Genomic DNA, 72,089 nt, shown 5'->3' with positions numbered 1-72,089 from the left:
AATCACATTATATTAGAGAAGAATTCAGAAGATAACTATGAGAACACTCTGATGAAACAGGGAAAAGATTAACTTCTGTTCAAATTTATAAGCAGAAGCTTGAAGAGATCAGACAATGACAATTTAAAGAGAAAATAACAATGAATGTGATTCTTGTATCTACTGTGATAGATAACATGTATAATATGAAAGCCATAATAGACAGCAGTCTATGTTATTATACAATGATTAAATCTTCAATTATAAGCTATTATAATCTTCAGTGTATCCTCTTATAAAGACTCTGACTTCTCACAGAATTTGATGATTTAAAAGACATTCACACTCATTATATGATGAAAGTAAACATAGATGTCAGAGGACATCAATGTGAAGATGCCTATGTATATGAAGTTAATAATCTTGACTATGATCTCATGCTAGAACTTGTCTGACTATCTGAATAAGGCATCTTGCTGAATGCTTAAAACAGGAGCTTAATATTCCCTAACAATGATAGAATTCACAAAGATAATATTCATAAGACTATGAATCTTACACAGATCTGTGTCAACACTTATAAAATACTCTGAAAAAGAAGTCATCATCAAAATCACTGACAGAGTCACTGACAAAGTCATTAACAGTAGAATTATATATCAATCTATTTCATCAGTCTGACTGATATTAAGAAAGCTCTAGAAAAGTTATCTCATACTACAATAACAGATTCTTGCATAAAACTCTCTCAATAAAATCATGAATACCTAGATGTCTTTCAACAATACAATATTATGAATATATCTTCTTTATGAGACTCAGGAGTGAATCACAGTATTAAGTTAGAAAAGAAGAATGATAAGAACTCTGAATTATCATGAGACTCTCTTTATAATATGTCTTGAGATGAACTTCTTCTTCTTCAGAAGACACTCAATGATCTGTTGAATAAGAAATTTATACATGATAGTAACTCTTCTGCTGCAGCTTCTATTCTCTTTGTAAAGAAGTCAGATGAAGAACTCTGATTCTGTATGAACTATTAAGATCTGAACAGATTGACAAAGAAGAATTGTTATCTCTTATCTCTTATCAATGAAACCCTAGCATATATCAGATAAGCTTAATAATTTACAAAGCTAGATATCATTATTGTGTTTTATAAGATTCATATCACTGAAGAAGATGAATAACTTACAGTATTTCAAATATATTACAGTCTCTTTGAATAAGTAGTCACATTCTTTAAACTGACTAATACTCTCAGTATATTTCAGAAGTATATTAACTAAGCACTCTGAGATTTTCTTAATAAGTTTGTATCTGCATATCTAGATGACATTCTCATCTTCACTAACAGATTCAGAAAAGAATATCAAGAACATATGCAGAAGATATTATAATAATTACAAGAGACAGAACTATCAATACATATTGACAAGTATGATTTTAAAGTCAAGAGTATAAAATATCTAGGCTTTATCATAGAAGCTGGCAAGAGAATTCAAATGAATTCTGAGAAAGTCTCTACTATTCTTAAGTAAGAGACTTCATATACTGTGAAAGATATACAAAGCTTCATTGAATTCACTAACTTCTATCAGCAATTTATATGAAACTTCTCAGATATTATGAGATCACTTACAGAACTCACTAAGAAATACTCAGTATTTCAATGAGCAGTGAATACTGAAGCTACATTTATACAGATAAAGAAGATATTCATTAATATCTCTCTGCTGATAATATTCAATTCTGATTATGAGACAGTGATTAAAGCTGATTTCTCTGACTATGTCACAGAAGAAGCTATATTACAATATGATAATAAAGATGTCTTATAATTATATATCTTTATGTCTAAGAAACTGAGTTCTATCAAATGCAACTATGAGATCTATAATAAGAAACTTCTCACAATTATACACTGTCTAGAAGAATGAGAGTCTGAACTCTGAAGTATCTATGAATTTAAAATACTCACAGATTATAAGAATCTCAAGTACTTCACAACTATCTGTACACTCACTGAATAATAGATATAATAATCTGAGTTCTTAAGCTGCTTTCATTTTACAACACACTACTGTTCTGACAGTTGAAACTTGATAACAGATGTTCTCTCATAACAAGAGTAAGATATGTCATCTAATGTAACAGATACTCACTGAATGAACTGAGAGCATCAGCTTCTGAATCTGAAGATACTAGTTAATCAAGATGAAACAGCTTATAACACTATATATACTTCTCTGATTAGAAACTGTTACTGATATCTCAACTTCTTCTGAATCTATATTAGATAAACTATGACATACAGTAGCTCAAACTGATAAATTTCTCTAAACACTCACTGAAGCAGTATAATAAGAAGCACTCTGATTTCTCTCAGAACTATGTATAAGAACTGATATCTCAGAATGTTTAATTAATGATAATAATACTCTACAATTTTATAAACAACACTGAGTCTCTTACTTAAAACTCTTATACATCTGAATAATGTAAGAGATATATGACTCTTATATAATCAGTTATTCAGAGTATAAACAACTATATTAAATAATATCTTAAGAGTTCTACTGATCTGAGATATTAAACAGTATCAGACATTTCATCTAAAACTGTAACTATTATTTCTCTATTATCTTATGAAAGAACTGTACAAAAGACCTGCTGAAACTGCTTAATATCTCTAATAAAATCTGATGAGAGATGATAATTGACTTCACTATTGATTTCTCTGAGAGTAAGAATTGTAGAAATATTCTGATTATTGTGAATTAACTGAGTAAGAGTATAATATTGAATCTCTGTGATAATATTAATACTGAATAAGTCACTGAAGCTTTTCTAAGAAGTTTATTCTATCAGATATATAAATTACTGAGATCTATAGTATCAGATTAAGACTGTGAATTTATAAGCACTCTCTGAACAAGAATCTGTCAAGTTCTCAAGATTATATACTGTTTATCAACTATCTATCACTCTGAGACTGATAATACATCAGAATAGATAATTCAGACTGTAAAGAATTATCTTTATAAGTTCTATAATTACTTATAAGATAATTAATATAATCTTCTTCTATATACTAAAGTCACTATCAATGACTGAGATGCTATTTCAATAGATGTAAGCTTATTCTTTCTTATATATGAATATTATATAAAAGTACTGAATCTTCTAGAGATTACACATTTCACACTGAATTCTCACAGTCTGATTCATATTGCTGATAATATAGTAATAAAACTATGAGATATCTGTGATTGAGTAGAAGTCTTTATAATAAGTACTAAACAGAATTAAGAAGATTGAATCAATGTTCACTGAGATCTCACTGAGTAATATAAGATAGAAGATCTGATATAATTGAATTCTAGAAATATACAGATCACACACTTATCTGACACACTGAATTATCATTATATAAAGTATAAAGTGATAGAAGTTCTAGACAGTTATAACTACTATCTTAATATATTATTAGAGATTTATAATGTCTTTTATATAAGCTTACTTCACTGCACTACTATCAATTTATTCTCTTCTCAACTAACTTCTGACTGACAGCTGTCAGAGAACATAGAAGAAGATAATGAACTTTGAATAAGAGATTGAAGACATTCTTGATAAGAGATTCTGCAGCTGTGACTGACAATATCTTATGAAATGAGTCAGCTATGATTGTCTGATCTGGACTCTGAGTTCTGTGTTATCTGAGACCGCGGCCCTTGACTGATGAGAGCTATGTATGACCAAGGAAGAGAGGGGGGCTAATGTGGCGGGCTGCGCCCGATCAATCATATAGACTATTCTATTACACTCCACAGATTCCTACCGCTCCGATTCTCAGCCGCTGATTCTTGGCTGAAAACCTATGAAATGCCTATTCTTCCGCTCCCAAGTTCTACCGCGTACGCCACTGTGTATGTGTATAGATATCTACTTCAATCACTGATTCTCACACTTTCTCTTTCTTTCCCTCTCTAACATTTTTCTCTTTGTTATATAAGATCTATAAATATTATACCGATCTATTCGGCATAGGCCTCTTACATATAAGTTGAAATTATTCTCAGAATTGAAATCAATTCATTCTGTTTTTTACATTTTCTATTTGAAGCTCTATAAGTAATACTTGAGAGTGAAGCTGTCTTAATCAAATAGTATCAAGATTAAGAGTGATACTGAATATCTTATGAAGAAAATATTGAATAAGTGAATATATTACAGCAAGCTTTAATATCTTATTAACTAAGAAAATTATTCATTATCAGAGAATTTATGAAAATTACTTAAGTATTTGAAAAATGCTGAGAAAGAGATTGCAAGCTATGAGATAGCTAGTAGAGATTATCTCATTATATATTAAAGATGTTGAACAAGAAATGCTGCTTAAGACTTCTCATTTTTCTCAAAGAGTTTTTTAGAGATAATCTCACAGTAATAAGTCAGTATCTTATGAACTATGTAACACTCTTCTTCTATTTTCTTTCAAAGAATTTTTATAAGTTTAATGAGACTACACAAAGTGTAAAATTCCTGAAGTGATTAATAAGAAAAAAAAGAAATATTTAAAATTAATAAAGATTAATATTATTAACTCACAGACTGCTGCTATTCTAATAGAGCTGCAGCCTGCAGAAAAAGTAAAAAGAGAGATCTCAGAGTCTACTTATTAATAATCACATTCTCATTAAACTTATTCTTTACTGTTAAACTCTTTAACACTGATATGTTTGTCTGCTGTGAAGTTAGTACTACGGTGCTGCAGAAGAGCATGCTGCAGAAGAGTATGAGAAATGTATGAAGTATTAACTTATTAATTTACAAAGTATCTCAGTTATCTGCTTCAATTGAAGTGAGATTATCTTTAATCAGTGATTGATTTTCATGATGCTTTCAACAGCAGTATCAGTCAATTACTTCTTTTTGAGATTAGTCATTCTGAGGTGTTTTTTCATCTCAGAGATTCATGCTTTCATCTTCTTTTACAGACAAGTAAGAAAGATCTTCTCAGTCTTGACAGAATTCATTAATATATAAAGCTCTGAGACTCTTACTCTGTACTGCTTGAGTATCTGAGCTTCTTATCAGCACTGACATAACATCTTCTTGTAGAGTAGTTAATACTTACAGAGAGATAGAAGTGATTGTTATAGATATAATAGAAATCACAGAAGTGAGAGAAGAAGTAAATGCATAAAATCCCCTCTTTCTTCAGCTGCTTAGCATAGTGTAGATAAGTAATAATACTGATCAGAGACTGCACTGAAGCCTCTCTACAGAGAGAAGATAAAGAAATTACAGAATTCTGCAGACTCAACTCAGCAGCACTCTGAGCAGGGCTCAGATATATCATAGAAGAGAAACTATGAATTAAACTTTGTAAGGCAGCTATCTCTGAAATCAATCTCTCTCTGAGATTCTCTTCAAATAATCACATAGAGACATATGTCACTGTGTTGATTAAGAGAAGAAGCAGTGTCACAACAGCAGTGAAAGAGATAGAAAAAAAATCAGTCACTGATAAACTAATTAGCAGAAGAAATAACATCTCACTGCAAGGTAGAGCTTTTATCATCACAGCTAGACTGACCGTGTGACCGTGTCTGAGACCAGAACCAGAATTTTTAATAGTTTCATTACCAATTCAACTGATCTCATTACACAGTTTTAACATTAGATAGTAGTCTCATACTGTCTCAGTGAGACTTACTGTCTACTCTTATCACATTTTTCAAATGAGATCATGATTTTCACTTCTCAATTTAAATTATTTTTATTGCTTTAAATAACTTTAAATCTCATTTAAGCATTATCAAAAGGTGTTACTTTTTAAAAAATTAAAAATAGTCTAAAAAAAACCATAAAATGTCTAAACATAGTAACTTTATATCAAGAATGAGACTAAATGAAATCAAATGAGATCACTTTCTCATTTTTTTCAAGTTATGATTTCATTTTGAAATCTGATATATAGTCACTTTGCATGTTTTTTTAATAACTAGTCTCAGTGGGATTTACATCAAGAAATCTATAGAACCAGATCAAATGAAATCAAATTTGAAATTCATGGTTTCAGCAGTCAGTCTAATCACAGCTGTAAGAGAAGTAGAAGAAGAAGAAGAAGAAGAAGATGTGATAATAAGAGTGATACTTCTGTTATTATTATTATTATTATTCTTTCATTATACTCATGTGCAAGTAGAGCTTATCATGAGTCCTTGCATGATGTTAAATACAGGTCAAGTGTTGGTTATACAGGAGGAAATACAGGTGTTGAGACCATGCCAAGATAATAAGAACATAGGAAAATGCAAAGGAGTGACAATTAAATACATGCAATAATAACTTCTCAGCCCAGGAACATAGAGCAATTCATTAGAGTGATTTGTACACCTCTGTATTTATTAGAAACCCGAGGTGCTTGAGTTCCAGATTTAATGTATCTTATACGAGTTTCGAACCCACGCGCCTTGATTTCCCACACTAAGGTGCTACTGAGTGGCCGCATTAATCATTTAGCCATCAGGGCAAATGATAGATACTTCTGTGATATGTTAACACTTTTATCTTGATCTTCAACCTGACTTTCTTTATAGTAACAGAGGTCACAGCCGCATGATGAAGACATTTAATTACTAGAAAGTGTGAGAATAAGCCTCTTATTATCTTTCAAGAACAATACTCTCATACACTCACTATTACAAATCAGAGAGAGGGAAGAAAAATGTGTCACAGAGAAAGAGAATCTTCTCAAAAAAATTCTATTACTACTGTTAGCTTTGTCTCTAAAATACATTACTTTTGCAGAGAATTTCATACACAGAACAGAATATAATAAAAGAACTGTAAGTCACTTAATAACTATGTTATTTACATTTTAAATCAATATATAAAAATTCGCTTATCATATGTTTGATTTGAACAGAGATGAGAAAAGAAGAACTATATAATCAGCAGTGAAACTCATCTAGTTCTTTATATCATACACAGCACACACACTGTTAAATTAGTTGATAACTATTACTATACAATAAAGATAATTTCTAATTCAGTAATCTTGAGAATATTGAAACTATGCTCTTAAAGAAAAGAATATTATCATATCTCTGACTGTATCAAGACTCTGTTGCAGTTTCATATAACTTATTGCTTTTATATGAATAACATCATTCATTCTGCAGACTGTTCAAACTGATTTTTAATCACTCTATAACATCATTCAGATATAATATAGAAGAATCTGATTAATGAATATAAGAACTCTGCTTCTATATAAGATCAGCAGATTACTCTTTCATAGCAGTGAGACACTGCTGAGGTATCACTTCAGCTATTCTCACTCATAGTATAGAAGAGAGGCATCTGCTCATTGTCTATATATAATAGCTAGATGCTGTCTCTTCATTAAACAAGTCAGTAATTTGTTTTTCTTCTAATGAAATATATATAAGAGTTACTGCATTTCTCATACAATCTTCTTAGTAAACTAAGTATCATATCTGTAATATCCTTGCAATAACCCTGTAGCTCACAAGCTCGCTATTCAAGAAAAATGTCAAGCTCACTTATACAGCTTCTCAAACAACTACCTCTAGATGACGCCGTCAACTAGCCACTGCTTCGGTTCCGCCACGTTACAGTCTGATCAAATTTTCAATTTAAAAGAGTTCAATAAATCTCTCAATTGAAACAGTCTGATCAACTTTTCATTAAGTGAGAAAAATAAGTTCAAAAATACACTCAGTTGATTTGGAAAAAGATACTACCTCAAATGCTATTTCTGAAATTGAAATTCTAAATTGAGGAAAGAAAGAATAAATAGAGAAATAACAAGTTCTTGAAATACAGAAACTTGAAAAAGTAAGTGAAATTTTTGAAAGACAGTATCTGAGTGAGATAAATGAAGAAGTTCTGTTAATTCTTCATACTCAGACGAGGTAACTACTGAAGATGATCAAGTTCAAACTTGAGATTTCAAATACAGTTTAAAAAACATTAAAAGTTTCTAGTATAAATCACTGACTCTTCATCTTACTCTTCTTCTTTCTCTACTTCTTCTTCTTCTTCTTTGAATCAGAATAAAATATATGCTCAAGCAGCTCAATCTACTATCTCTAAATCTGCTATCTTAAAATCTACTCAAAATCCTGAGAAAACTGAGAAGTATACTGCTCATGCTTCTATTCATAGAAAAGTAGAGAAAAAAATATAAAAAGAGAAAAACTTTCAAATCTTCAGAAATAGAAGACTTATTCTCAAAGTCTTAAATTGGAACATGTTACAGAGAAACAAGCTAAACTCAAATCTTATTTTCAGGATCAGAAATAAAATTAATCAGCAGTTCTTTTCTCAGTTAATAACTAATATTGAAGTTCAAAAATCAGTTATAGCTTTATTATTATTATTATTATTCTTCAATTATAGATGTATACAGTCAGAGACTATGACATCTACCTGAGAACTTGTAGTTCTCAGAGTTTTTTCTATATCTATAAAGTTAACTATTATACATTCATCAATTTCAGATATGTAAAATCAGAAAATTTCAGCTCAGAATACAAAAACTGTTTACAAATTGCAGTATTTTAACATCTTCTGATACTTTGAAACCATTTGACAATATCATGACAAAAGAAAAGAGAACACAGTCTTAAAGATAGACACATTAAATAGATAGATAGAAAAGAGTAGAAAGGAAAAAGTAAAGTAAAAAGAGACTATAATAAAACAAACTATTAAAAGAAAGTGCATAGGTGTTTTAACTGACTATATCTGATCAATTTCCTCCTCTTCATATTCAGATATTTCTGAATTTAGCCATTTTGTTGTGGCTGCTTGAGTTTCTGATAGAAAGTCTATTAAGTATTTAATTCCTGTCTCAGTTGAGAATAAGAATCTCATATTTAATTAATTTAGATCATACTTCTCTTTTAATCTGACTCTGAGACTATTGTATAATGCAGAGTGTATTATAATATACTCAGAATTCTCATTTGCATTGCAGAATGAGCATTATATTGAATCAAATCTATCATCAAATCTTTGTATATAAGATTTGAAATACTCATGACCTAGTTTCAGCTGTATTATAGATGAGAATATTTTCTTTTTACATTTAATTGAACAAGATTTCAACTTGGGTTTTGTTTCAAATCTTGAATAATGTATTCTCTTCTTTTGTTTCTGCCAGGTTTCATTTCACTTGTCTAAACAAGATTCTGTTATCTTTCCTCTTATAAAAGACCAGGACATAATTTTTTGAATAGATCTGCTTAATTCTGAACCCTTTTTTGCAGCTGAATCAGTCAATTCATTGTTACAAATATTCATATGAGCAGAAACTCAGTGCAGATGAATTATCAGCTTTGATATTCTTCTCTTTTGAATTTTCAAAACAGAGTGTAAGATCAGTTCAAGATTCATTTAATCATTATGAATCTGACTATTTCTAAGTCTTTTCAAAGCAGCTTGACTATCAGAGAATATTCATATCTCTTTCAGACTATTTCTCTTATGAGATTTTATTTTAATGAGTTTGAAAGCGTTCTCTATTACAAATAGTTCAGCATCAAAGACTTCAGATTCACAGCCTATTATTATTATTATTATTATTATTCTTCAATTATAGATGTATACAGTCAGAGACTATGACATCTACCTGAGAACTAAAAGTTCTCAGGGTTTTTCCTATATCTGATAAGTTAACTATTATACATTCAACAATTTCAGATATGCAAAATCAGAAAATTCCAGCTCAGAATACAAAAACTGTTTACAAATTACAGTATTTTAACAGCTTCTGATACTTAGAAATCATTTGACAATATCATGACAAAGGAAAAGAGAACACAGTCTTAAAGATAGACACATTAAATAGATAGATAGAAAGGAATTGAAAGGAAAAGATAAAGTAAAGAGAGACTGTAACAAAACAAATTATTAAAAAATAGTATATAGCTGTTTGAACAGACTATATCTGATTGATTTTCTTCTCTTCATATTCAGATATTTCTGAATTTAGTCATTTTCTTGTAGCTGCTTGAGTTTCTGATAGAAAGTCTATTAAGTATTTAATTCCTGTCTCAGTTGAGAATAATAATCTTATATTTAATTGATTTAGATCATACTTCTCTTTCAATGTAACTCTGAGACTATTGTATAATGCACAGTGTATTACAATATGCTCAGGATTCTCATTTGCATTGCTGAATGAGCATTCTATTGAATCAAATCTATCATCAAATCTTTGTATATAAGATTTGAAATAGCTATGTCCTAGTTTCAGCTGTATTATAGATGAGAATATTTTCTTCTTACATTGAATTGAACAAGATTTCCACTTGGGTTTTGTTTCAAATCTTGAATAATGTATACTCTTCTTTTGTTTCTGTCAGCTTTCATTTCACTTGTCTAAACAAGATTCTTTTATTTTTCTCTTTATAAAAGATTAGAACACAATCTTTTGAATAGATCTGCTTAATTCTGTACTCTTTTTTACAGCTGAATCAGCCAATTTGTTGTCATGAATCTTCATATGAGCAGAAACTGAGTGCAGATTAATTATCAGCTTTGATGTTCTTCTCTTTTGAATTTTCAAAACAGAGTTTAAGATCAGTTCAAGATTCATTTAACTATTATAAATCTGACTAGTTCTAAGTCTTTTCAAAGTAGCTTGACTATCAGAGAATATTCTTATCTCTTTCAAACTATTTCCTCTTTTATAAGATTTTATTTCAATGAGTTTGAAAGCTTTCACTATTACAAATAGTTCAGCATCAAAGACTTCAGATTCACAGCCTAAATTTCAGAAATCTGAGATAAAATTGATATTATGTTCAGTATAAGCAATGTCTGTGTCTAATCTATTCAAATTCTCATTTTTAAAGTCATCTGAATAAATCAGAATAGAGTCTTTTATATTGATTGCAGAAATTCTCTTCAAATGCTGATTATATTCTTTCTTCTTAGATAGTTCACTTATTTGCAAGTCTATAAGAGATTCAAGCTTTTCTCTTCAGAGAGATATCTTCTCATGATCAACTTTTTCAATATTTAAAGAAGAAAATTGATCTTTAATCAGAGAGCATAGTCTGTACAGTTGAGAAGACATTTTCTTTGAAGAATTATTTTCATTTCAATCAAGAAATCTATTTCAACCCAGTTCATTTCCAGAGTTAATTGATAAAAATGAAGAAGAGACTCTTTCTCTGATTATATAATTTAAGCTCATCTTTATAACTCTCAGAGTATAGTTCATACAGGCCTTTTCAGATCTAATAGCAGAAGAAGAAATTAAAGCTGCAATTTTCATTGCTTTAATAGAAGATGATTTGAATACTGTCAGAATTCTTCTCAAACCTTCATTTTACAGACTTTGAAAGAGTTCAGTGAAATTCTCTTGATTATTCTATCAAACTTGAACTTTATAATCAGCTACTGAGGTAATACAGGCTATATATAACTGTTTCATAGCCTGGAAGAATAGACCTCTCTTTGTATTTGATAGTCTGATTATGTTGTTCAATAGTCTTTCTGTCTTGTCAGTTCTTTGTTGAATGTGATATTTAAAATTCAACTTGGAGTTTAATCATACTTCTAATCATTTGACATTTACACTAGGTTTATATCTCTCTATTTAAAAGAGTTAGAGATAGTTCTTTCTCATTGAATCTAGAAAAGAAATGAATTAACTCAGTTTTATTCATATCAAATTGAATTTGATTCATATCTGCTCTAACAAAGATTTCCTTTACAGCTTCTTCAATCACTTTTCAATTCTCTTTGATAGTTTTTGAGCTGTAGACTAGACTAATATCATTCACATAACTCAGAGATTGAACTATTCTCATATTTCTATCTTTAAATAGATATGCTGTGTATATTGCAAATAAAATGCGTGAGATTGAAGATTCTTGCAGTACTTCTATTTTTATCTCAGTCTTGTCTTGTTTCATTTCATCAAAGAAAAGTTGTATGATTCTTTTAGATATAAAACAGGTAACTCATTACATTAGAGAAAGTGGCAGTTTTAACATTCTCAAAGTCTGAATTAACTTTGACTTTGAAACATGATCAAATGCTTCTTTTATATCAATAAAAACTGCAGTTGAGACCAGATCTTCATGCTTTGCTATTTGAATATCATGAACAACTGAGAGAACAGTGTGAATTGCAGAACATTGTTTTCTATCTCTCATTTATTCACTGAATAAAAGAGAATTACTGATAGAGCTTATAAACAATAGTCAAGTAGCTATTATCTTTTCTAAATCCTTTCCTAGACAGTTCAATAGAGATATTACTTTATATGACTTAGGAATTGAAGTTTTTTTATTAGGTTTTGCAAGAATCACTCTAGTGGCTTTTCTCCAGCATTCAGAATGATATTCATTTTTCAAGAGATTGAAAAAGAGCTCAAAATATTCATTCTTTAAGTAGGAATATATATTTTAAATAATCAAGTGATTAATTGAATCAGGCCCTGCAGCAGTTTTAACTGAACTTGAGAAGATAGCTGACTCTAATTCATCTTGTGTAACCTCAGGCCATTTCTAGTCATTTTCATCAATATAGTTGTGAAGTGATATATTCTCTGACTCTGAATCTGAATCTGATGAGTTTTGAAAGAGAATTCTCATGAAAGCTTGACATTTTTTCTCAAAAGAGTTTGATGTATATGATTCATTCTGAAACTCATATTCTAAGGCTGGAAGTTTTACTACACTTCTTGTTTTAGTATAGTTAAAATCTTTGAACACTTCCTTTTCTTATGCTTCTTCAAGAAATTTATTCCAGCAGTCTGTTTTAGCTCTTTTAATATCTGAACAATATTCATTTCTGACAGCTTTGTTATAGCTTTAATTGAGCTATTCTTCTTTGAAAATTTCATCATTCTGACTACAATGCCTGAATTCAGTGCAGAATTCCTTATTCAGAATGAGAATCTCTAAAAATCAGTAATAGAGTCTTTGTTAAACATAATAATTCTATCTAAGAGAGATGAAAAGTGAGACAAATTCATTCTGTATAATATTTCAGTTCAAATTTTTGACTGTGATGAAGGAATACTACTTCTTAAAAATGAATTAGAAGAAGACACTTCTATTCATCTGAGAAAAGAGTCTGTATAACTAAATTCAATTGATTTCAGATAAGATTGAAGAAATGTCTCTGTTTTAGTATATATAAAAATACTTGAATAATCAAAGATCTCTGAAGTAAGAGTAGTAGATTTGAAAATAAGAGTTGATGAATACAAAGACTCAAGAATAAATCTCAAAGCTCAATCACAGTATTTAAACTGTCAAAGATATGAACACTGTACAATCTCTTATTTTAGAGACTTAAAATATGCATTCTATACTAGAGATCACAAAACTAGTGGGTATAAATATGAAACATGTGTAAAAAGATATGAAATATGTAAACACACTCTGCGTTAAATACTCTAATTATAAAGAAAAACATATATCTAGCTTAAAACAATGCATGTTTGCTTCAAGAACTCAAAAGAACTGAAGAAAAGATAAAGTTCAAAGTCAATCTAGAACTGAAGAGAATAGTCAAGTCAGTAAATCTATAATTATAAACTTAAAAAGAAGAAACTCTTAACTATTTAAATCTGCAAACTTTATTTCTTCATTTAAATGTAAACTGAATTTGAATTCTTACACTTCTGTTAAGATTAGAGCATTGAGAAATGACTCTGATAATAAACTAGATAGAATGTAAGCAGTTGAGATTTCTGCTTTTCAAAATAGTTATAATCTACTATTTAATGATAGTAATTAGATTCTACTCTATCTCTACTCTCTTTTAGTATGAATATATAATAAAAACAACAAAAAAAGTTTAAAAACACTTCCAAAATCATATTTATTCAAAATAATATAAATAGAAACTCAAATTGTCTTTATTCTTATCTTCAAATTGTATTTGAATAAAAAGTTCATTTTATTCTTCTTCAGAAACTGAATTTTAATACTGAGTTAAAATACATCAATTCTCATTCAAGTAAATACTGCTTTTTATCTCAAAAGTCTGAGATAAAGTTAAGAGTAGTGATCTATAAAAGAAAGAGATTAAGATATTAATTTAATATAAGATTTAATATCAGGTCTAACCCTGATATTCTAGTGAGTGATATTATAGATAAAGAAAATAAGTTTGATATTATACAGCTTATAAATATCTATATTGAAAAGTCATTGAAGAAAAATATCAATATCTGAACAATTAATAGAGAATTTTTGAACATAACTTTATTAAAAAACTCTATAATTGTAGAAGATTTCAATACGCATCATCTCTGATAAAATTCAGAATGTAAAAGAGCAGTAAGAGTAGATAAACTAGTTGAACTAATTTTTAAGTATTTAATAGATTAATTTAACAAGTCTGATCAATAAACATTCTTTAGAAAAGATATGAAACACAAATCTATTATAGATCTAATCTTTATATTTATAAGAATAAGTGCTCACAGGCGATTATTCAAGTGTTTGCAGCTTGGCATGATATGTACTGTTAACTACTAGAAGTGTTCATGACAGAGAGATAAAATGTAGAGATTAATTGTATAATAGTATTCAAGCTGAGTTACAAATAGTATTCGCGAACATCAGTCTATATAGTTGTGTGTAGTCAAGAACTGCTAACTCTATTGATTACACAAGAGATAGAAATAGAGATAAAGAATCTGTGAGAAGTGAGATTTCTTTCATATCTTCTTATCTCTAAGGCTTTGTCTGTGAAGTCTTTCACTGAGTAACTTTGTAGAATCAGCTCAGCACTGCAGTGATACTCACTAAAAATTCTTCATATCTATAAAAAAATCTCAGTGAGGAAAAATTCCTTGTTATTATAAAGAGAAAAGAGTCTGTTACTCAGTTTCTTATTTCATGAGATTCTTTATAATCTACAGATTCTTCTCTGACTATCATACAGATTCATCTCACATCTTTTATATAGAAGAGTTTCAGTTAACTCTTAATCATTTTCATGAGATTCTTATCTGATCATCACACAGATTCATCTCATAGATGAATCACTCTCTGTGAGATCATCTCTATCAAAGAGAAGTATTTATGAGTTAGTGTTTCACTTATTCTTACAAATCATCATTCTTTGACACTGTAAAATTGTGAGGAATTTTTCATTCTTTCATCAACTATGTAGAATTATAGAATTAAGATGTTTACAGTCTGCAATCACTTCTTATAGTTATATAGAAACATTCAGATCTGTAATTTATAATCATTCTTTATTTATTAGAGTAATCTGACTGTTCTGTAGAATAACTCATAGTGTAAACAAACCTCTTTAGAGTAGTATAAATATCCCAGTCTGTCTGTAGAATCTTATCTTCTTTTCTCTTTTTCTGTAACAGCTCTCATTCTTATAAACTGTGAGTATTCTCATTCATCTATGAAGTGTTTTCACTCAGATGATAGAGAGAGAGTGTTTCTGACAATATTCACATATTAATTCAAGAACTTTTCAAGAATAAAAAATTTTTTCAATTTCAATATCTTTATAAACAATGTTTGATTATTACTGAGCTTCTTATAAATGTCTCTGTAACTTCTCTGATTGCTTTTTATCAGCTAATGAAGCAGAGATATTACTGTTCATAACAGTGTCTCTATTCTCTTCAGTCTTATCATCACACTCAATCTTCAGATCAGTGACTAACTCTGTGTCTTCTTCAGATCAGTCTCTGACTTTAAGCAGTGCAGTCTCACTCTTTACTGTAAGTCTTTCTATAAGTAATTTCTTACAGATTCTAGCTGACAGTGTCTGTAAAGCTCTTAGTGCTGCCAGTACTCTCTGCAGTCTCACAGATCTATGATCAGTTCTTTCCTGCTTATACAATCTCTGATCAGATATATGCAAATATGTCTAGATTTTCTATCAATAGTTCTCACATCACAGTGTATTTCCACAATCTGATTATCAATGAGAGATGAGTTCTCAGATATCTGTAAAATCTGAGTATTTAAGACAATGTGAATATTATGAATTTGTGATGAGAGTTGATCAGAACAGATGAGCTCTCTCTTCATATCTTAATTATTTCTGAGCTGAATACTTCAGCATAACTGAGAGAGTAGATACAGCTTTATAAGAAGTATCTAGTTATATATACAGATGATCAGCTCTCAAGACTCTACTGCAACTGTGTGTACTCTGATGTTCAACACTTCTGAAGTCTGTGTATTTCTAATAATCTTCATATCAAATATAATAATTATCTGTATTATACATATGATACTCTCTGCTTCTTTGAAGAGAGAAATTAATAGTCACAGAGAGATTAAGTATTATAGATATTAAGAATATAAGTGTGAATTTTCTTTATTTTTTCTTTATTAATCTCTAAATTGTGTTCACAGCTCTGTTTATTTTCTTTATTTTTTAGCTTTTTAATGAAAATATGATTTCTTCTTCTCTTTTCATACACTGCAGACTGTTCATCTCAGTAGAAACTCATTATCTTATAGATTAGAATTTCAAATGATAGTGTTGATATTTTTATCATAATCAGATTCTTAGTGAAGACTGTATTATTCTGACTTATCAGAATTTATAGTATAAAAGTCATGTCTCAGATTTCACAGATATCTTATCTACTCAGATGATTCTTAAGTGAACTTATTCATCTTATCAGAATATTCTTATCACTGAACCTTGAATCAGAGCTTATAATCTCACTTCTCTGAGTTAATAATTTCTTTAATCTAATATTCTCTTTCACTCTCTAGTACTTTATAAACAGAGTGATAAGTCACAGAATTCTCTTCTAAGAATTTCTTATATTTATAAAGCAAAGAGATATGAAAAATATTGTATATTTATAACTCAGATAACAGTTTCAATCTATAGAACTATAAGCTAACTTTCTTCATAATCTTATAAGACTCTATCTATAAGAGATTTAGCTTCTTGCTAGATCTCTGTACAATAATATTTTCTAGACTCAGTCAGACTTTATTATCTTTTTTAAAACACTTTATAATATGCTTGAAGTCATAATATCTCTTCTGATACTCTTGAGTCTTTCTCAAGAATTTACAGGCTTTCTTTCAGATATTCTGAATTTTTTCAGCTCATTCATGAGCATTATCATACTCTATAGTGTACTCTTGCAGGTTTATCAAGATCATCTGCAGATGAGTCTCAGTGAGCATCTCAAAGAGAGTTTTTTATGTGCTGATATACTTTAAGTTGTTATATATGAACTTCATAAGTAATAATCAATGTATTCAGTCATTTTAATTATAATTAACAAAGTATTACAGATACTGTTTTAATATACTTATCAGATACTCTATCTGATCATCTGTCTGTTAATAAAAAGCTGTGCTTAGATCTTACAAGATCTTTAGTATAATTATCAGATCAGATCAGAACTTCTCTGTAAAGATTGATTCTCTATCTAAGATAATATTCACAGATAACTCATACAACTGAATCACATCATGAATCAAGATATAAGTCAAATTCTTTGACTTTAAGTTCTTATGAGTGAGTATAAAGTGTGTTATCTTGATAAAGTGATCTACTATCATCAGCATACTGTTAAAACAGATATTATATATATTCTTACTTTCAGAGAGACTTATAAGTGTATTCATTTCTAGATATTCTCAAGATTTCTGTAAAATAAGTAGAGAACTAAGTTCTTTATATAATCTGAACTACACTATTCATGAACTCTGATAAACAGTACAAGAATTCACTATCTTCTTTATAAGTTCTTACATCTTTGATCAGAAGTATTTTCTTATAAGCAACTTATAAGTCCTAGTATCTGTAAAATGACTTACTAGAGAAGAGTCATGATACCTTTTAATAAGTTCTATACATAGAAACTTATTTACAGGTATATAAATTCAGTTCTCTCTTTACAAGAGATTATTTAAGTCTCTTTAATTCTTTATTTCTGCAGAATTGCTTCTTACTGTGAGCAGTTTCTGAATATACTAAGTATATTTATTCTTCAGTTACAGTTTAGATAATCTGAATAGAAGACTTTATAAAGATTTATACTCTATTTCTTCTTATATCAGGTCTTTCACAGCACTTCTCAAAGTCTGTAAACTCTTCAGATTATAGATATTCTCTTTCAGAATTCTTATAAAGATTCTCAGAGTGTTGACTCTCAGTATTATAGAGAGTAGTTATACAGACTTCTTCTCTCTCTCTTCTCTCTTCTCTCACAGAGAATTGAGAGACTCTTCTGTCAATTTCTTTATAATACTTAGTTTAAGTATCTTATAAAGCTTTTCTGTCTTCTCTAGTCTCTCTGTATCTGTCACTCTGGCCTGCTTAACATAGTCAGGCCTGTAAGAGAGTTTATCTGCTGAGTTCTTAGTTCTCTTAATATATTCTATCTTGAATTAGAACTTATTCAGTCTCTGAGCTCAGTGAACCTGCTACTATGAGAGTTTCTTAATTAAAGTAAACTATTATAAGCTGTTATAATCAGTTCTAACAGTAATCACTATCACAAGACTCTCAAAGTAGTAATATCAGTGTTGAAAGAATTTCACTATTATAAGAAGCTTCTAATTATGAATGTCATAGTTGATGTCTGCAGGTTGCATCTTCTATGAGAAAAAGATCACTGAAACTCAGTTTTTATTTGACTGTTGTTATAAGACTATTTCTGAAATTATAAAGAAGAAGATATCTATCTTTAATCTGATTAAGAGTAAGAGATTAAAGAGAAACAGGATCAATGTATCTGTAAATATCTGTTTCAATCTTACAGAGATCTTTCAAGCTTCTGAGATAAGAAAATTCTCACAGCTCTTTCTTCTTAACAATCTTTTCATTCTTTATTCATAGAATGACTTCTTCTTATTTTCACTCTTCAGTATATCTATAAGAGTTAAGAAGATTCTCAGAAATACAAAGATAAATTATTTATAGAAATTTACACAGCTCAGAAAGATCTGAATCTTCTGAATACTAGTTAGCTCTGACTATAATAGAATAGTCTTAATCTATGAAGATTTCATCTAAATATCATCTGCAGTGATTATATATTCTAGAAAATTAATTTAACAGACACTGAAGTTATACTTTATAAGCTTAATATACAGTTCTGTCTTATTTAAGATCTTCAATACACTTTATATATACTCAGTATGTTCTTTCTTCTTTACAGAGTACATCATCACATTATTCAGATATATTATTATAAAGATATTTAGATATATATAAAGTATTTTATTAATGAAAAACTGAAATGCTGCAGAGATATTAGTTAAATTGAAAAACAATACTAGATATTCAAATAATCTCAGCACAGTTCTAAAGACAGTCTTTCATTCATTCTCAGACTGTATTTACAGCTGTGTATATATATTAATTATACTCAGTTATGTGAATATAACAGCTTGTGTAAGATGATTGATCACATTCTCAATCAGAGATAGAAAATAGTCACTCTTTATTATCTTGAAGCTCAGGTTATAATAGTCTACATACAATCTGAGATCTTCATTCTTCTTCTTTATAAATATCACAGAGACTTTTACAAAGATCTATGAAGATTGAATAAAGTCATTCTTCAGATTCTTCTTCACATAGGTCTGTAAGACCTCTGTCTCATAATAAGAGAGCTTATAGATTGATTCTCAGAAGAGTTTCTGTTCTTCTATTAAATCTATTATCAGATTCTTCTCATAATAAGAAGAAAGCTCAGCTATCTTTACTGAACTGAATATCTCTGTAAGATCTTAATATTTCTCTGATATCTGAAACTCAGTTTTTATAATTATAAAGTTCTCAGACATTTATAAAGTTATTATATAGATGAGCTTATATTCTCTAATAAACTCTATAGTATTAACTGATTCTATCTCTGTGAGTGAGTCTGTCAACACTGATTGAAAGTATAAACCTCACTTATAGACAGCTATGTATGAATTGTGTCTTTAAAGTTATACAAGTCTTCAGTATATATCATCTGTAATATCTGTGATAATTATAGTTTTTACAAATCTTCTTCAGATTTTAGAGAGATCTTATAATTCAAAGATAATTCTTATAAGTCTCTCAGTTCTTAGATCTGAGTTCTCATATTCTGCTTATTGTAAGAGCAGATTCTCAGTTTTTATTACTCAGCTCATTCACTCTGTGAGCTTTAGAGACACTATAGTGATCTGAGATTCTGAGTTTATCAATACTTTTCATACTTATAGAGCAGTAGTATCACAGTGTGATCTCTTTCTATAAGCATGTATTTTTATTGAGAGAGTAACAGATTCAGATATCAGCTTTAAGACTCTTACAAAGACTGTTACTAACTCTGTCTATGACTTCTCAAATTTCTATTTTAATTTGTCAGAACAGTTTGCACAGAGATATTCTGATTTAAAATAGATAAAATAGAGACTCTGTTTCTTAATCTCTCTATTATACACTCTGTTCACAGAATCTTATAAAGCTCTCTCTTTCTACTCAGTAGTTCAATATAAATCTCTCTATATCTTATCATTCTTCTCTAATAAATCTGTTCTCTGTTATTCTGACTCTCACAGAGCTGATCAGTGATTTACTCTTTATAAATCTATGACTCTCACAGTAATCTGTAAGTAATGAATAAGAGTTATCAGTTTCTTCAGAGTCAAGAACTTAGAGTCTTACTCAATGAGCTTATTCTATATATCTTTATTCAGCTTCTTTATAAATATTATTATTCAGATCTTGTTTCAAAGCTCTGTTTTCACAGATCTTAATTCATATCATAATTCTATGAAGCACTGTGAGTAGTCTTTATCAGATTTCTCATCTCTTTTTCTAATATTAACAATTACAGCTCAGGTGTTCTCTATCTGACTTGTGAAGTCTCTTAAGTTATTCTCTAGATATATCTTGAGAACAGATCAGTAGAATCTCTTATAATCATTCTCTAGATAATTCAGTCAGTTCTTAACTTCAGTATAGTAGAGATCTGTCATTATATAGATAATAGCTTCTTCATCTTTTATATCACACAGTCAGACTTGTAAGTCAATTTCAAATACAAACTTGTAAAAGCTTTTATAGATTATAATTCAATAGTTAGTCTTAAGTGATTGCAGCTTAAGAAAGTTTCTTTTCACTTTATAAGTATTTCTGAAGATTATGTCTAGAGACTCAGTTCAAGAATGTTTACAGACAGTAAGTATTTCTTATAGAAAAATAGCTTAATTCTTTGAGAGATGCTCAAGAATGTTCTTCACTAAGATTGATTTATTTATGAGTTCAGAGAGTTTCTCTATCACAGATATAGAGAATAATATTCTATAAGTGATTGATAAGTTCTCTGAGACTTCTTTTATAAGAGTTATTCATGATTCAGATAACTTCTTCTGAGTGTCTATAGTAGAGTTCACAGAGATTAAAGTATACAAGTTTCTAATTCTTTCAGTCATAACAGGTGATTACTGACTGACTGAGCTTGAAATATAAGAATAAGTACTCACAGACAATTATTTGAGTGTTTACAGCTTGACATGATATATACTATTAACTACTAGAAGTATTCACAGTGCAAAGATAAAATATAGAGATTAATTGTATAATAGTATTCAAGCTGAGTTATGAATAGTATTCATGAACTTCAGTCTATATAGTTGTGTGTAGCCAAGAGCTGCTAACTCTATTCATTACACAAGAGATAGAAATAGAGATAAAGCATCTGCAAGAAGCGGGATTTCTTAAAATATTATAAAATCTAATTGAAGAAAGATATATAAACTAATTTAGTAATTTATATAAGTTATCAGAATCAGATCATGAGATTATTCAATTTAATATTAAACTGAGTGAAAAATAAATGAGTGAAAACTCTCTTCTTTCTAAGCAGTATAACTTTGAAAAAAGCCTCAGTGACTGAATGATTAATGCAACCACCTGGTCGCATCTTGGTGTGGGAAATCAAGGCGCGTGGGTTTGAAACCCGCAGGGAATACATTAAATCCGGAACTCAAGCACCTCAGGTTTCTAATAAATACAGAGGTGTACAAATCACTTCAATGAATCACTCTATGTTCCTGGGCTGAGAAGTTATTATCACATGTATCTAATTGTCACTTCTTTGTATTTTTCTATGTTCTTGTTATCTTGGCGTGGTCTCAACACCTGTATTTCCTGCCGTATAACCATCACTTGACCTGTATTTAACATCACACAAGGACTCATTATAAGCTCCGCTTGCATATGAGTATAATAGAAGAATAATAATAATAATAATAATACTCTTGAAAAAGCTGATTGAAAAGCAGTGGAAGAAAGTATAAAACTGTTAAAATCTGAAAAGCAGAGTGAACTCTATTGAAATCTCAGTCAAGATATCACAAATGAAATACTTAAGAATAGAGTAAAGCTTATTACATCTATTATTCTAATAAGTGTTAGAGATGATATTTCAAATAAAAAGTCTTCTGAGTATTTCAAATCTTGATGAAATGAGAATATTATATTTAAAAGAAAACAATTAGTCACTGCTAGAAGAGATTGAAAGAATAATATAATATCTGATAAAGAGTTCAAAGCTGTCAGAAATGAATATTTTTCAGCTATTAAAAGAGCTAAAACAGTCTACTGAAACAAATTTCTTGAAGAAGTATAAGAAAAAGAAGTGTTTAAAGCTTTTAACTATACTAAAACAAGAAGTGTAGTAAGACTTTCAGTCTCAGAATATTAGTTTCAGAATAAATCATATACAGCAAATTCTTTTGAGAAAAAATGGCAATCTTTTATAGGAATTCTCTTTTAAAACTCATCAGATTCAGATTCACAGAAAGAGAATATATTACTTCATAACTATATTAATGAAAATGACTGAAAATGAGCTGAACTTATATGAGATGAATTAGAGTTAGCTATTTTCTCAAGTTCAATTAAAACTGCTGCAGGGCCTGATTCAATCAATGACTTTATTATTCAAAATACATATTTCTACTTAAAAAATGAATATTTTGAGCTCTTTTTCAATCTCTTGAAAAATGAGTATTATTATGAATACTGAAGAGAAGTCACTGAAGTGATTCTTGTCAAGTTTAATTGAAAAGCTTTAATTTCTAAGTTATATAGAGTAATATCTCTATGAAACTGTCTAGAAAAGAATTTAGAAAAGATAATAGATACTAAACTATCTTTCATAAACTTTATTAATGATTCTCTTCTATTTAGTGAATAAATAAGAGATAGAAAATAATGCTCTGCAATTAATACTGTTCTCTCAGTTATTTATAACATTTAAATAGCAAAGTATAAAGATCTAGTCTCAACTGTAGTTTTTATTAATATAAAAGATACTTTTAATTCTATATCAAAGTCAAAGTTAATTCAGACTTTGAAGATGTTAAAACTATCACTTTCTCTAATAAAATAAGTTAACTGTTTTATATCTAAAAGAAACATACAACTATTCTTTGATGAAATGAAATAAGATAAGACTTAGATAAAAATAGAAGTAGTATAAGAATCTTCAATCTTACTCATTTTATTTGTAATATACACTGCATATCTATTCAAGAATAGAGATATGAAAATAGTGAGATCTTTAAGTGATGTGAATGATATTGATCTAGTCTACAGTTTAAAAATAATTAAAGAGAATTTAGAAGTGTTTAAAAAAGCAGTAAAGAAAATCTTTATTAGAGTAAATATTAATTAAATTCAGTTTAAGATGAATAGAACTGAGTTAATTCATTTCTTTTCTGGATTTAATAAGAAAAATCAGTATCTAATGCTTTTAAAACAAGAGATTAAACTCACTTTGAATGTCAGATGATTAGAAGTATGATTACACTTCAAGTTGAATTTTAAATATTATATTTAACAAAGAACTATCAATGCAGAAAGACTATTAAATAGCATAATCAGACTATTAAATACAGAGACAGATCTATTCTACTAGACTATGAGACAGTTATATATAGCCTGTATTACCTCAGTAGCTGATTATAAAGTTTAAGTTTAATAAAATAATTAAGGAAATTTTTCTGAACTCTTTCAAAGTCTGTAAAACAGAGCTTTGAGAAGAATTCTGAAAGCATTCAAATCATCTTCTATTAAATCAATGAAAATTGAAGCTTCAATTCTTTCTTCAATTATTAGATTTGAAAAGATCTGTATGAACTATACTCTGAGAGATATAAAGATGAGCTTAAATTATATAATCAGAGAAAGAGTCTCTTCTTCATTTTTATCAATTAACTCAGAAAATGAAGTGAATTGAAATAGATTTCTTGATTGAAATAAAAATAATTCTTCAAAGAAAATACTCTTCCAACTATATAGACTATACTCACAAATTAAAAATTAATTTTTTTTATTAAATGTTGTAAGAGTTAATCATAAGAAGATATCTCTCTGAAGAGAAAAGTGTGAATCTCTTATACACTTGTAAATAAGTGAACTAGCTAAAGAGAGAGAATATGAACAGTATTTGAAGAGAATCTCTACAATTAATATAGAAGAGTCTATTCTGATTTACTCAGATAACTTAAAAAATGAGAATTTGAATAAATTAAACATAGACATTGCTTATACTGAAGAGAATATTACTTTTATCTCAGATTTCTGAAATTTAGATTGAGAATCTGAAGTCTTTGATGCTGAATGATTTATAATAGTGAAAGGTTTCAAACTCATTGAAGTAAAGTCTTATAAAAGAGAAAATAATTTGAAAGAGATATAAATATTCTCTGATAGTTAAGCTGTTCACAAAGACTTAGAAATAGTCAGATTCATAATGATTCAATAAATCTTGAAGTGATTTTAAACTCTGGATTGAAAATTCAAAAGAGAAGAATAATAAAACTGATAATTCATCTGCACTAAGTTCCTGCTTATATGAATATTTATAATAATGAACAGGCTGATTGAGCTGTAAAAGAGAATTCAGAATTAAGCAGATCTATTCAAAAACTAGTATTCTGATCTTTTATAAAGAGAAATATAAAAGAATCTTATTTAGATAAGTGAAATGAAAGCTGACAGAAATAAAAGAAGAGTATATATTATTTAAGATTTAAAATAAAACTCAAGTGAAAATCTTGTTTAATTAAATATAAAAAGAAAATATTCTCATCTATAATTCAGCTGAAACTAGAATATGATTATTTCAAATCATATATACAAAGACTTAATGATAGATTTAATTCAATGAAATACTTATTCTGCAATACAAATGAAAATTCTGAGTATATTATAATGAACTATACATTATACAATAGTCTCAGAGTCAGATTGAAAGAGATGTATAATTTAAATTAATTAAATACAAGATTCTTATTCTCAACTGAGACAGGAATTAAATACTTAATAGACTTTCTATCAGAACCTTAATCAGCTGTAAGAAAATGACTAAATTCAGAAATATCTGAATATGCAGATGAGACAATTGATCAGATATAGTCTATTAAAACAGCTATACAGTATCTTTTAATAATTTATTTTATTATAGTCTCTCTTTACTTTACATTTTCTTTTCTATTCTTTTCTATCTACTTATTTAATAAGTCTATCTTTAAGACTTTATTCTCTTTTCCTTTGTTATGATATTTTCAAATGATTTCAAAGTATCAGAAGGTGTTAAAATACTGTAATTTGTAAAGAGTTTTTATATTCTGAGCTGAAATTTTCTAATTTTGTATATCTGAAATTGATAAATGTATAATAGTTAACTCTATAGATATTAGAAAAACCCTGAGAACTTTTAGTTCTCAGATAGATATTATAGTCTATGACTGCATACATCTATAATTGAAGAATAATAATAATAATAATAATGTAATTGCACTTAACAGGACTCAATTTCTTAGACATTCAGATACATGATTCTAAGATATCATTTATCAGGTCACGTGATCTAGCTTACTAATCCTTCCATCATATTGTTGACCGATACGGTCATTGCGGTTAGTGATCTCACTAGATCATGTGACTCATCACTATATTATGTTCTTGTAGATAGATCTATCAATACAATCTTCAACTATTCTACAGGTTATAGCCTGAATGGCACATTTTTCTTTTTAGAATGTTGTATCAACATTTTTGACATGAATAGTTCATCTTTTTTGAAAAGACTCTCACTCTTTATTAGAGATATTTCATTTTCCCTGAATCTGCTGATCAGCAGATTTATATACTTTATCTTTTTGAGAAAGTGCATTCCCCATTGTGAAGGATATCACTTTTATTTTTTTACATACCTAGAAGAAGCAGAGCTATCTTGACATGAGTGATACATCTATTACTTCAGAGTTCATCTCAAGGCCCAGAATCACACACTTCACTAGATGACTCATTGACAGAATGATCACTTATTATAAGAAGGCTTCTGACTTGGAAGATGAGACTGAGATCAGTTTTCATCATAGTACAGAATTTGATGATGAGACAATGAAGGAACTTCAGGACAAAGAAAAGCAGTGTCAATATTCATCTGCAGAATCTGTTCATTTCAAGTCATCAAATTCATCATCATTTCTCACCTCTGAAATGCTGATTTTTAATGATGATTTAAATCAATCTATCTATTGCACTGCAGACAATCTTATAGATCTTATACAGATGATGATATGAAATCAAATAGCTGCAGCTGAAACCACTTAACATCTCACTATATCTATCTCTGTACAAACAGACACTACAAGAGATGAGCTGCAGGAATATCTGAAGATAGTCAAATATGCACTAGATATCAAATTAGAGATCATATTTGATAGCTCTAATTATGAAGTCTGGTGTATTGATATGTTAACTGATGTAGAAGTTATTAATGAAACTGACATTCTATTGAGAACTCAATAAGAATCCTCTTTTACACATCATATCAATTCCAAGAAGTGGAAGATCTGTTTCAAGTCTCTATATAGGTGTATGCTATCAAGTCTTGTTGAAAATGTTTGAATCACTATTGAAATCTTGAAAGCTGATAATACTGCAGCTCTGTGAGACAAGATCAATATTGAATATATGATATCACTGACTGAAGAATGAGTTAATATCTTTAAGAAACTGATAAAATTACAAGTCAAGAATAGTGACTATCTTACTTTTCAGAGACATTTCTGTTATCTTGTTATCTGTCATAAGAAGCTCTGTCAGAGCACTGAAGATGTATATCATAATCTTTTTCTCAACAATCTGCAAGATTATCAAAGACTATTTATCAAGACATATTTGAATGAGTTTTTCTCCACTGATCAAGGACTCATTGTCAACATTAATATTGATGATTTGATGAAGCAACTGATCAATTATACATTCAAGAAGATCATCACTGAATGAAAAAAGCAGTCTCAGATCAATTCTATGACTGTGAAAAAGAACCAGAATAAGAATAAAGATGAGAATAAAAGCACAACTGTATAAAAGTTCACTCACTGTAGAAGATATGAATATACTGTTGACAGATATTTCATCTTACATCCTGATAAAAAGAAAAAGAAGATGGATAAGAAGAATAATGATAAGAAGGAAGAGAAGAAGAATGACTTGATGAGTTCTTAATCAGCAGCAAATGCAGCAATTATGAAGATTAAGTTCTATTTCTCTTTCACAATCACTGAAAAACCATTCTCTAGATCTTGATATTTGAACACATGTGGAAGTGTGAATATGATAAGTGAGCTTTATTCTGTTTCAAACATCAAATCTTTTAATAATAATATCTCTGTCAATTCTGCAACTGGGAGAACTGGGTTTGTCAAGAAGATTGAAACTATCACCTTGAAGATTGAGAATGATGATGTTAACTTACAGAATGTTCACTATATTTCTAATATTACAGTTAATCTGCTCTCATTTACAAAGCTTGAAGATCAGGGATTCTGATTTACATTATCTTGTACTATTTCCTTATTTTTCATTTGCAGAGTTCTGAAAGGTGTTATTTTTCATGCAGTTCAGACTGCTCAGAACAACATATATAAGATTGACTAATGAGAGTTCAATAAGAATTTCAATCATCTGAACAAGGCAGTCAAGTATATCACAATGCCTCATGAGTATAATTTTGACTGAAAAGTTGATTTTTCTGTGACTGCTGTCACTGCTGTTAATAATATTGATTGTGCAGATATGAAAACACAGACATCAAAGATATCAAAGACTCTTTTGAATTGATACTATAATCTCAGTCACATCTATGCTGATGCTATAATTGCTATGACCAAGAATTCTCATACTGAAGTCACAATTAAAAATTCTAAGATCAAGTTCTTTTGCAAAGAATGTGTCAAGACAGATATAATATGAAATTATTTAAAAACACTGATGCCTAGATCTATTCAACTCATTGAGAAGATTCATATTGACCTTGCAGGTGATGAATGTACATTGAAAGACCTCTCTAATCATCTCTTAGAGTCTCATCAGAGAATCAAATACTGAATGCTTATCATCTGTAATGTGACTCACTATCATTGAGTATATTTTTTGAGATTCAAGAATGAGACTGTTCAATACTTTAAGTTGTGGCTCAGATTCATTGATAATGTCAGGTATATAGTCCCTGCTTTTCTACAGACTGATATTGATGATGTTTTCTGATTCACATGTATGCACACAGTCATGAATTCATATAATATCAAATGAGAATCAATGACATCACATTTCTCACATCAGAATGACATTTCTGAACATAGAATTTACACTATCATGAAACAGATTAGAGCTGTTCTTTTGAAAGATAATCTATCTAAGAAGTTCTGAACAGATGTTCTAGAGACAGTGATTGTAATAATCAATAATACTCTCATATCTACAGTTCTTTACAACTGAAAATTTTGATCCTCTACTGCAGAGACTTCTGTGATTTCAAGTTCATATAAGATTTCTTGATGTGCACTTACAAATATCTCACTGAATGTGAGGTATTTTCACTGATTGAGTGTAGAGATTTTTATTCACTTGCATGAATCTCAGAAGCCTGTGAATAAGCTTTCTTCACATGTCAATTTCTATTTTATCATTGAACTCAGTGATACATCAATATATCATCTATGACATTCTGAATCTGGTAAGATTATTGTCAGTAGTGATGTAAGGTTTCTGATCACTGAAAAATCAGAATCAGTTGTTATATCTGTGACAGTCATTAATCTTGTCAGTAAATCAGAACCTTATATTTATCTGATTGATGATGAAGATGCTTCTGATATTCATGATCTGAATTCTACATAATTGCAGCCCATGAAATCACTGACTACTTACACTTCAAGCTCTGTTACAGGTAACCTCTCAAAGTTCTATAAGAATGTCACATCTCAGCCAGGGAGAATGGGAGATTATTAAAAGATATTCATACAACATGAGATTACTGATCTGAAGAGATGCAATATATGAAGTTTGATCTCTAGATCTGATGTTCTGAGAAATGAACTGATTGCTTCAGACTGTTAAGTATTTCTTGAGAATGATAGGCCTGTGAATCTGAATGCCAATCCTGATAACATTCTTAGAAAATCATGTTGAGTGATTTATAATAACTGACTTAAGAAGAATTCTAGAGAAGAGATCTACATTTCTGTCATCACTGATACTGCTAATCATATTCTTTTTACAATAGCAGCACTAGACTGACCGTGTGACCGTGTCTGGGACCAGGACCAGATTTTTTGAGAGTCCCATTACCAATTCGACTGATCCCATTACACGGTTTTAACATTAGATAGTAGTTCCATACTGTCTCAGTGGGACTTACTGTCTACTCTTGTCACATTTTCCAAATGAGACCATGATTTCCACTTCTCAATTTAAATTATTTTTATTGCTTTAAATGACTTTAAATCTCATTTGAGTGTTACCAAAAAGCGTTACTTTTTAAAAAATTAAAAATAGTCTAAAAAAAACCTTAAAATGTCTAAAAATAGTAACTTTATGCCAAGAATGGGACTAAATGGGACCAAATGAGACCACTTTCTCATTTTTTTCAAGCCATGGTTCCATTTTAAGATCTGATATATAGTCACTTTACATGTTTTTTTGATAGCCAGTCCCAGCGGGATTCACGCCAAGAAATGTATGGGACCAGACCAAATGGGACCAAACGTGAAATTCATGGTCCCGGCGGCCAGTCTAAGTAGCACTACACAGTTGAACACTTTATCAAGTGAATTTAGTGATGATATATCTGTATGAATACCTCACTAAGAAGATCTATATAAGACAACTCATCAGATGTGTGACAGGTTTGCTGAAAACACTTGTCTGTGTGATTGAGAGTAGTTTATACAGTCTGAATCCTGCAGTCAAGATCTGATATGATTACTTAACAGCTCTGCTGAGCAATCTTGAATTTGCAGTCAGTATCTATGATTCAGTACTCTGATATCATACATTCAGATATCATCTCTATATGACAATCTACACTGATGATCTTAACATCATATCTAAAATTCCTGAGAATGCTGATTGCCTAGTTAGTATACTCAGTGAGAAATTGAAAGTCAAGTATCTACACCAGTCAATCAAGTATTTGAGTATGAAAGTCAATTATTCAGGCAAAGGAATTGATTTGATATATTATCAATATATCAAATATCTTATTAAAGATTTCTATCTTGATGATACAGCTGTTGTCAAAATATTAATAAAGAATGAATTCTGTATTGATGATTTCTCTATATCAGAGAAAGAGACTGCTTTCACAATTCAGTAATATCAACATAGTGTGAATTGCTTGCAATATCTTGCAGTTAAAACACATTCTGATATCACTCACACTGTCTCACTACTCACTCAACAGAACATTGATTCAACATCTCAATATTGAAAGACTTTATTACATGTTATATGTTATTTGAAAGAGATCATAAATCTGGGCATTCTCTATGAATGTGACTCATATGAGAGATCTGTTTCTACTCATTCTTCTGTTCTCTCTGATTTCTCTGATGATTTCTACCTACTCTTCAGCTACTCAGATTCTGATTGAGTCAGTTTCTTGAATGATGATAGGAAATCAACATCTGACTACATTTTTAAACTTGCAGACAGCCTGATTTCATGATCTTCAGTGAAGCAATCTTATGTATGTCCAAGTTTCAATGAGACTCAATATATGACTCTTAGTGAGGCAGTCTGTGAAGTAACATAAATCTGAAATCTCATGATCGAGCTTGGCTTCATCACTACATCTCTGATACAGATTCTCACTGATAATAAAAGTGCTATAGATCTCACAAAGATAGCAGTCATTACAGTCTGAAGCAAGTACATTGACATATGTTTTCATTTTTCATGTTAACAGTTGAATCAGGGGGTCATTGATTTAGAATACATTTTCATCACTCAGATGACAGTGAATAAACTCACTAAATCTCTAGACACTGTGACATTTGCATGATTCTTGATTTTACTAGGTCTTACAGGTGTAAAAGTTGAGAATGTTTAATTTTACATTTATATTTGATTGTGACAGACTATCTTGATGATTTGAGTGTTTTTGTATGTGATTCTTATTATCTTGAGAGGGGGTGTTGACTGTTACAGTCATTGCGGTTAGTAATCCCACTAGATCACATGACTCACCACTATATTATGTTCTTGTAGATAGATCTATCAATACAACCTTCAACTATTCTACACATATAACTTTCCACAAGCTAGCAATCTTTTAATCACACAAGCTTTACACCTTTCACAGGTTATGAGACCTGTTTTGTGCAAAATCACTGCCAATTCGGGATTTCTTGTTAATATAATCATTATTTTAACTACTGCTTCATTCAATACACTCATCAGAAGTTAAAATCATCTTATTCTATCAGTATTAAGATCTTGTTGATCAATAATACTACTGCTCACTTAAAAAAAATAAAGAGGCTTGCAGAAAACATATCACATTGCAAAAAAGCAAGAAAAAGAGAACAATATTGACAAGAATTCAATAAAATGAACATCAAGATGACAGATTCAACACAATCTCACTCATACACATGTTCATGATCTTGCATTCTATTCACTGGTTCAGTTGATAATGATTCTTCACACTCATACTCTGTCAGTGAACATTCTCCTGAAGCTTTTAAAAGCTTCATTGATAAATGCTCTGAAACACTCTCTCAATTTGAAGCTGATTTGAATACAGCTTCTGACACAGTCAGGCCGGCCTCTCAATCTACTCAACAGCTTGATAAAGCTGGTTCTCTTGATAAGAATAATGAACACTCAGATGTCTATTGTCCGGGCGAGACAATATCAGACCAACAGATGAAACATCTCAAGATGACATTTGAGCTGGAGAAGAAGAAGTTAAGAGTTCTAGAACTTGAAATACAACTGAAAAAACTCTGTCAACAGAGATTCTCTACAGATTGATCATAGAATGTTAACAATTCTTCTGTTATTATCTCTACAGTCACATGAAATCCTAATCTTGATGAAAGATTGAAATTTAATCTTTATAAACTGAATAGCTGTGTTGACAAGGCAATCTCTTAATTCAAGAAAGATGTCAAGAATACTGTGAGATCAAACAGTCTAACTGACACATTCAATTACATCACATGAAGCATCTTTATGAAATTAAAACTGATTGATTCACAGTGTTGATATATAATAGAGAAATAACAGACTCAGAACCCTCTACAAAGAGATAATGAATGAGTATCATTCTGAGACATCAGAAATCAGTGACTCTACACATTCATCTCAAACTCTCTGAATGCAGGTGTCAGACCACATTTCTTCAAATATGATGAAAATAGAATTGCTTATATTCTATGAAATGCAATTAAACAGAAATACTCTGTCTTAAAAACACAGTTACACCGTGAGGCAGTTCTAGAATTCATGTCTCTTAGTGACACACAGATTATCATTCTACATACATTCTTTGATAAGTTTCAGTCTGTCATTACAAAATTGAAGATGATGAATACTTCTCTCTCAGATGCATGAATATTTGATATCTTCTACTCAGTTCTACTCAACAATTCAAGGAATTATATTCAGAAGAAGATAGAGAAGATACAGAATTCTCAATTCACAGCTGTGATATTAAATGTTGATCTTCTTATGAAGAAGATCTGTTCACAGCTTGATTCTTCAAAAGATAAAAAGAATCTATAGAATACAGATTCTGCAGCTAACACTACTACAACAGCTACAATAGCTACAACAGCTACAATGATCACAACACCTATCAATTCCAACAACAATACATCAAATTCGGCCCGTGAAGGCTGTAATGAACATGATCATGATAATACTCAAGGAAGCTTCTGAAATCATTGATAATCAGACAATTCATCTACATGTTCTGAATGTGAGAGATCTCACTTTGACATCTGTTGATTGATCAATTCAGACAGTGCTCTGAATAATTGAAGAATCTATAACACTGTGAGAATAAAGGAATTTAAAGAAAAGAAGAATAATAGTAAGAATAGAACTTAACTATTTATTACAGATGAATCAGAGATCTTTCAGATAACAAATCTTGCAGATGTTATCAATATATCAGTCTGTTTTGTGAAACCTCACAAGGATCCCTTCAATGGGCGTTTATACGTATCAAAGAACATCATTTTTCAGGAGGATCTTCATCTTGCTGATTCATTAATACCAACTGCTACACACAACCTGAAGGTCGTACCCAATACAGCCTGTAAAGCGGCTGCAGTGATTTCTTCAGTGACATCAGACCTACTCACTGCAATGATTCCTGCAACAATTCCTTCAGTGATTTCTGATTCATGCATTGATAATCTGTTCATTGATGAGGAAATTCAACCTGAGTGTTCATTATTTCTCATACTCACTAATAATTGATGGATTGACTATGATATCTCTGCAAGAATATCTACTCTTTTAGTGCAGAATACACTGAACTTCTCAGAACTCACAGTTAAATCTGATGATTCTCTGACATCTATAAGAGATATCACTACAGTGGGAGAAGCTTCAGTGAGGAACAGTCTTGAAGACCTACTTATCAATCCTCAGATCACTGCACTTTCAATCCTGAAAAACCTCACACACATCAAAGCTTTTATGAAATGAAAGTATTATTACAAGGCCTGTGTTAAAGAGATCAACTGTTTAAAATATACACATTGAAAGAAGAAGATGAAGATGAAGAAATAGAGAGATAAAAAATGATGTATTCCATAACTAATTTTTCATTGCTACATATTTTCCCGTCATTTTTTGTATCTGTACTTGATTTGAAGGTGAATTTTGTATATAGCATTATGTATAGTTACTCTGATGAGTGAGGATATCAGGTCATATAATCTGGCTTACTAATCCTTTCATTATGTAACTTTTCACAAGCTAGTAATCTTTCAATCACACAAGCTTTACATCTTTCACATCTTTATCATTATATTGTAATAGAGCTTCTTCTGTAATATAGTCAGAGAAGTCAGTCTTCACAACTCTCTCACAGTCAGAGTTAAATATTATGAGTAGAGAGGTATTAATGAATATCTTCTTCATCTGTGTGAATACGGCTTCAGTATTTATTGACTATTAAAAGACTGAGTTTTTCTTAGTCAGTTCTGTAAGTGATCTTATAATATCTGAGAAGTCTTATATAAATTACTGATAGAAGTTACTAAATTCAATGAAGCTTTATATATCTTTCACAGTGTGTAAAGTGTCTTATTCAAGAATAGTAGAAATCTTCTTAAAATTCATTCATATTCTCTTACCAGCTTATATAATAAAACAAAGATATTTTATACTCTTGACTTCAAAGTTATACTTGTCTATATCTATCAGTAGTTCTGCTTCTTGTAGTCATTGTAATACTCTTTATACATGTTCTTGATATTCTTTTCCAAATTCATCAGTAAAGATGAGAATGTCATTGAGATAAGTAGATACAAACTTATTAAGAAAATCTCAGAGTGCTCAGTTGATATACTTCTGAAATGTACTGAGAGTATTAGTCAATTCAAAAGATGTGACTACTCATTTAAAAAGATTATATAGTGTTTGAAATGCTGTAAGCTACTTCTCTTCTTCAGTGATACAGATTCTATGAAAATCAGTGATAATATCTATCTTTGTCAATCATTGAGCTTGTTCAATGCAAGCTAGAATTTTATTGATAAGAGATAAAGAATAACACTTCTTCTTTATTAGTCTATTCAGTCTGCAATAGTTCACACAGAATCAGAGTCTCTCATCTGATTTCTTTGTAAAGAGAATAGACACTGCAATGAAAGAGTTAGTAATGTGTATAAATCTCTTATTCAACAGATTATTGAGTATCTTTTAAAGAAGAAGAAGTTCATCTTAGAATATATTATAAAAAGAGTCTCATGATGATTCAGAATTCTTATTATTCTTTCTTTTCAACTTGATACTGTGATCTACTCCTGAGTCTTGTAAGAGAGGTAGATTTGTAACATTGTCATGTTGAAAGACATGTAGATATTCATGATACTATTAAGAGATCTTTCTATGAGAATCTGTTATTATAATATGAGACAACTTCTCTAGTGCTTTTTTAATATCAATTAGACTGATGAAGTAGATTGCTATATAATTCCGCTATCAGTAATCTTATCAGTAATACTGTTAGAAGTTCTTTCAGAGCATTTCATAAGTGTTGACAGAGATCTGTGTCAGATTCATAGTCTTGTGAACATCATTCTCATGAACTTGATCATTATTAAGAAATATTAAACTTCTGTTTCAAGTGTCTAATAGAATGCCTTATTCAGATAATCAGACAAGTTCTACTATAAGATTATAGTCAAGATTATTAACTTCATATATACAAGCATTCTTATATTGATATTCTCTGACATCTATGTTTACTTTTATCATCTAACAGATGCAAACATCTTTTAAGCTATTAAATTCTGTAAGGAGTTGAGGTTTTGATAAGAGAATACACTGAAGATTACAGTGTCTTATGACTGAAGATTTAATCATTGCATAGTGGCATAGACTGCTGTCTATTATAGCTTTCATATTATACATGTTATCTATTACAGTAGATATAAGAATCACATTCATTGTCATTTTCTCTGTAAATTATTGTTGTCTGATCTATTCAAGCTCCTGCTTATGAGTTTGAGTAGAAGCCAATTCTTTCCCTGGTTTAATAGAGTATTCTTATAGTTATCTTCTAAATCTTTCTCTAATGTAATGTGATTGATGCAGACTATCAGTATTAATCTTTCTCTTGAATCAGAAGACATGTAAATTAATTATCAGTTGAAACTAATAGGTTCTGATCAGTTACAGTTAATGCACATATCTCATTGACATCAATTGATAACTTCTTCAGGAGTAATTCCATGGACTCAGAAGCCTGTTTAATCAGTGAAGACTCTTGTTTATACACAGACATTTCAGTCTACTCAATTCATGACATCTGCATTACTATTATTATTCTTTAATGCAGGTGTATGAGTGACTGAGATGTAATATCTCCTGCTACTATTCTGTATACTTTTAAGTTTGATAAGATGATTGTTCAATGTCTGAAGTTGTATACAGAAGTGTTCATGAGTCTGGTCTTTATCTACACTTATAAATGTCTGTAGAAGTTTGAAAGTTAGTGCCTTCTTAAGCATGCTAATCTTTATTCAATTCTTTTAAGATTGATTATCTTCTTCTAGAATCTTAGTGTTGAAGTCAGGAATGAAAGTTGTGAGAGAAGTATTTCTCTATTAAGTACTCTGTAATTAATCTAATATGTTCTGCTGCATAGCAGTGTCTCTGAACCGGATGTTAAGACATCTAATAATGTTATCAGATGTACATAACACTGATTCACATGTCTTCATTCAAGAATGAAACTTCTGTTTTACATAATTTTACAACTGATCATTAATATATTAGTCTTGATTAGTTAGTGAACTGATAACATCTTCATCTACACTTAGTTTCATGAGCATGTTCAAGCTTCACGACAGATAGAGAGTGAGATTAACAGTATTAAAATATGCAGAAATATCTAGATATTTCTTCAGTGTTCACACTATCTCTGATTTGAGTAATATTGAAATTATCTGTGCAGAGGTTCCTTGTTGATACAATCATTGAATTTCTTTATATTGATATTATTGAGTTTCATGCATATCAGCTATCTGTTATTATTGTAATTCTAACATTGCTTAGAGTCACTGCGGCACTGTATCTATACTCGGGTTTGAGAGTTCTCTCATATTATCAGTAGACATAGCTATATTGTTTGTTGAATGTGTGATGTCTGCAGAATCAGAAGAAGTGTAATTGTATGAATATCTCATACATCTAAGATGTCAGAACTCTCAGGTCTTTCACTGACATTCTCTTGATAAGATCTTGTTACAGAGCTAGACTGGCCGCCGGAATCATGAATTTCACATTTGATCTCATTTGATCTGGTCTCATACATTTCTTGGTGTGAATCCCGCTGAGACAAATCATTACAAAAACGTGCAAAGTGACTATATATCAGATCTCAAAATAGAATCATAAATTAGAAAAAGGAAGAAAGTGATCTCATTTAATTTCATTTAGTTTCATTCTTAGCATAAAGTTACTATTTTTAGACATTTTAAGGTTTTTTTTAGACTATTTTTAATTTATTAAAAAGTAACACTTTTTGATAACACTCAAATGAGATTTAAAATTATTTAAAGCAATAAAAATAATTTAAATTAAGAAGTGGAAATCATGATCTCATTTGAAAAATGTGACAAGAGTAGACAGTAAGTCTCACTGAGACAGTATAAAACTACTGTCTAATTTTAAAACTGTGTAATGAGATCAGTTAAATTGATAATGAGACTATTAAATATTCTGATTCTAATCTCAGACATGGTCAGATGATCAGTCTATATATAGTTATAATAACTGATGAGTAAGCTTCTCTTTAAAGACTTAGTGTTTATTTAACTGATTGTTTATTTCTCTTATTTCTTATACATTATTACATATTCAGATATCTTGATGAGTAATCATTTGTAATTCAAAGATTGCTCAAGCCAGTGTATGATTACAGGCGTACGCCGGCTTCTTTCATACATTATACTAAATTAATTAGTAGCTGCTATGACTTCTTCACATTCATAAGCATGTTCAGAAGTAGCTGTGTTATTATTCAGTGATTATACATTCTTCTGAATTATGTTCTCTCTCATCAGATTTGATCATGCTCATGTGATCATGATATCAGTTCTAGCTTCATGCGGATTAGCATACTGCCAGTGTTTGTGATCATACAGTCTATCTCTGATCTGACTAGTATTCTTCTTATACTCTCACAAAGAAACTTTCACTATATTATATCACTCATTTACTTACTTTTTTCATTCTTCAATTATCTTCTTCATCATCATCATCATTGAGTATCATTATCTTATTTAAGATTTCTGCTTCTTCTTCTGTTCAACACCTTCTATCTATTTATCTATTACATTGTATGTGTTTCTGATGATGACTGTCTATTCTTATAACAAGTATTATCATAGTGCTCATATCAGACAGTTTATTAGCTGTAAGTGTAATATATTATAAAATGTAGTCAGGACTTGTTTTTCTTCTAACAATTGTCAGAATGTATTATTATGAATGACACAACTTCTTCATCTTCTTATATACTCTTGACTGTTTTTCTTCTCAGCAGACATCTGATTGTACCTTCTGACATGATTTTATATAAACATAGATACTGATATGTTTGTTTTTATTTATATAAAATCTTCACATATTGACAGATCTGTGTTCACTGATGATAGTGAACTCAATATTGAATCATTGATTGAGAACTTGAAGAACATAATAATGAAGAAATTGTCTGTGTCATGTATGACTGAGTCTTCTGCATCTTTCTCTGCTTTTTCTACTGCTGTTTCTTCCTCTGTCACTTCTTCTTATTCTTCTACACTTCTCTCTGTTTCCAGTTCTCTCACTTCTGCTATCTCTGTTCTCATGACTCTTACTTCTGCTACTTTTGCTCTCTCTGTCTCTTCTGTCTCTGCTTTCATTATCAGCTCTTCTTATTTCAAGAAGATGTTGCATAGACTTGATGAATTATATTTCTCAGTATATACACTCTCACTCTTTTTACTGATCTCTAAAATGATTTATTGTATAAAGACTGTGTATAATATGACTATCTGAAGCTCAGTTACAGATACTGATTATTATATTTATTTCAAGTATTTGTGATAAGACAATTGTTCATTTATATCAGAGAATCACCTCTCTTCTCAACAGTATTAAGATTATAAGTCTTTTCTTTTTTCATCTTTTCTTTCTCATACTGATTTTTCTGTTCTTAGAGAAAATTATTATAAGTATTATTACATATAAAGTTATAGTGTTCATGATCATCAAGAAAGTTTTTACAACTGTAAAATTCAATATTATAAGTATATCTGCTCTAATAAATATTCTCTGAATGATTAATTTGTATTAATGTATTCTCTGATGTTTATTATCTGACTTTGTAATGCAGGTGAAGAATATTCATATTTTCAGAAATAAAAATGTAAATATTGTACTTTTTTACACCTGCAGATATGAGGCTTGTACATCTTATCTGAAATGTTATTATGAGAATAAGCTGTTTACACACTGTATTCTACTTTCTGCATTTCTCTGTGTCTCTCTCTCTCTTTCTGAGAAGCCTTGTATGTGTTGTAATTACATGTACAACTCTAAGATCAGTGAGTGTTCATTCAGTAACTGTTCTTATTTCTGATTTTATAATTTTTGTATACTAACAATGATTCTTAGTTACTCTGATATCAGAGATCATTCTAACTGAAGATAACAATACTGCTGAGACTACTCTCTTCTACTCTTAAGCTTCTTCTGTTATTTTCTCTTTCTTCTCTGCAGAGAAGATTGTGTGTATATCAGATTACAAGTATTCAGCCTCAGATGACTTCTGTTATCATTCATTCAGTTCTGCATCTTCTTTTTCAGTTTCTTCTGCCTCTGTTCTCTCTGTTCTGACTTCTGATTCTGTAGATCTCACACTCTTCTTCAATTTTTCTACACACATGTATACACATTTCTATATTGGCATTCCAGTCAATCTTGTGATAAATGACATTAATATTGTATATAGAGCAGTAGAGGAATTGAAGATATGTGTAATATTATTATAAGAGCAGCTTGCAGCTCTTAAATTTCTTATGAATCTTATGTTTTAAGATTTTCTGTATTTTTAGTATTTTTCAGATGACATGACATTGAAAATAGATTAAATATGTGATATATAAAAATGAATGAAATATGTATAATAACATTTATCTTTTACAGTGAACTCTTATAATTGATAATCAATTTATTATCTCTTTTCTTTTCTTATACTTTTTCTTTATCTACTAGTCACTACTCTTACACAATCTCTATATAATACAGCATTCAGTGACTAGATTTAGCAGCTTTCATCTCTTGTGATTCTGTCTTATGCATTATACTGTCTCTCTTTACCTGCTCAGATTACTGCAGTAAACAGCTTATTAAAACTAATCTTACTCAATCTCTGAGCATTCTCAGAGATTGAGATGACTTAATGTCATGTGTTCAGAGATGTTTCAGATACTTTGTTCTCTGTTATCTCTGTAATTAAACTGATGTAAACAGTTGAATTCAACTCTGAATCTCTTTTTCTTCTATAATCTGATTTATGTGTAAGTCTGTCACTCTAAGACTGCTCTTTACTGTGTTACACTCACTGTCTGTAGTATGTTATTATATAACTGGCTACAGTCTCATTACTTATTAAAGTGTGATATTCATCTGATTTCTTCATTACTTCTCATTCTTTTCTTATAATTATGAAAAGATTGAAATAAGTGAGATTGTGACGGGCTGCGCCCGATCAATCATATAGACTATTTCATTACACTTCATAGATTCTTTCATTCCCGATCACTGATCCTCGGCCGCTACGAACGCGCGTAACGTACACTCCGATTCTCGGCCATTTCCAATCACTGATGCTTGGTCACTACAAACATGTGTATATTCTTCCACTCTGAAGCTTGACCGCGTACGCCACCACATACACATATAAATATTCATCTCAATTGCTGATTCTCACACTTTCTCTTTCTTTTCTTCTTTAATATTTTTATCTTTGTTACATAAGACCTATAATATTATACTGATCTATTCAGTGTAGACCTCTTACACTATAAAAATGTTCATCATCTTCTTATTAGAAAATGATTATTCACACATCATCTTCTCATTAGAAACAATTATTCATTGAGAGATATTTGAACATGTAATGATGTGTAAGAAATAGAGAAATAGTCAAACAGTTAAGTGAACACTGAGTTCTCAGATAGAAGCTTGCTCACCAGTCATTCTGATCTTATAACAAGATTTTACAAAGAGAGTAAAATCTTACAAGAGAATGTCAGTGAAAGACTCAAGAGTTCTGACACTCAGACATATGAGAATACAGTTTCACATCTGACAATCAATATAATCATGTCTAACAATAATATGAAACCCATGAGCGTGAGCATAGAGATGATATCACAGTGACACTGAGCAATGTTAGAATTACAACAGTCACAGATAGCAGACATGCATGCAACTCAATAACTTCAATATGAAGAGATTTAACAATTAACTCACACAATTTCAACATCTACAGAATCAAATATAAAAGTGCTGAAAGAATGCTTAGATGCTTCTATGTATTTCAATGCCTTCAATCTCACTCTCTACTTATCATGAAGAATGGAAATGCTTATGAAACTGAGTGTAGATGAAGATTTCATCAGTTCATTAATCAATCAAGATTAGTATATCAATGAACAATTGAAGAATCACATGAAACAGAAGTTTCATTCATGAATGAAAGCATGTGAATCAGTGTTGAGAACACCTGACAATATTATGAAACATCTTGATATTCTGTTTCAAGACACTGCCATGCAATAGAAAGTATTAGATTGATTACAGAATATCTGACAGAGAAACACTTCTTTTACAACATTCATTTCTGATTTCAACATCAAGATTCTAGAAGCAGATGATCAATCTTGAGAGAATCAAATGAAGATTAGCATGCTCAAGAAGACATTGACTTTCAAACTCTTACAGGTTCTTGTAAGTATAGACAAAGATCAGACTTATGAAGACTTCTACACACAGCTCTGAATATTGAATGATTATCTTATCAAGCTTAAGAGTATACAGAACAGTGAGAGAAAATGTTACATCTCAGTCACTTATATATCTGTACTGAAGAACAATGATGCAGAGATCATGAACTAACTAGATTCAAATATCTATACATAAGCAAGAGTTTCCACTGTTCAAACAGGCTTCTGAGTCCCTGAAATCACTCTCAAAGAAGTCACTGATTGACATCAATATAAAGTGTACATCAACTGTAACTGATCAGAACACATTGCTTTCAACTGTCAATCAATCTATGTATCTTCACACTCAAGAGAAAGATCAGCATCGGTTCACATCAACCACATTACATTAAAGAAAGATTCAGAGAATAACTATAAGAATGTCTCAGTGAAACAGAGAAAAGATTAGCTTCTGTTCAAATTTACAAACAGAAGCTTGAACAGGTCAGACAACAATAATTTGAAGAGAAGATGACAATGAATGCAATTCTTGTATCTACTGTGATTAATAACATGTATAATATGAAAGTCATGATAGACAGCAGTCTATATCACTATACAATAATTAAATCTTCAGTTGTGAGACATCATAACCTTCAGTGTATTCTCTTATTAAAATCTCAACTTCTTGCAGAATTCAATGATTCAAAAGATATTTATATCTGTTATATGATGAAACTAAACATAGATGTCAGAGAACATCAGTGTGAAGATGCCTATGTATATAAAGTTAATAATCTTGATTATAATCTTATATTAGAACTTATCTGACTATCTGAACAAGACATCTTATTCAATGCTTAAAACAGAAGTTTAATATTCTCTAACAAAGATAGAGTTCATGAGAATGACATTTACAAGACTATGAACCTGATACAGATCTCTGTCAACACCTATAAAATACTCAGAAAAAGAAGTCACTGAAAGAATTACTGATAGCAGAATTATATATCAATCTATTCTGTCAGTCTGACTGATATTAAAAAGACTCTAGAAAAATTATCTCACATTATAATAACAGATTCTCATATGAAACTCTCTCAATAATATCATGAATATCTAGATATCTTCTGATAAGATAATAATACTACAAATCTATCTCTCTTACAAGGTTCAGAAGTGAACCACAATATCAAGTTGAAAAAGAAGAATGACAGAAACTCTGAATCATTATAAGACCCTCTTTATAATATGTTCTGAGATGAACTTCTTCTTCTTTGAAAGACACTTAATAATCTGTTGAATAAAGAATTCATACACATTAGTAACTCTTCTGTCACAGCCTCTACTCTCTTTGCAAAGAAACCAGATGAAGAACTCTGATTCTGTGTGAATTATCAAGAATTGAACAGATTAATGAAGAAGAACTGTTTTTCTTTTTCTCTTATCAATGAAACTCTAGCTTGTATTCAACTAGCTCAATGATTTACAAAGTCAAATGTCATTATCATATTTCATAAGATTTACATCACTGAAGAAGATGAGTGGCTTACAGCATTCTGAACATGATATGATCTCTTTGAATAAGTAGTCACACTCTTTGAACTGGCTAATGCTCTCAGTACATTTCAGAAGTATATTAACTGAGCACTTCAAGATTTTCTTAATGAATTCATATCTGTATATCTTGATAACATTCTCATCTTCACTGATGAATTCAGAAAAGAATATTAAGAATATGTGCAAAAGATATTACAATAGCTATGAGAAGCAGAACTACTGATAGATATTAACAAGTATGATTTTAAAGTCAAGAGTATTAAGTATCTGAGTTTTATTATAGAAGCTGATAAGGAGATTCAAATAAATTCTGAGAAAGTCTCTGTCATTCTTGAATGAAAAGCTTCATTTACTGTGAAAGATGTACAAAGCTTTATCAGATTTGCTCACTTCTATCAGCAATTTATATAACACTTCTCAGATATTATGAGATCACTTACAGGCCTTATTAAGAAAGACTCAGTATTTCAATAATTAGCAGACACTGAAGCTGCATTTACATAGATAAAGAAGATATTCATTAATACTTATCTGCTGATAACATTCAATTCTGATCATGAGACAGTTATTGAGACTGATTTCTCTAGCTATGTGACAGGAGAAGCAATACTGCAGTATGATGATAAAGATATTCTACAATTATATATCTTCATATCTAAGAAACTGAGTCTCACTGAATGCAATTATGAGATCTATGACAAGAAACTTCTTATAATCATACACTGTTTAGAAGAATGAGACTCTGAACTTCAAAGTATCTTTAAATTGAAGATAGTCACAGATTATAAGAATCTTAAATACTTCATAACTATCTATAAACTTACTGAATAACAGATATAATGATCTGAGTTTCTAAGCTGCTTTCATTTTATAATACACTATCATTCTGACAGTCAGAACTTGATGACAGATGCTCTCTCATAATAAGAGTAAGATATATCATCTGATATAACAGATACTTGCTGAATAAACTGAGAGCACTAGCTCTTGAATCTGAAGATACTAGTTGATCAAGATGAAACAGCTCACAGCATCATATATACTTCTCTGATTAGAACTGACATTGATATCTTCACTTTCTCTACACTGAATGAACTGTGACATACAGCAGCTCAGACTGATGAACTTGTTCAGACTCCTACTAAAGCAGTATATCAAGAAGCACTCTGATTTCTCTCAGAACTATGTATAAGAATCAATATCTCAGAATGTTCAATTGATGATAATAATACTCTACAATTTCATGAACAACACTGAGTCTCTCACTCTGAATCCTTACACACTCAGATAATACAAGAGATGCATATTTCATATATAATCAGTTATTCAGGCTGTGAACAACTGTATAGAATGATCTTTCAAGAATTCTACTGATCTGAGATATTAAACAGTATCAGACACTTTGTCTGAAACTGTAATCACTGTTCTTCTATTATCTTATAAAAGAATCATAGAAAAGGTCTACTGAAATCACTCAATGTCTCTGATAGAATCTGACAAGATGTAGTGATTGACTTTGCTGTTGATCTATCTGAGAGTAAGAGTTATAGAAATATTCTGATTATCATTGACTGACTAAGTAAGAATATAATATTGAAATCTTGTAATAAGATGAACACTGAATAAGTCACTGAAGTCTGCTTACAGAGTTCATTCTATCAGATGTATAAGTTGCTGAGATTAATAGTATCAGATCAGAACTGTCAATTCATGAGCACTCTCTGAACAAGAATCTGTCAAGTTCTTAAGATTATACACTGTCTGTCAACTGTCTATGACTCTGAGACTGATGATGTATTAGAATGAATAATTCAGATCACAAAGAATTATCTTCACAAGTTCTGTAATCACTTATAAGATGATTAACATAATCTGCTTCTACATACAGAGATCACTATCAATGAATAAGATACTGTTTTAACAGGTGTAAGTTCATTCTTTCTTATACATAGTTATCACATGAAAGTGTTGAATCTTCTAGAGATCACACAGTTCACACTGAACTCTCACAGTCTGATTCAGATTACTGATAATATAGTAATGAAGCTTCAAGATATCTGTGATTGAGCAGAGGTCTTCATGACAACTGTGAAACAAGATTAAGAGAATTAAATCAATATTCACTGAGACTCTGCTGAACAATATAAGATAGAAGATCTGGTATAATTGAATCTTAAGAATATATGAACTACATATTCATCTCATATACTAGATTATCACTATATCAGATATAAAGTAATAGAAGTTCTAGATAGTCATAACTACTGTCTTGACATATTATCAGAAATTCATGATGTATTTCATACAAGCTTACTTCACTGTGCTATCACTGATCTGTTCTCTTCTCAGCTGACTTCTGACTGACAGTCACCAGACATCATAGAAGAAGATAATGAGCTTGAGTGAGAGATTGAGAATATTCTCAATGAGAGATCTCACAGCTGTAGCTGATAATATCTCATGAAATGAGTCAGCTATGATCAATCAATCTGAACTTCAAGTTCTGTGTTATTCAAAACAGCAGTCCTTGACTGATGAGAACTGCTTCTGAAAGAGAGAGGCTAATGTGGCGGCCTGCGCCTGATCAATCATATAGACTATTTCATTACACTTCATAGATTCTTTCATTCCTGATCACTGATCCTCAGCTGCTATGAATGTGTGTAACATACACTTCAATTCTCAGTCATTTCCAATCACTGATTCTCAGCTGCTATGAACGCCTGTATATTCTTCTGCTCTGAAGCTTCACCGCGTACATCACTACATACATGTATCAATATCTACCTTGATCACTGATTCTCACACTTTCTCTTTCTTTCCTTCTTTAACATTTTTATCTTTGTTACATAAGATCTATAATATTATACCGATCTATTCAGCGTAGGCCTCTTACAGAGATTATCTGATTTATAAGTATCTATGATTTCTCTTACTTTGTAAGACTTTTCAATTATAAGTCTCTTCTTTTTTAACACTGATAATAGTGCTGTAGATAATTATAATTCACTCAGATCTTACATCTTTATCTTTATAAGATGTAAATTATTTATTAAGTTATGTAAGATCTGTCCCTTTGGTTTTTTCCATGTGTATATTCTCAGAGAATGTGATTTGAGTATTTTATATAGCTTAAATCATCTAGATTGAAACTTCTCAGAACTCTTATTGTGTATAAGAACTCACATTCTCATCTTAAGACTTGATTTCTTAACTACTGAGTCTTATATTTCTTTCAATTGAATTGCTTAATTCAGAAGTAACTTGTTAGCTTTTACATGTATATAACTGATCTCTTTCAATCTTAATTTTATATCTGCAACTGCTGCATCTGCAACTATTGTATTTGTAACTATTATTTTCTTTCTCATCTTTTCTGAAGCATTCTCTGAGATGTGCAGATGCAATTCATATAACAGATAGAATAGTGAAAACTTGAAGACTGTATACTGTTGAATCTGTGTGACTAATATTATCTGTTCAAGATATTTATCTCATAGTCTTATAGACTTGTTTACTAGATATTTCATTAGTATATTAGTCAAGATTTCATTCAAGTGTTTCATCTGCTCACTTATTTATAAGTGATATAAGCCAGCGTGGCCCAGTTGGTAAGACTGGTAACCAAGGCCGCACACATTAGAGGTGCGTGGGTTCGAATCCCACCGCTGGCACCTGCCACTTCTTACCCATGAAAGCCCCCATGTAATAGGGGCTGAGCCTAATTAGTAAGGCTTGGTGCGGGGTAGAACTCCCTACTGCAAGCCAAGTCACTAGTTAAGTGAGATCCTGCGAACACCCACCAGGGCCGGCATGAGGTGCCAATGTCCCACTATCCTACTGTGCACCCGTCAAGGTTCTAATGATATAGAGCCAAGCCTAATGTAGTGGTTATACACTACTTAAGCGAGTCCCTAACTAGGGCCGTCATCGGAGCCTAGCTCCCCCTCAAATACAGGGAATGATTTTGAAAACCACCCGACTAGCAGGCCTAGACGCGCATCTAGGCCCTAGGCAGGGCACTCTGATAGGCTAGAGCCTGCAAGCTCCCTGTCAAGCCCTAATACTGGCAGGGAGGACTGCAGTCATCAAGCCTATGGTTAGTCCCTAACACAGGGCGAGGCCACGACGGCTGATTGATAGGCCTATGAGCATCTAATGAGGCCGAGATCAGCAACTGGAAGCTTGGTGTGTATGCCACCAAGTGGGCAGTGGCAGCCACTAACTAACGCCCCTGGAAATTAGTGGCTGGCCTGAGAGGACGGACGCGGTGGTCGGTTAATTATAGAGGGTTAAAATGTAATTAGCTTAAGGTGCATCCTGCGGGTGGCTAGCGCCTGTAGTCACATTTATTCAAAATAATGTGAATAGAAACTCAAATTGCATTTATTCTTGTCTTCAAATTGCATTTGAATAAAAAGTTGATTTTATACTGCTTCAGGAGCTGAATTTTGATGCTGAGTAAAAATATGTCATTTCTCATTCAAGCTACTACTGCTTTTTACCTCAAAAGTCTGAGATAAAGTCAAGAGTAGTGATCTATGAAAGAAAGAGATCAAGATATTAATTTAATCTAAGATTTAATATCATGTCTGACCCTGATATTCTGATGAGTGATATTATAGATAAAGAAAATGAGTTTGATACTATACAGCTTATAAATATCTATAATGAAAAGTCATTGAAGAAATATAATAATATCTGAACAATTGATAGAGAATTTCTGAACATAACTTTATCAAGAAACTCTATAATTGTAGAAGACTTCAATGCATATCATCTCTGATGAAATTCAGAATGCAAGAGAGCAGTGAGAGCTGATAATCTGATTAAATGAATCTTTGAGCATTCAATAGATTTGATTAATAAGTCTGATCAACAAACATTCTTTAGAAAAGATATGAAATAGAAGTCTATTATAGATCTAATCTTCATGTCACAAAATCTAATGAAAAGAAGACTTGTAAACTGATTTATTGATTTAAATAAGACATCAGAATCAGATCATGAGATTATTTAATTTGATATTGAACTGAGTGAAAAACAAATGAGTGAAAATCCTCTTCTCTCTAATCAGTATAACTTTGAAAAAGCTGATTGAAAAGCAGTTGAAGAAAGTATAAAACTGTTAAAATCTGAAAGACAGAATAAGCTATATTGAAATTCTGGTCAAGATATCTCAAATAAAATGCTTGAGAATAGAGTGAAGCTTATTACATCTATTATTCTAAGAAGTGTTAGAGATAATATTTCAAAGAGAAAATCTTCTGAGTATTCAAAATCTTGATGAAATGAGAATATCTCATCTAAAAGAAAAGAATTAGCTACTGCTAGAAGAAATTGAAAGAATGATGTAATATCTGATGAAGAGTTCAAAGTTGTCAGAAATGAATATTTTTCAGATATTAAAAGAGCTAAAACAGACTGCTGGAATAAATTTCTTAAAGAAGTATAAGAAAAGAAAGTTTTTAAAGCTTTTAACTATACTAAAACAAGAAGTGTAGCAAAACTTTCAGCCTTAGAATATGAGTTTCAGAATGAATCATATACAGCAAACTCTTTTAAGAAAAAATGTCAAGCTTTTATAAGAATTCTCTTTCAGAACTCACCAGATTCAGATTCAGATTCAGAGGAAGAGAATATATCACTTCTCAACTACATCAATGAAAATGACTGAGAATGACCTGATCTTATATAAGATGAATTAGAGTCAGCTATCTTCTCAAGTTCTGTTAAAGCTGCTGCAGATTCTGATTCAATTAATTACTTGATTATTCAGAATACATATTCCTACTTAAAGAATGAATATTTTGAGCTCTTTTTCAATCTCTTGAAAAATGAATATTATTCTGAATGCTGGAGAGAAGTCACTGAAGTGATTCTTGTAAAACCTAATAGAAAAACTTCAATTTCTAAGTTATATAGAGTAATATCTCTATTGAACTGTCTAGAAAAGGTTTTAGAAAAGATAATAGCTACTTAACTATCTTTTATAAGCTCTATAGATGATTCTCTTTTATTCAGTGAATAAATGAGAGATAGAAAACAGTGTTCTGCAATTGACACTGTTCTCTCAGTTGTTCATGATATTTAAATAGCAAAGCATGAGAGTCTGGTCTCAACTGCAGTTTTTATTGATATAAAAGAAGCATTTGATTATGTTTCAAAGTCAAAGTTAATTCAGACATTGAAGATATTAAAACTGTCACTTTCTCTAATAAAATGAGTTAACTGTTTTATATCTAAAAGAAGTATACAACTCTTCTTTGATGGAATGAAATAAGATAAGACTGAGATAAAAATAGAAGTATCACAGAGATCTTCAATCTCACTTATTTTATTTGTAATATACACTGCATATTAATTTAAAAATAGAAATATGAGAATAGTGCAATCTTTAAGTTATGTGAATGATATTGATCTAGTCTACAGCTCAAAAACTATCAAAGAGAATTTGAAAGTAATTGAAGAAGCTGTAAAGAAAATCTTTGTTAGAGCAGATATCAATCAAATTCAATTTAATATGAATAAAACTGAGTTAATTCACTTCTTTCTAAGATTCAATGAGAAAGAACTATCTCTAACTCTTTTAAATAGAGAGATTAAACCCAGTGTAAATGTCAAATGATTAGAAGTATGATTAAACTCCAAGTTGAATTTTAAATATCATATTCATCAAAGAACTGTCAAGACAGAAAGACTATTAAACAACATAATCAGACTATCAAATACAGAGAGAGGTCTATTCTTCCAGGCTATGAGACAGTTATATATAGCCTGTATTACATCAGTAGCTGATTATGAAGTTCAAGTTTAGTGAAATAATCAAGAGAATTTCACTGAACTCTTTCAAAGTCTGTAAAACAGAGTCTTGAGAAGAATTCTGAGAGCATTCAAATCATCTTCTATTAAAGCAATGAAAATTGAAGCTTCAATTCCTTCTTCTGCTATTAGATTTGAAAAGGCCTGTATGAACTATGCTCTGAGAGTTGTAAAGATGAGCTCAAATCATATAATCAGAGAAAGAGTCTCTTCTTCATTTCCATCAATTAACTCTGGAAATGAACTGGATTGGAATAGATTTCTTGATTGAAATGAAAATAATTCTTCAAAGAAAATGCCTTCTCAACTGTACAGACTATGCTCTCTGATTAAAAATCAATTTTCTTCTTTAAATATTGAAAAAGTTGATCATGAGAAGTTATCTCTCTGAAGAGAAAAGCTTGAATCTCTTATAGACTTATAAATAAGTGAACTATCAAAAGAGAAAGAATATGAACAGCATTTGAAGAGAATTTCTACAATCAATATAAAGAACTCTATTCTGATTTATTCAGATGACTTAAAAAATGAGAACTTGAATAGATTAGGTGCAGGCATTGCTTATACTGAAGATAATATCAATTTTATCTCAGATTTCTGAAATCTAGGCTCTGAATGTGAAGTCTTTGATGCTGAACTATTTGTAATAGTGAAAGCTTTCAGACTCATTGAAATAAAATCTCATAAAAGAGGAAATTGTTTGAAAGAGGCATGGATATTCTCTGATAGTCAAGCTGCTTTAAAAAGACTTAGAACTAGTCAGATTCATAATGATTAAATGAATCTTGAACTGATCTTAAACTCTATTTTGAAAATTCAAAAGAGAAGAATATCAAAGCTGATAATTCATCTGCACTAAGTTCCTGCTCATATGAATATTCATGACAATGAATTGGCTGATTCAGCTGCAAAAAAGAGTGCAGAATTAAGCAGATCTATTCAAAAAATTATGTTCTGATCTGTTATAAAGAGAAAAATAAAAGAATCTTGTTTAGACAAGTGAAATGAAAGCTAGTAGAAACAAAAGAAGAGTATACATTATTCAAGATTTGAAACAAAACCCAAGTGAAAATCTTGTTCAATTAAATGTAAAAAGAAAATATTCTCATCTATAATACAGCTGAAACTAGAACATGGCTATTTCAAATCTTATATACAAAGATTTAATGATAGATTTGACTCAATAGAATGCTCATTCTGCAATACAAATGAGAATTCTGAGTATATTGTAATGCACTGTGCATTATACAATAGTCTCAGAGCCAGATTGAAAGAGAAGTATGATCTAAATCAATTATATATGAGATTCTTATTCTCAACTGAGACAGGAATTAAATACTTAATAGACTTTCTATCAGAAACTCAAGCAGCTACAAGAAAATGGCTAAATTCAGAATTATCTGAATATGAAGAGGAGGAAATCAACCAGATATAGTCTGTTAAAACAGCTATATACTATCTTTTAATAATTTGTTTTGTTACAGTCTTTCTTTATTTTATCTTTTCATTTCAATTTCTTTCTGTCTATCTATTTAATGTGTCTATCTTTAAGACTGTGTTCTCTTTTCCTTTGTCATGATATTGTCAAATGGTTTCAAAGTATGAGATGATGTTAAAACACTGCAATTTGTAAACAGTTTTTGTATTCTGGGCTGGAATTTTCTGATTTTGCATATCTGAAATTGATGAATGTATAATAGTTAACTTTACAGATATAGGAAAAACCCTGAGAACTAAAAGTTCTCAGGTAGATGTCATAGTCTCTGACTGCATACATCTATAATTGAAGAATAATAATAATAATAATAAGTGATATAACATTGTTCTACAATGTCTTGTCTGTAACTGGCTCATGAAATGTCTTACTGCTTCTTTTACAAGATTTGCATCATTATCAATTAGAATCTTGTACTATATTTCATAGTTGATATAGATCTCATTATAGTGAAACTTTGTCATTATCTTCTTTATCATCTCTGAAACTGCTTTTATAACTAATCAGTCAGTAGTGTAGTCTATAGCAGTGATTATTCAATAATTTTTATTTGATATTCATAGTCATATGTCTATAAGGTTCATCTCTCATCATTTAAACAGTTGTATCATATATTTCATTGAATATTATACTTTCTTATATTCTAATTCTTTTGTAGATTCTTTTACAACCTGATAATTCAGACACTTATCAGTGTATATCTGAATATCCTTGACTATGCTTGGCCAGTACACTTTTGATTTGAGTATATTTATGAGTTCAGAACTTTCTAAGTGACTGAATTTCTCATGTATGTAACCTATCAAGTTGTGTTTAAATGAATGTTTCAGATAGAGAGCTTCTGTATATTCTAGATCATAATAAAGTCCAACATTATTTTTTCAATTTTCTCAGCTTGAAGTTCAGAAGCATCTCTTCTACTACTTTTACAAGATGCTTATCATCTGACACTTTGTCATTTCTTAAGCAAGAAATCATTGTATTCACTTATTCTGATTTCTTACATCTTCTCAGTGTGTTTAATATGAACTTTTCTTATATCTGATTCACAGAATTCTTGCTCATGAAATCAGGTCTGTGACTGATTACATTAGATATCACAGTGTTTAATTCCTTTCAGTATTTAATATCAAGATTGTATACTTAGAACTCTGAGATTCAACATGCTAAACATTGAAAAGATTTCATTATTGATTATAGATAGATAAGACTTTTATGAGCTGTGATCACTGTTGTTATATATCTGTTATTGATATATCTATCTCACAATACCAGCACATGCTTAATCACTAGCAATTTCTTTTTATACACTGAGTAATTGAGCTCAGTGCCTGATAGTTTACTATCATTGTATATCACTGAGTGTAGCTTGTTAATCTTGTTCATCTGCAGAAGAGCATCTCTGATAGCTCATTTAAATATGTCTATCTTGATATAGAAAGGTTTATCATGATCTGTTTGAATAAGAACTGAGAATGTTATTATATGTTTTCTCAGTGTGAGAAAGACCTCTTTGCATGCAGCATTTCAGATAATTGAATAAAACTTCTGCTTTTACAGATTTGCATCTGTTTCTCTTAAGAGATCTGAGAGTGATGCAGATATGCATGTGAAATTCTTGATAAATCTGCAGGAATATGAGATCAATTAAAGAAACTGTCATACATGATGTATATTTCTCAGCCACAGTCAATTCACTATGACATTCAATTTCTTCAGAATGAGGTGTATACAGTCATCACTCACTATATATTCTATAAACTTCAACTCTTCTGTTTTAAACACACACTTTGTTGATTTAGTATAGAGCTTATTCTCTGTCAGAGTTGTAAGCACTTTATCAAGATACTTCAGATATTCATTGTATGAGTTTGAGAAGACTAGAATATTATTCAGATATATGAGATTTGAGATTTCATTCTGTTTATAAAGAATTGTATTCATCATCATTTGAAAGATAACAGGTGTATTTATCAGACTGAATGATATTATCAGGAATTCAAACTTCTCTTATTATATATTAAACACAGTTCACAGTACGGACAGTTTGTCTATATGAATCTGTCAATATTCTGAGAGAAGATCAATCTTTGATAGATATCAGGTGTTTTCAACTGTATTCAACTGTTGTTGAATCTGTGACAATGAGTATTCACTCTTAATCATAAGCTTGTTAAGTGCTTGATAATTGATACACATCTATCACTTCTTATCTGTATTTTTCATAAATAGAACTGGGAAGCCTCACGTGCTTGATGAGAATGATATGAGATCACATTCTAGAAGATCTATGATCTGATACTTCTGTTCTTCAAGATGTGTTTGTGACAGAGAATGTGCCTTTTAATTGACTGGTTTCGCGTTCCCTGTGTTGATCTCATGTATGAATCCTCATTTCAGTGACAATTCTGGTGAAAGATCTGTTCAGAAGACCTTCTCATGCTTCTTCAGAAGTTTCTTCATACACTTGTCCTTCTGTATATTCTTTATCTTAGTTTTCTCTGCTTCCAGGTTCTGTATAATATACAGAATACTTTCAGATAAGATCTTGTAAATCATTCTCTTTACTTATTTATGTATAAGCAGATTTATTTCTTCTATATCAGACACATGAAATGTTCTTCTCATATCAGTTGATAGAATTGTATGAACTGTTTTCTTTCTATCAGTTAACTGCATATAACATGTACATCATTGAATCTCCAGATTGAACCTTTGAAATCAATCAAGTTCAAGAATAAGATCATATTTCATATTCTACAGCTCTCATGCTTAAATATAGCAAGACTATTCTCCGAAGTGTGAGAGAACTCTTACTCTTACAGATGATACTAAATATTAGTTATCAGACAATCTTATACATCAGGAATTCTTCACTCAATGAATCTCTTTTAGTCTTTGAATCATATAATCATTAATATATTGTATAGAAGCTTCTATGTCTGTTAATACTTTTGCAATCATCTCTCAATTCTTATTTAAGTGCTCTCTATGCATTAATATTTCAGATCTTAAGACATTGAGATAGATATCTGCTTCTTCATTCTTATCTGCATCTTATTCAGAAGCCTGCTTTCTCTTAATATTCACAGAATTCAGAGAATCATCTAATATGAGCATCTCTTTCACTTTAAAGACTTTTCATAGAATATCAGTGAGTGTCTTCAAGCTAACTATTTCTGCTAGTTTTTTAACTCTCTTGCTTTTCTTAACTGTGTACACTGTATATAATTCTTTATATCATGATTTTGATATCTGCAGTTGAAGCAAGCTTGATGCTTGTAATATCAAGATTTTCACTCTGAGAATTTCTTTTTTGAGGAATTCAGCACTTTAGTGATGATATTCAAATCTAGATCTATTATATTCAGATATGTGACTTATATTATAGAAGTCTGATTACTTATTCTTCACTGAGACATACTCAATTGTAGTATTTTCTATTACAATTGACTTACTTGTTTCTATACAATAAGAATATTGTATGCTTCTTTTATTATATCTGATTATAAGATTAAGTATTTTCATTTCACTCTCAACTCAGGTATAAGATCATGAATGAATATCTATCTATAAATAGAAAGATGTTAAGAGCTCTTCATTCAATATGAGATAGTATAAGCTGAAGTGTATAAAGTATGATATAAGATCACTCACTTGTTTATACTCAGTGAAGCATTTATAATACTTATCTCATATATTCACTTTCTCAAAGTTGTGTAAGATTCATTTTAAAAACTCATTTCATGTTTATAAGAATGAATATTACTTCAGATGTGTGAGATTCATCTTTTCATTAGTTATTTATAATGACTTTGCTTTTTCACATAGAAATACAGCAGATCTTAAGACTTGTTGAAATTCTGTTAACTGTCTGTCTGTAAGTTTACATTTAATCTGATAATATGATCACATCTGACTTAGTCAGCTGATTGCAGCATTATTTTTTCAGTCATTATTAAAGCTTGATAGCTTCAGCAGATCATCTGACTTAATATATCTCATATTTGAATTCTCATTCTGCACAGCAGTCTCAGATGATGTGTATACTTCTGAAGAGATTATGAATAATTGTGATAAGATCTTCAGGTTCAGTGCAGTCACCTGTCTGTGTAAATGATTAATTTTCTACTACAGGTCTATAACCTGGTTTTTCTTATTCTTATTAATGATGATGATTGTGTCAGTGAAGCTCTTTATAGTGAATGCTTGATTTACAGTAAATATCAATTATTGCTTAGCTTCTGTCTCAGCCTGTCACTGTGTATGCAAGGCCTTGATCTTGTTTAAAATTCTTGCATATGTACAGAGTTTCACTTTCAGTTTGATGATCTCATCTGCTTTTCTTTCTACTTTAAGTAAACTCTCTGAGAGGTTCTGCATATCTTTCAGTTTAGATAGCAGAGAAGAATGTTATTCATATTGACTAGAGAAGATATTCATTTTAATAATTTCTCATTGATTATATGATGTCTATCATTATATTATTATATTATTATATGATTTCTGATTTCTGATTTCTGTTATCATTATACAACTTCAGTGATGATTATTTCTCTTTTATTCTTCTGAGTAGAGAGCAGTCTTCTTTGAATTTGATTCACTGCTCTCATCTCTTTTCTCAGATCTTATCTGTTCATATACATAGCATTTATCTGAGTGTGGAGATTTTCTTCAACAAGCAAAGCAGTATTAATCAGATGCTCTTTCACTCACTGCTTCTTTATACACTATCCTTTGAGACATTTTAGAATCATACTGATATAATAACTATAAATCACTTCATAGATGAAATTATCATACTCTGAAGAAGTCTGTACTTCTCACCAGTTTTTAGACATGCTATCAGATGTAATTCAAAGATTGCTTGAGTCAGCATATAATTACAGATATACACTGGCTTCTTATATATGTTATACTAAATTAATTAGTGGCCGCTATGGCCTCTTCACATTCATAAGCATGTTCGGAAGGGGCCCTGTTCTTATCCGGCGATCATATATTCTTCCGAACCACACATTTCTTCTGAGAAGATAATAAACATTTTCCAAGTGTAAGAGGCCTACACTGAATAGATAAGTATTAATATATAGATCTTATATAACAAAAGTGAAAAAGATTAGAGAAGGAAAAAGAGAGAAAGTACAGAAATCAGCAATTGAAGTGAATATTTATATGCATATAAGATAAAGCTTCAGAGTAGAAGAATAGAAACTCTGTGAGTTCTTCAGCTGAGAATCAGTGACTGAGAATCAGAGCTTTCAGCAGAAATCTATGAAGTGTAATGAAATAGTCTTTATAATTGATCAGACACAGCCCATCTCAGTGATCGCTAATGCAAGTTAATATGAAAACTATTAAAACACTCTTAAAAATTCTCAAATTCTCACCTACAAATTAATCAAATTTTTAACAAATATTGAAGAAATTAAAGTATTTTCTACTACATTAATTATTCACTTTCTCTTACTTATAAATAGAAGTTATATTCTCTCTCTCTTTCTTTACAATAAAATATAATACGAGAATACAGTGTGTTGTATTAGAATATAATACTTAACACAGTTTCAGCATACAGAGCTGTATATAGACAGTGTGTAATAAATTAACAAGCTATATAAGTTGTTTATAAGTAGCAGTATTTCAATAAAAGTTATACAATATGAATAAACTACAACTTTTGATTATATTTACAGAGAGTAAATTGCTAAAGTTGGTATATATATATTATACAAAAATAGTATTTTTTGATAATACTCAATCTCTAATATAATGAAAATAAACAGAGTGTTTATAAAAGATTTTCTTTTATCAGAAGTATTTTTGCAAGAAGTCTACACTGAATAGATTAATATGATATTTATAGATCTTATAATACAAAAGTGGAAAATGTTAGAAAAGGAAAAAAAGAGAAAGTACAGAAATCAGCAATTAGAGTAGATATTTATACATGTATACAGTCAAGCTTTAGAGTGAAAGAATAGAAATTCTGTGAGTTTTCATCTGAGAATTGATGACTGAGAATCAGCGCTTTAGCAGGAATTTATGAAGTATAATGAAATAGTCTATATAATTGATCGGGCGCAGCCCACTATATTAGCCCTCTCTTTTGAGAAGTGAGATTAGGTATAATTCTCATTGATCAAGAGTCACTGTTTCAGATAATGCAAAGCTCAGCGTTAAGATCAGATAATTATAGTTAACTTATTTCACAAGATATTATCAGCTGCAGCTGCAGAGTCTCGTATTAGAAATATCTTCAATCTCTTATTTAAGTTCATTATCTTCTTCTATGATTTCTGATAACCGTCAGTTGAAAGTCAGTTGAGAAGGGAATGAGTTAGTGACAGCATAGTGAAGCAAGCTCATATAAAAGACATTATAGATCTAATAGTTATAACTGTCTAGAACTTCTATCACTTTATACTTAGTATAACAGTAATTCAGTATATAAGATGAGTATGTGATTCATATATTCTTAAAATTCAATCACATCAGGTCTTCTATCTTATATTGCTCAGCAGAGTCTCAGTGAATATTGATTTAATTCTCTTAATCTTGTTTAGTACTTGTCATGAATGCTTCTACTCAGTTATACTTATCTCAGAGATTTATTACTATATTATCAGTGATCTGAATCAGACTGTGAAGGTTCAGTGTGAAATGTGTGATATCTAGAAGATTCAACATCTTTATCTAATAACTGTGTATAAGAAAGAACAGTCTTATATGTGTTGAAATAGTATTCTGATCATTAATGATAATCTCTGCATGAAGAAGAAGATTATATTAATTCTCTTATAAATAATTATAGAACTTATAAAGATAGTTCTTTACAGTCTGAATTATTCATTCTGATACATTATCAGTCTCAGAGTAATAGACAGTTGATAAACAGTGTATAATCTTGAGAACTTTATAATCTTGAGAACTTGATACATTCTGGTTCAGAGAGTGCTTATAAATTGATACTCTGATCAGATATTATAGATCTCAGCAAGTCATGTATTTAATAGAATGAACTTCATAAAAAGGCTTCAGTGACTTGTTTAATATTCATCTTATTACAAGATTTCAATATTATATCTTTACTCAATCAATCAATGATAATCAGAATATTCTTGTAACTCTTACACTCAGAGAGATTAACAGCACAGTTAATTACTACATCTTATCAGATTCTATGAGAGATATCAAGTGATTTCAGTAGTTCTTTTGTGTAATTCTTTATAAGATAATAAAAGAATAATAGTTACAGTTTCAGATAAAACAACTAATACTATTTGATATCTCAGATCAGTAGAACTCTCAAGAGATTATTTAATACAGTTGTTCATAATCTGAGTGACTAATCATATATAAATCATGCATCTCTTGCATTATTCAGATGTGTAAGAGTTCAGAGTAAGAGACTCAGCATCATTCACAAAATTACAGAGTATTATTATCATCAATTAAGCACTCTGAGATTTCAGTTCTTATATGTAGTTCTGAGAGGAATCAGAGTGCTTCTGGATATACTGCTTTAATAAGTGGTTGAACAAGTTCATCAGTTTGAGCTATTGTATGTCACAATTTATTCAGTATAGGTTTGAGAGATGTTCTAATCAGAGAAGTATGTATAGTGTTATAAGTCATTTTATTATGATTAATTAATATTTTTAGATTTAAGAGTCAGTACTCTCAGTTCACTCAGTGAGTGTCTGTCACATCAGAAGGTATATCTTGCTCTTATTATAAGAGAGCATCTGTTATCAAGTTCTGACTGCTGTGGCAGTAGTGTATAGTAAAATGAAAATGACTTAATAGCTCAGATCATTATATCTGTCATTCAGTAAGTTTATAAGTGATTGTGAAATACTTGAGATTTTTATAATCTGTGATTATCTCAAATTTGAAGACACTTCAGAGTTCAGAGTCTCATTCTTCTAAAAAGTATACAATCATGAGAACTTTCTTATCATTGATCTTATAATTGCATTTAGCAGGACTCAGTTTCTTAGACATGAAGATATATAATTAGAAGACATTGTTATTATTATATTGTAATATAGCTTCTTCTATGATATAGCTGAAGAAATTAGCTTTAATAACTGTCTTATAATCAGAATCAAATATTATCAGCAGAGAGACATTAATGAACATCTTCTTTATTTATATAAATACAGGTTCAGCATCTGCTAATTATTAGTATACTGAGTTCTTCTTAATGAGTTCTGTAAGTGATCTAGCAATATCTGAGAAATTCTGTATATATCACTGATAGAAGTTGTGTAAGAATAAGTACTTGCAGCCGATTATTCGGGTGTTTGCAGCTTGACGTGATATGTACTGTTAACTACTAGAAATATTCATGATAGAAGGATAAAATGTAGAGATCAAATGTATAATAGCATTCAAGCTGAGTTATAAAGAGTAATTGTGAACTTCAGTCTATATAGTTGTGTATAGTCAAGGGCTGCTAACTCTATTAATTACATAAGAGATAGAAATAAAGATAAAGGATCTGTAAGAAGCAGAATTTCTTACATAGTTCTCTCTCTCTAAGACTTTATCTGTGAAGTCTTTCACTGAGTGATTTCATAGAATCAGGCTCAACACTGCAGTAATACTGACTAAAATCTCTTTGCATCTATAAAAAATCTCAGTGAGGAAAAATCTCTTATTACTGTAAAGAGAAAAGAGTCTGTCACTCAGTTTCTTATTCTGTGAGACTCTTTATAATCTGCAAATCTTTCTCTGACTATTATACAGATTTATCTCACATCTTTCTTACAGAAGAATTTCAGTTAACTCTCAACTATTTCTATAAGATTCTTATATAATTATTATACAGATTTATTCTACAGATGAATCACTTTCTGTGAGATTGTTCTCATCAAAGAGAAGTATTTACAAGTTGATCTTTTACTTATTTCTATAAATTATCATTCTTTGATACTGTAGAGTTGTAAGAAATTGTTCATTCTTTCATCAACTCTGTAAAATTATAGAATCAAGATATCTGCAGTCTGTAATTACTCTTTATAGTTATATAAAAAGATTGAGATCTACAATTCATAATTACTCTTTATTTACTAGAGTAGTCTGACTATTCTGTGAGATCACTTATAGTGTAAATAAATCTCTCTAAAGTAGTATAAGTACTTTAGATCTATCTGTGAAATCTCATCTTCTTTTCCCTTTTTCTATAACAGCTCTTATTCTCATAACTGTAAGTATTCTCATTCATTTACAAAGTGTTTTTATTCAGATGATAGAGAGAGTGTGTCTCTGACAATATCTGTCTATTAATTCAAGAACTTCTCAAGAATAAATATTTTTTCAATTTCAATATCTGTATAAATAATGTCTGACTGCTGCTGAGCTTCTTATAAGCATTTCTGTCACTTCTCTGATTACTTTTTACTAGCTGATAAAGCAGAGATATCTCTATCTGTGACAGTGTCTTTCTCTCTCTCAGACTTATCACTGTATCTAATCTTCAGATCAGCAGCTAATTCTGTACCTTCTTCAGATTAGTTTCTAACTCTTAGTAGTATAGTCTTACTCTTTACTGTAAGTCTCTCTGTAAGTACTTTCTTACAGACTCTAGGTAACAGTTTCTACAAAGCTCTCTGTACTGTCAGTGCTTTCTACAGCTGAGCAGATGTATAATGACTTCTTCTCTATCTGCACAATCTCTGATTAGAGATATATAAATATGTCTAGATTCTCTATCAACAGTTCTCATATCACAGTACATTTTCACAATTCTGTTATCAATAGAAGATGAGTTTCTGAGTATCTATAAAATTCAGGTAATTAAGACAATGTGAATACTATGAATTTAAAACAGAAGTTAATCTCAGCAGATGAGCTGTCTCTTCATCTTTTAATTATTTTCAGACTGAATACTTCAGTATAACTGAGAGAGTGAATACAGCTTTATAAGAGATATTTGATTATATATGCAGATGATCAGCTCTTAAGACTCTGACATAACTGTACATACTCTGATATTTAGCTTTCTTAAAGTCTGTGCATTTCTGACAGTCTTTATATCAAATGTAATAATTATCTATATCATAGATATAATACTCTCTACTTCTTTGAAGAGAAGAATTAATAGTTACAGAGAAATTAAGTGTTATAAATATTAAAAATATAAGTATGAATTTTCTTTATTCTTTCTGTATTATTCTCTAAATTGTGTTCACAGCTCTGTTTTTATTTTTCTTTATTTTTAATTTTAGTAATAATGTAATTTCTTCTTCTCTTTATATATACTGTGAACTGTTTATCTCAGTAGAAACTTATTATCTTTATAGACTAGAATTTATAAATAACAGTGTTAATATCTTTATTACAATCACATTCTTAGTAAAGACTGTATTATTCTGACTTATCAGAATTTACACTATGAAAGTCATGTCTCAGCTTCTACAGATATTTTATCTATCTGAATAATTCTTAAGTGAACTTATTCATCTTATCAGAATACTCTCATCACTGAATCTTAAATCAGAGCTTGTAATCTTACTTTTCTGAGTTAATAATTTCTTTAATCTGATATTCTCTTTCACTCTCTAATACTTCATGAACAGAGTGATGAGTCACAGAGTTCTCTTCTTAGAATTTCTTATATTTATGAAGTAAAGAGATATGAAAAATATTATATATCTATAACTCAGATAATAGTTTCAATCTATAGAACTATAAACTAATTTTCTTCACAATCTTACAAGGCTCTGTCTGCAAGAGATTTAACTTCTTACTAGATCTTCATATAATGATATTTTTCAGACTCAGTCAGACTCTATTATCTTTCTTAAAACTCTTTATAATATACTTAAAGTTATAGTATCTTTTCTGATACTCTTGAGTCTTTCTCAAGAATTTACAGACTTTCTTCTGAATATTCTGAATTCTCTCAGACTGTTCATAGATAGTATTACACTCTATAGTATACTCTCATAGATTTATCAAGATTATCTTTGCAATAGTGAAAGCTTTCAAACTCATTGAAATAAAATCTCATAAAAGGGAAATATGGTTTGAAAGAGGCATGAATAGTCTCTGATAGTCAAGCTGCTTTAAAAAGACTTAGAAATCGTCAGATTTGTAATAATCAAATGAATCTTGAACGGATTTTAAACTCTTTTTTGAAAATTCAAAAGAGAAGAATATTAAAACTGATAATTCATCTGCACTGAGTTCCTGCTTATATGAATATTCATGGCAATGAATTGGCTGATTCAGCTATAAAAAAGGGTTCAGAATTAAGTGAATCTATTCAAAAAATTGTGTCCTGGTCTTTTATAAAGAGAAAGAAAAAAGAATCCTGTTTAGACAAGTGAAATGAAAGCTGGCAGAAATAAAAGAAGAGTATACATTATTCAAGATTTGAAATAAAACCCAAGCGGAAATCTTGTTCAATCAAATGTAAAAAGAAAATATTCTCATCTATAATACAGCTGAAACTAGAACATAGCTATTTCAAATTCTATATACAAAGATTTGATGATAGATTTGATTTAATAGAATGCTCATTCTGCAATACAAATGAGAATTCTGAGTATATTGTAATACACTATGCATTATACAATAGTCTCAGAGTCAGATTGAAAGAGAAGTATAATCTCAATCAATTAAATATGAGGTTCTTATTCTCAACTGAGATAGGAATTAAATACTTAATACACTTTCTATCAGAAACTCAAGCAGCTACCAGAAAATAACTACATTCAGAAATATCTAAATATGAAGAGGAGAAAATTGATCAGATATAGTCAGTTAAAACAGCTATACACTTTATTTTAATAGTTTGTTTTATTATAGTCTCTCTTTACTTTACTTTTTCCTTTCTATTCTTTTCTATCTATCTATTTAATGTGTCTATCTTTAAGACTGTGTTCTCTTTTCTTTTGTCATGATATTGTCAAATGATTTCAAAGTATCAGAAAGTGTTAAAATACTGCAATTTGTAAACAGTTTTTGTATTCTGAGCTGGAATTTTCTGATTTTGCATATCTGAAATTGGTAAATGTATAATAGTTGACTTTATAGATATAGGAAAAACCCTGAGAACTTTTAGTTCTCAGGTAGATGTCATAGTCTCTGACTGCATACATCTATAATTGAAGAATAATAATAATAATAATAATCAAGATTATCTGTGAGTGAGTCTCAGTGAGTATCTGAAAGAGGATTTTATCTATACTAACATGCTTTGAGTTATTATATATAAACTTCATAATTAATAATCAATACATTCAGTGATTCTGATTATAATGAATAAAGCATCACAGATACTATTCTAATATACTTATTAAATATTCTATCTGATTATCTGTCTCTTAATAAAAAGTCATGTTTAGATCTCATAAGATCTTCAGTATAGTTATCAGATCAGATCAGAACTTCTTTATAAAGATTGATCTTCTAACTGAGATAATGTTTATAAGTAACTCATGCCACTGAATCACATTATAGATGAAGATGTAAGTCAAATCCTTTGACTTTAATTTCTTATAAGTGAGTATAAATTGTGTTATCTTGATAAAGTAATCTACTATCATCAGCACATTGTCAAAGCAGGTATTATATATGTTCTTACTTTTAGAAAGACTTATAAGAGTGTTTATGTCTAGCTGTTTTCAAGATTTCTGTGAGATGAATACAGAAGTAAGTTCTTTATATAATCTGAACTACACTACTAATGAACTCTGATAAATAGTATAACAATTCACTATCTTCTTTACAGATTCTTATATCTTCAGTCAGAAGTATTTTGTTATAAGCAACTTATGAGTTCTAGTATCTATAAAATAACTCACTACAGAAGAGTCATAATATCTTTTAATAAGTTCTATATATAGAAACTTATTCATAGATACATAAATTCAGTTCTTTCTTTATAAGAGATTATTTATATCTCTTCAATTCTTTATTTCTGCAGAGTTAACATCTGTTAAAAGTAATTTTTAAATATACTGAGTATATTTATTCTTCAGTTGCAGTTCTGATAATCTGAATAGCAGATCTTATAAAGACTTATACTCTGTATACTCTTACATCAGATCTTCTACAGTATTTCTCAAAGTCTGTAATCTCTTCTGATTATAGATACTCTCTTCAAGAATTCTTGTAAAGATTCTCAGAGTGCTGACTCTCAGTATTATAGAAAGTAATTATACAGAATTCTTTTCTCTCTTCTCTTTCTTCTCTTATAAGAAATTAAGAGACTCTTCAGTTAATCTCTTTATAACACTCAGTCTAAGTATTCTGTAAAGCTTTTCTATCTTCTCTAGTCTCTCTATATGTGTCATTCTGATCTTCTTGACATAGTCAGACTGATAAGAGAGTTCATCTGCTCAGTTCTTAGTGTGCCTAATATACTTTATCTTGAATCAGAATTCACTCAGTTTCTGAGCTCAGTGAATCTGCTGTTATAAGATTTTCTTGATTAAAGTAAATTATTAAAAGCTGTTATAATCAGTTCTAACAGTAATCACTATTATAAGACTCTCAAAGTACTGATATCAGTGATAGAAGAATTTCACTATTATAAGAAGCTTCTGATTATAAATATTATAGTTGATCTTCATAGATTATATCTTCTATAAGAAAAGAATCACTGAAATTCAATTCTCATTTAACTATAGTTATAAGACTATTTCTGAAATTATAAAGAAAAAGATATCTATCTTAAATCTGATTAAGAGTAAAAGATTAAAGTGAAACAGTATCACTATATCTGTGAATATCTGTTTTAATCTTATAAAGACTCTATAAGTTTCTGAGATAAGAAAGTTCTCACAGCTCTTTCTTCTTAATAATCTTTTTATTCTTCATTCATAGAATCACTTCTTTTTATTTTCACTCTTCAGCATATCTATAATAGTTAAGAAGACTCTTATAAATACAAAGATAAAGTATTTATAGAAACTCATAAAGCTTAGAAAGATGTGAATCTTATAAATACTAGTTAGCTTCAGTTATAATAAAATAGTCTTAATCTGTGAACATTTTATCTAAATATTATCTACAGTGATTACATATTCTAGAAAATTAATTCAATAGATACTGAAGTTGTACTTTATAAGATTAATATACAATTCTATCTTATCTAAGATCTTTAATATAGTTTATATATACTCAGTATGTTCTTTCTTCTTTACAGAGTATACTATTATATTATTCAGATATATTACTATAAAGACATTCAAATATATATGAAGTATTTTATTAATGAAAGACTGAAATACTGTAAAGATATTAATCAAACTAAAATATATCACTAGATATTCAAATGATCTCAGTATATTTCTGAAGACAGTTTTTCATTCATTCTCAGACTGTATTCACAGCTGTGTATGTATAGTAATTATATTCAGTTGTGTGAATATAACAGCTTTTACAAGATAATTAATTACATTCTCAATCAGAGACAGAAAATAGTGAGTCTTTATAGTCTTGAAGTTCAGATTATAATAGTTTATATATAATCTAAGATCTTCATTCTTCTTCTTTATAAATATTACAGAGACTCTCAGAGAGATCTATAAAAATTGAATAAAGTTATTCTTCAGATTCTTCTTCATATAAGTCTGTAAGATCTCTGTCTCATGATGAGAGAGCTTATAGATTAATTCTCAACAGAGTTTCTACTCTTCTCTTAAATCTATTACTAGATTCTTCTTACAGTAAGATAAAAGCCTAGCTGTCTTAGCTGAACTGAATATCTCTGCAAGATCTCAGCATTTCTCTGATATTTAAAGCTCATGTTTCATGATCATGAAGTTCTCAGACATTTATACAGTTATTATACTGATTAGCTTGTCTTCTCTAATTAACTCTGCAGTATTAACTGATTCTATCTTTATTAGTAAGTCTATTAACACTGATTAGAGGTATAAACCAGACTTATAGACAGCTATATACAGATTGTGTCTTTGAAGTTATATAAGTTCTAAGTACATATTATCTGTGATGTCTATGATAATCACAGTTTTTATAAATCTTCTCTAAGTTTCAGAGAGATCTTGCAATTCAAAGATAACTCTTATAAGTTTCTCAGTTCTCAGGTCTGAGTTCTCACATTCTGCTTATTATAAGAGCAGATTCTCAGTTTTCATCACTCAGCTTATTCACTCTGCAAGCTTTAGAAACACTACAGTAGTCTGAGATTCTGAGTTTATCAATACTTTTCATACTAATGAGATAACAGTACTGCAGTACAGTCTCTCTATAAGTATGTATTTTCATTGAGAGACTAACAGATTCAGATATCAGCTTTAAGACTCTTGAGTAGACTATTATCAACTCTGTTAATAACTCTCTGAATTTCTATTTTAATTTATTAAGATAGTTTGTATAAAGATATTCTGATTTAAAATAAATAAAGTAGAAACTCTTTTTCTTAGTCTCTCTATTATATACTCTATTCATAGAAGCTTATAAAGCTCTCTCTTTCTACTCAGTAGTCTGATATAAATCTCTCTATATCTTATTATCTTTCTCTGATAAATCTGTTTTCTGTTATTCTAACTCTTATAGAGTGAGTCAGTGATCTACTCTCTGTAGATCTGTGACTCTCACAGTGATCTGTAAGTGATGAATAAGAGTTATCAGTTTCTTCAGAATTAAGAACTTAGAGTCTTACTTAATAAGCTTATTCTGTATATCTTTATTCAGTCTCTTTATAAATATTATCATTCAGATCTTATTTTAGATCTCTGTTTTTACAGATCTTAATTTATATTATAATTTTATAAAGTACTGTGAGTAGTCTTTATCAGATTTCTCATCTCTTTTTCTAATATTAATAATCACAGTTCAGATATACTCCGTCTGACTTATAGAGTTTCTTAACTTATTCTCTAGAAAGATTTTAAGAACAGATCAGTGAAATCTCTTATAATTATTCTCTAGATAATTCAGTCAGTTCTTGACTTCAGTGTAGTAGAGATCTATTATTGTATAGATAACTGCTTCTTCATCTTTTATATCACACAGTCAGGATTATAAGTCAATTTCAAATACAAACTTGTAAAAGCTTTTATAGATTGTGATTCAGTAGATAATTTTAAATAATTATAGCTTAAGAAAGTTTCTTTTCAGTTCATAGATATCTCTGAAGATTATGTCTAGAGACTCAGTTTAAGAGTGTTTACAGACAGTAAGCATTTCTTATAGAACAATAGCTTATTTCTGTAGAAGATGCTCAAGAATATTCTTCACTGAGATTAATTTATTCATGAGTTCGGAGAATTTCTCAGTTATAAATACAGAGAATGATATCTTATAAGTAATTGATAAGTTCTCTGAGACTTCTTTCATAAAGATTATTAATGATTCAGATAACTACTTCTAAGTGTCTGCAGTAGAGTTTACAGAGATTGAAGTATACAAGTTTCCAGTTCTTTCAGTCATAACAGGTGATTACTGACTGACAGAGCTTGAAAGATAATAATAAGTACTCACAGAGTATTATTCAGATGTTTGCAGTTTGACATGATATATACTGTTAACTACTAGAAGTATTTGTAATAGAAGAATAAAATATAGAGATTAAATGTATAATAGTGTTCAAGCTGAGTTATAAATAGTAATTACAAACTTCAGTCTATATAGTTATGTGTAGCCAAGAGCCACTAACTCTATTAATTATATAAGAAATAGAAATAGAGGTAAAGAATCCGCGAGAAGCGGCATTTCTTACAAGTTAGCAAATTTAATAGAGCTTTATACATCTTTCACACTGTATGAGATCTTTTATTTAATAATAGCAGAGATCTTCTCAGAATTCATTCAGATTTCCTTATCAGCATCTATAATAAAATCTACATATTTTATACTCTTAACTTTAAAATCACACTTGTCTATGTCTAGACCTAGTTCTACTTCTCATAGTCATTATAATACTCTTTGCATATATTTTTGATATTCTTTTCTGAATTCATTGATGAAGATGAGAATGTTATTGAGATGAGCAGATACAAACTTATTAAGAAAATCTCAGAGTGCTCAGTTAGTATACTTCTGAAATATATTGAGAGTGTTAGTCAGTTCAGAGACTGTGACTACTCATTTAAAGAGACTGGAATAGATTTGAAATGCTGTAAGATATTCATCTTCTTCAGCAATACAAATCTTATGAAACACAGTGATAATATCTAGCTTTATAAATTATTGAGCTCATCTGATACATGCTAGATTTTCATTGATAAGAGATAAGAGATAACAGTCTTTCTTTGTCAATCTGTTCAGATCTCAATAGTTTACATAGAATCAGTGTTCTTCACCTGATTTCTTTGCAAAGAGAATAGAAGCTACAGTGAAAGAGTGACAAATATGTATAAATTTCTTATTCAACAGATCATTGAGTATCTTTCAAAGAAGAAAAAGTTCATATTGAGATATATTATAAGAAGAGTCTTATGATGATTCAGAATTGTCATTATTCTTCTTTTCTAACTTAATACTGTGATTCACTTCTGAGTCTTGTAAATGAGATAAGTTTATAATATTGTCTTATCAGAAGATATCTAGATATTTATGATATTATTAAGAGAGTTCTGTATGAAAAACTGTTATTATAATACAGAAGAACCTTTCTAGCACTTTCTTAATATAAGTCAGAGTGATGAAGTAGATTGTCACATGATTCCGTTATCAGTGACTTTGTGAGTGACTTTGTCAGTGACTTCTTTTTCAGAGTATTTCATAAGTATTGACAGAGATCTGTGTCAGATTCAGTCTTGTGAACATCATCTTCATGAATTCTATTATTATTAAAGAATATTAAACTCCTGTTTCAAGGGTTTAATAAGATGTTTTATTCAGATAGTCCGACAAGTTCTAGTATAAAATTATAGTCAAGATTATTAACTTTATATATATAGACATTTTCATCTTAATGTTCTTTAACATCTATATTTAGTTTTATTATATAATAAGTGCAAGTGTCTCTTAAGTCATTAAATTCTGTGAGAAGTCAGGGTTTTAATAAGAAGATACACTAAAGATTATAACATCTTACAACTGAAGATTTAATCATTGCATAGTAACATAAACTGCTATCTATCATGACTTTCATATTATATATATTATTCATCACAGTAGATACAAGAATCACATACATTGTCATTTTCTCTTTAAATTATTATCATCTGACCTCTTCAAGCTTCTGTTTATAACTTTGAACAGAAGCTAGTCTTTTCTCTGTTTCATTGAGACATTCTCATAGTTATCTTCTGAATCATTCTCTAATATAACATGGTTGATGCACACTGCTTATATTGATCTTTCTTTCAAATGAGAAGATATATAGACTGATCAGCAGTTGAAAGTAATATGTTCTGATCAGTTACAATTGATGCACACTTCTTATTAATGTTGATCAGTGGCTACTTCAGAAGCAATTTCAGAGACTCAGAAGTCTGTTCAAATGACAGAAACTCTTGTTTATATATAGATATTTGAGTTCACTCAATGCATACCATCTGCATTGTTATTCTTTAATACAGGTGTATAAGTGACTGAGATATAACATCTTCTATCACTGTTCTGTATACTCTTAAGCTTGATAAGACAGTCATTCAATGTCTGAAGTTGTATGCAGAAGCCTTTATATGTCAGGTCTTCATCTACACTTATGAGAGGTTATAGAAGTTTAAAAGTTACTGTCTTTTTAAGCATGCTAATCTCCATTCAATTATTTCAAGATTGATCACCTGCTTCTAGAATCTTGATGTTGAAGTCAGGGATGAATATAGTGAGAGAAGTATTTCTCTGTTAAGTACTCTGTAATCAATCTAATACTTTCTGTTGCATAGCAGTATCTCTGAACAGAACATTGAGATGTCTTATAATATTATCACATATATATAACCCTGGTTCACATGTCTTTATTCATGAATGAAACTGCTGTCTTATGTGATCTTTCAATTAGACTGGCCACCGGGATCATGAATTTCACATTTGATCTCATTTGATCTGGTCTCATACATTTCTTGGCATGAATCCCGCTGGGAGTAGTCATTAAAAAAACATGCAAAGTGACTATATATCAGATCTTAAAATGAAACCATGACTTGAAAAAAATGAGAAAGTGATCTCATTTAATCTCATTTAGTCTCATTCTTAGCATAAAGTTACTATTTTTAGACATTTTAAGGTTTTCTTTAGACTATTTTTAATTTTTTAAAAAGTAATGCTTTTTGATAACACTCAAATGAGATTCAAAGTCATTTAAAGCAATAAAAATAATTTAAATTGAGCAGTAGAAATCATGATCTCATTTGACAAACGTGATAAGAGTAGACAGTAAGTCTCACTGAGACAGTATGAGACTACTATTTAATGTTAAAGCTGTGTAATGAGATCAGTTGAATTGATAATGAAACTATCAAAAAATCTGATTCTGGTTCCAGACACAGTCACACGGTCAGTCTACTTTCAATTAATTATTGATATATTAATCTTGATTAGTTAATGAATTAAGGACATCTTCATCTACACTTAGTTTTATAAACATTTTCAATCTTTTTAATAAGTAGAAAGTGAGATCAGAAGTATTGAAATATGCACAAGTATCTAAGCATTGCTTCAGTGCTTGTATTGTATTCATATTTAATTCTGTCAGTGTTGAAATTGTCTGTGCAGAGATTCCTTATTAAGATAATCATTAAATATCTTCATATTAATGTTGTTAAGTTGCATGCATATCAGCTATCTATTATTATTGTAATTTCAACATTGCTTAAAGTTAATGTGATACTGTGTCTATATTCATGTTTGAGAGTTCTTTCATGTTATCAGTAGACATATCATTTATCAGATGTATGATATCTATGAAATTGTAAGAATAAGTGCTCGCAGGCGATTATTCGGGTGTTTGCAGCTTGATGTGATATGTACTGTTAACTACTAGAAGTATTCATAATAGAAAGATAAAATATAGAGATTAAATGTATAATAGCATTCAAGCTGAGTTATAAATAGTATTTATGAACTCCAGTTTATATAGTTGTGTGTAGTCAAGAGCCACTAATAATATTGATTATATAAGAGATAGAAATAGAAATAAAGAATTTACAAGAAGTGAGATTTCTTACATACTCTCTCCTCTCTAAGACTTTGTTCATGAAGCCTTTCACTGAGTGACTTTTTAGAATCAGCTCAGCACTGCAGTAATACTTACT

The 72,089-nt window shown here is 29.9% G+C and overlaps 1 non-coding gene across 1 annotated transcript; it reads left to right on the top strand.

Annotated features, from left to right (window-relative positions):
- The first annotated feature begins 47,176 nt into the window (after positions 1-47,176).
- BDBG_16333 lies at positions 47,177-47,257 on the top strand. The gene has a single exon. It is a non-coding gene; the product is annotated as a tRNA-Leu (tRNA).
- Positions 47,258-72,089: the final 24,832 nt, after the last annotated feature.

Source organism: Blastomyces gilchristii, assembly GCF_000003855.2.
Source record: "Blastomyces gilchristii SLH14081 genomic scaffold supercont1.2, whole genome shotgun sequence".
NCBI lineage: Eukaryota > Fungi > Ascomycota > Eurotiomycetes > Onygenales > Ajellomycetaceae > Blastomyces > Blastomyces gilchristii.
This window is presented reverse-complemented; position numbering and strand designations above follow the sequence as displayed.